Source organism: Ambystoma mexicanum, chromosome 11, assembly GCF_040938575.1.
Source record: "Ambystoma mexicanum isolate Mex_15411 chromosome 11, UKY_AmexF1_1, whole genome shotgun sequence".
Taxonomy (NCBI): Eukaryota; Metazoa; Chordata; class Amphibia; order Caudata; family Ambystomatidae; genus Ambystoma; species Ambystoma mexicanum.
This window is the reverse complement of record NC_090934.1, coordinates 260,745,420-260,817,508: the sequence shown is the minus strand read 5'-3', so window position 1 is coordinate 260,817,508 and position 72,089 is coordinate 260,745,420. Positions and strand designations below refer to the sequence as shown.

Sequence of the window (72,089 nt, the reverse complement as noted above, 5' to 3'; positions counted from 1 at the left end):
GAGCCAAGTCCGCAATGCATCACCGAGCTGCCAGAGTTCGAAGCCTGCCTCTCACGGACCGTGTTGAGGATGATGATGGTGCTTATGCACGAACTTCGCGGCACTGTTCGTCCGCGTAATCCAAGTAACGAGTAAGTATACTCTGGTTTTGATGTCAGTGATGCCACTACTATGTCATGGTCGTCTCCCACATATAAAATTACATCTACATATTATTCGAATGCATGTAAATTGGTTCCATATTGTGCATTTTCTAGATAGAATTTTTTTCAAAGCAGAATGACATTTTTTTACCTGAATCAACAGTGATAAGAAAGTTTTGTCATTTTAATACAGTTTGCATCTTTCGTTTTCACAGATGGTACAGGCTGGTAGCCTATCGTTGCTTCACTTGGTGGCTTCACGGGAGGCTCGGACACCGCGTTCGGAGAGTAATACCTGCCTGTGCGGTACTTGCCATTAGACAACATTTCCCCAGCGACAGTGGACAATACCGCAGATTTTCCCTGGATGTGCTGCAACCGCAACTTTACAATGGCCCTCATTACGACCCTGGCGGAAAGCGACTGACCGGAGCGCCACAGCGTAAATAGCGTTTCCGCCATTGCACGAAGGAGCAAAGTGCGGCCCATTCCGACCCATCGGGCACGAGCACCACGGCATGGCGGAAGTGCAAAGTCCGCGATGGCGGAAATGACCCCAAAACGGCCCACACCGCCGCCGTACGGCGCCCCAGGTGCAATACCGCCACCCCTCTTAGCGGTCACCGCAGTGTGCGCCTACCGGAAAGTACGGTGGCCGGAAATATACGGAAACGGAAGTTAAAACATGGGCCCGGAACGGGAAACATCCCGGCGTACACCTATAAATACACTAAAACCACACAACCACTAAAATCACTACCCTGAAACACACCCCAACCCGTCAACCACCCTAGCGAAACCAAGAAAAATGGGAAAAGTAGCGAAGAAAGCGTGCGACCGCAAGCGGCAGGTCCACTTCTCCCGTGAGGAACTCACCGTGCTAACAGAGACCCTCCAGGAGAATGCTGCCGTCGTCTTCTCCACGCAAATGACCAGGACGGCACTTGCAAACAAGAAGGCCATATGGGCCCTGGTGGCACAGCGGGTAAGTGCGGTGGGGACCGCACCCCGCACCCCACAGCAATGCCGCAAGCGATGGGACGACCTGCGGATACGCGTCCGCAGCATACTCTCTGCCAACCGCAACATTGCCACAGCCACCGGGGGAGGTCCTGAATCACCCATCAAGTTGACCCCCTGGGAAGAAATCTGTGCCTCCACCATCGGAATGGAGAGCATAGAGGGAGTCGGAGGGATGGAGAAAGGAGTGCAGACATCCGAAGATACAGGTAGGTGGGCCAGGAAAAACTATGCCAAATCCACACAGTCCATCCATGTGAAGTACCATGCGTCCACATAGTGCAACAGAAACACATGTCCAGGAGAACGTCCACACACATCGGCCTGATAGCGCACGTTAAAACCCACAATAAATACATAAATAATTAAAAACCCCTAATACACGCACTACACGTGCAGCAGGCACACCCTAACTGCAGGCTGCCAAACAACTGCACCCTCACTCCACACACAAATCAAAGCACCTCCAAGGGCCCGGCCCAAATCACCCTCAGGTACCACCCCAATGCATGTGACACAATGCAATTCCAATTCCCACAGACCCACCAATAACCCTCGCCCTCCTCTACTCCACCACAGGGTCCGATCCAAACGACGAGCTACAGGACACCCCTACCAGCACACCTGCAAAGAGGGCCAAGACCAACGGCCAGAGACCCTCCACCTCAGCTGCACGCATCAAGACACGGCAGCAGCACAAATCAGGTGGCAGCACAGAGGAGGGAACATCAACAGGCACCCCAGCAGCCAGCATGCCCACAACACCACCACCACAGGTCCCCCCAATGGATGCCACAGAAGGCACTGCCTCCGGTGGCAGCAGCACCATAGGTGACACCCCATTGATGGCAGCATGCTCCGACACAGAAAACGGGGATGCCGAAGTCAGATCCATCCATGACCTGTCCCAATCCCCCTGTCTGTCCCATCCCGTACAACATGAGGATACCACGCAGGGGCACCCACAAGACGACGACTGGCCATCCCCCACAAGCCCTGTGGCAATGCAACATGAGGACAACAGCCCCTCCGTGACACCCCCGCAAATGGCCTTGGCCCAGCAGAGGCAACAGTCCCTCGACCAGTTGATCGAACAACAGCAGCAACTGGACACGCTCCTCAAGGACCATGCTGATGAATGTGGGGGCACTAAGGCAGACATAGAAACATCAACTGAGACACTTAGGGCACAAATCGAGAGTAGCACCGAGAGCCTGAGAGTCCAAATGGAGAGAAGCACCGAGAGCCTCAGGGGGGAACTGCATGCGACGTCCAAGGACGTATGTGCCGAACTTGCCGCAGTGCGCCGTGTGCTCACTGAGCTCTCGCAAACCCTTAGGGACATGCATGGACGTGAGCAGGCAGACACATCATCCGTTGCAAGCTCCGTCCAGGGCAGCCCCCAACGTAGATCTGGAAGGAACCTGCGCTCCACAGGCAGGGGTGCCCCTGATACCCGCAGAGGGGGCCTGCAATAGCGACAGCCCACTGACAATGAGCATCTTTGGACACTGGTGTTCGGGGGGGAGGTAAGGGGGTGGAGGGGGTGTGTTGGGCTCACTTGGGTGGCGGGTCGATAGGGTGTTCAACATGACATCACATATGCCATAAAAAGTGCACGATCAACCAATGAGATGTGTGGACATTGATCTTTGTGTACTAGGCCATCATAGGCGTACAGTCCATATTGTGCATGTCCCAGACACACGCAGTGCCACGAGTCCCGTGTCCATGTATCAGCCACCAGGCGTGAGTGCTAGAAGCATACATCAATGAGATGCTGACGAATGTCACGGGCCTCCGGTGCCTCGCAGACTCCATGAGGTGCTGCCACATCCCCACCCTCATCATGACCATCATCAGGTGCTTGCAGTTCTGCGTCAGGGGGCATGGGCACATTTCTACGTACGCACATGTTGTGGAGCATGACACATGCCATCACCATCTTTGCAACCTTCTCATGGCGGTACAGGAGTGCCCCGCCAGACCTGCTGAGGCAGCGGAAACGGCCCTTCAGTAGGCCGAATGCCTGTTCTATGACTACACGGGTACGTGAGTGGGCATGGTTGTAGTCCTCCTCATGCTGGTCCCGTGGGTTCCGGACTGGTGTGAGGAGCCATCTCTTCAGTGGATATCCAGCATCACCTGTATGTGGACGAGAAACGTATGATGTGGAATGCCATTGATACGTACGCACACCCCCCCCCTTCCTGCCAGGTCATTGCCAATTCACATACCCCACATCATCATGCATGTAATGAGACTCACCGAGTAGCCAGGATCTGTTCCCTGCGTGTCGCTCCATGTAGCGTGGTATTGTAGAGTTCCTCAAGACCATAGAATCATGGGTTGATCCAGGGAATCGGGCACAACAATGTGTAATGATCCTGTTGGAGTCACACACCATTTGTACATTCAGGGAATGAAATTGTTTTCGGTTGCGGTACTGGGCCTCCATGGCATGTGGGACGACCAATTCCACATGGGTGCAGTCGATGGCACCAATGCAACCCGGTATGCCGCCAAGTGCATGGAATCCCACTTTCGTGTTTGTAATTTCCTGCTCCGAGCGTGGTAGGCAGATGTAGTCGTCTGCGTGCTGCAGGAGGGCATCGAGCACTTGCAATAGTGTCCGTGAGAACAGTGGCTGAGAAATGCCATGCAACTGTCCGACTGTGTGCTGGTAGGTGCCTGTGGCCAGGAAGTGGAGTACAGACACCACCTTCAGTAGGGGTGGGATGGCGGTTGGGCTATCTATCATGCTGACAAGGTCAGCCTGTGTCATGTCCACAATGGCGGCTATGGTGTCCCGGTCCAAACGGTAGAGGGTGTGGATCTGCTCATCAGTGAGGTTGAACGGATGTGCTCGGAGGCGTGGGATTGCGGGCTGCCTGCGTGGTGGTAGTGGCTGTGCTGGTGGGCCTTGCTGGCCCTGCCTTGCCCTCCTCCTCCTCCTGCGTCTCCTCCGTGCGGCCGGTTGTAGTTGGTGTTCGTCTTCCTCTTGGAGTTGGAGCACTTGCAGCGCTATCAGGTCCCCCAGGGCCAACATCGCGAGTCCTGCCGGTAGCATTTCGGTGTGGTTGTGGGAGGAGACTGGCTGTGCAATTCATGTGTTTTCAGGCTGTATGGCCTCCACCTGTGGTGATTCATTCCACCTGTGCAAACTGCTCTCCCCTTTGGCCGAGCACGTCACGCGCACAACGCTGCAAATCGGGGAATGGTATCTTGCTATTGCTATCATGTATTTGTACCCGATGGGCGTGTTGGATTGGTTGTTATGTTCATTCGGCTATGGTCCCATTGTTTCCCATTCCATCTGTGCAGTCGCGAACAGACTTGTGAAGGGTCAGTGGAACGTAGTACTCGAGTAACGGTGGGCCCTCATGCATCACTGTACCGAGTTGCAACGACGGGCGGGGCGTCCCATTCGTGGGTGAAGGCAGTTGCCATTTTCACACACAGCCGCACTCGATGGAATAATTAGGGATTTCAAACGGCCACAGATGCCTTTTCGACGTGATGTTGCAAATGAGGAATTCGAAGGGCGGCGCTTTCGGTTATCAGCTGGCGGCGAGGAGATGCCCACAGGTCTGACTGCAAATATAACGTTCTATTGTTCAATGTCCTTGAGACAGGGCCCATGGCGAGGGAGCAATGATTGATATGAATAGTTTGGGATGCGCATTAGCTACGTGGGCGATGAGGCCGGCCGTTCCAAAATACATGTTACTTCACAACACTGGAAATACGGGCTGGGGCACTGTGGATTTTGCAGGCTGCATAACGCACAGACTCAATGGATGTTTCTAATGTCATGTGAGTAATTATTCAGGCGTTTTGATCCCGGGATGAGGGAATGATGAATGGATGCATGGGCAGGTGATTTGATACAGAGTTTGCCATGTACAGGGCTTCTTGGGATCTATCCGCCTCCCCTACGCTATGTGATGCAGGCCTGCCATAGTGGGACCATCGTCTATCTGGCCTTGTTGAGCCCTCCCTGTCTCGAGGCGCCCTCAGACACTTGTGTCCATGCACGTTGACATTCCCATCTGATGGATTCTGTTTTGACAGACGCATGCACAGGTACACTCGTTAGTGATGGTGTTTGCACCTCGATATAGATGGTTATGAGTCGCAAGTGGTTTTGGGGTGGTGATGATCCTTTTGAGTGGGCTAGCATGCATATGGCTGTGGATTTCGTGTGATCATTGAAGTGAGTTGTTCGAATGTAGTTCTGATGGCCATTCTGTTCTTTTTCTTTTCTTCTGGTTGACAGGTATCTCCTCCCCTTTTGCCACTGCCATCTGTATGCCACTCCTGCAGATGGATTTTACTCCCGACACCTGCTGCTTCGTGTTAATCGGTGGAGCAGCATTACGATCTTATGGGACGATCGCCAATGGCCCACATGCCCTTACGCAGTACTGGTGTCTCGGAGCAACATTTCGGCCTTTCAGCTGGACTAGTGCCTCCCCATTGGGACAGCCCTGCGGTTCTGTGCGCTTCCATGTTGCCTTTTCGTACGTGAATGTGGCTCTGTGTACCATGGGGGTACAGGGCGACACACAAGTAGTGGCTGGTCATTTCTTGCGGATGCAGCCCACAATGGTGATTAGTGTTTTGGAGTTCATGGCCTGATGGCTGTATGGGCTTGGTGTCTTTGATGTGCATAAATTGCTATTCTGATTTGGCCCGTGTAGCGTTTTTCTTTGCAAGTGATGTGGCATATGCCTATTTGGGGGGCGATGTATTGTGAGGAGATCTGCATTGGGTTCCAGCTTCGGGGTTTAGTTGCGTGGTACTGTACTGGGCGCGTTTGCCTACTGAGCCCGTGAGGTCAGGGATGGGGGCTGCCTATATGACAGTGTGAATGTTGTCATGCTCAGGGGCGGGGGATTGGGTTTTGTGTAACAGATGCCGGTCAGCCAGGTGGACTGGTGGAATGATGTGATTTTCGGAATGTTGCTGGGCACAGGTGCCTGTGTTTGCGTGCGTTTCTTGGTGGGGGACTGTGGTCATGTCCATTGGGATGGCTTCTGTATTCGTGCCATCTGTGACCTGCAGCTCCCATTGGCCCCTCTTGTGTTGCTTTTGTTCGTTGGCATGCATGGGTGCTTTGTACATTTCAATGGTTGCATTGTGACTTCATTGCACCTACAGGGAGTTGTACTTTGTGGGCAGGGAGCGGTGTACAGGCACTCAGTGGGGCCGTTTACGGTTGATTCGCGATGCCGTACTTCTCGCCATGGCGGAATGGTACATTCCGCCATGCCTGATGGCGTTAGGTACATGTCCGCTAGGGTCGGAATTGGCGTACCGTTGCACCATGGTGGTGTTTGCGGTTTGGCATGGCGCGCGCGCGCGTGCTTGGTGCAGTTAGCGTTGGCGTTCACTACGGTGTCGCTAATGGCTTCGTACTTTGCGGTGACGGGTCATAGTCGCACCGAGCGCTATTCGATGGCGGTATTGCATTTCCGCCATCGTTTTTCGATTTCCGCCAGGGTCGTAATGAGGGCCAATGTGTAATGTTTATTATTTATGTTCAATTGAAATTAAGATCTAAAATAAAACCCAACATATATTTTAACAATGGTTGTTTTGATTTTTTAAATGAATCTAGTGTGTCTCCATTGAATAGTCTTCCTGTGCCTTGTCTTGTCACACCACATGTCTCCGGGCAGCATCCTCCCTCACGCTGGCCGCCCACCTTCAATCCACATAACCGTTGAACCCATATGTAGCAGACATACATATGTTATTTTGCGGGTTGGCATCAAGCCTCCCGGCCTTGCCTCCTCCCCCAAAAATACTTACCACACCACTTTGTTCAAGCGTTGGTAATAAAAGGAAGGCCGTTGGATTTTATTGATACAAAACATGGTTATAGGTAAATAATCAATATGGTTGATCATAATAAATCATCATTTTGGGCACCGGGTACAGAGATGACCCCCTCTGGCCCGTGCCGCCTTGCCACCACAGGCCAGCCTGCTGCTGACTAACTGCCTAGGCATCCAGGGTCTCCAGGGTGAACTGCACCCATATATTCTCCTGGGAGGGTGAGGTATTTATAAACTCACCCTCCTGCCTTCCATGTACTAGATCCTGCAGCCTGCCTCTTACATGCAGTTAGATGGCCTCTCCTTGGTGAGGCCCTGCGGCAAACGAGTCTTGTCTGCACGACCACCGCCCTAATCCACACCCCCCCCGCCCTATCAAAGGCAGTTCGCACCGGGGTACTTGTGCTGCCAAGTGGAGCTGTCAGGGAGCGATAAAGGCCAAGAGGTGCCAAAGACCATGTACACTTCAAAGTGGTCTATAGAGCATGGGTTGTTGTTCCCATGTCTACCTCCAGACCCCGTGTCTCCTGCCAAGCATCCCCTTTACGCTGGACGTCCCCCTGCAAACCGCATAATGCCACGACATATACACGTCATTCATTCACAAACACACCCCTGTTTCGAATTCTTTATAACCCACTTCATATTTCTAATGAGAACTTCTTTGCGCTTTGCTAGTCAACCCGTGAAGGTGCTGGTTATCTGCTCTTCGTCTCTGTGAACTTCCGTGACCACTTTGAGGAAACTCGTCAGTTTGCAACCTGTGAACTGCTCCCTGTTCTACGACAAGAAACTACTCTGATCCCTGCATCTAACTGTTTGTTCGTCAAGGTAAGGCCATGTACCATAATCATTTTGCGTCCAATTTCTTTTCGTTCAAGACAGTACATGCAAGGAACTAGTCACATGTTCTGAGTTTACATTGGTATTCATAGAGAATTGTTGATCTTTACTTTTCAGAACTTTCCACAATGCCTGCCTGTTCCATTGGCGGTTGCCCTTCGAAGACCCATAATAAATCTGAAGGTACTATAATGCATGTTTTCCCTAAGACAATAGACCAGATAAGAGAATGGGTCCGATATTGCGGATATCCACCGTCTGAGCTTGAAAGTAGAGTCCTAGAAGTCTTTGCGGACAAGAGGGGTGATCGATACCGCATCTGCAGCAGGCACTTTAGCTCAGACATGTACTCCACATCATTGCTAATAAAGAAGAACACACCGCGAGCGAGGCGAAAATTGCTCTCAACCGCTATTCCCACTCTATTCGTCCACATCCCTCCACTGGTGAGTCAAGTTTACGTATTTATCTCTCGGCCTTGCGGTAGTGTGTAGCATTAGCTAACAATAATTTCCCCATTTATGTATCCACTCAATATGAAGGCGGAAGATTCTCCATCCGTGTCGTTATTGCAGTCATCAGCCACTTCAAGCACCTATCGGGTAATCTTACTTAGCTATTCTGCCACTGACTTGTTTTAGGCATGTAAATCAAAAGTTTTAATTTATCGTGTAATTATTTTACCTAATGGTACACCCTTGTACTCGTCCTCTAGTCTTTGTTTTCAGTTATAATTATTGTTATCCAAAATAATGCAAGTACTGTCTTTCAGGGAGATGCTGAGGAGTCCAACGTATTGACGACAACCGTTGATGTCACTCAGATGCTCGAGGTACGTTTCCGGACAGTTCCATCGATGGAGATCATCAGATCTTGCATTCTTGTAGCGTGATTGTTACACACAATGTTTCTTTCGTTTTTAGCCATTGATATGTCCTTCTGTCGTCGCCCTCCTATGTGTTTTCTTTTTTCAATATTGTGTTCATTACTAATGAAAGTCCTATGTTTCAGGGAGTCGATGGAGCATTAGTCCAAGAAGAAGGGGGAGCATGCAGTTACGGGTCGGCGCAACAGCTTGCAGAAGTGTGCACCGCAGTTACATCGTCCCTTGATGTTCTTATGCATTTCGAGGTATGGATACTGACAGTTCGATCAAGCGAAATCATATGACGTGATTACATCCGCTATACTTCCTTCTTTATTAACGCAAGTACTATGTTTCAGGGAGATGACAGAGCTTCTTCTACAAGAACATCACCCCTAGTAGTTGATGCAGATCTCTGGGTGGTGACACTTCCAACGATCGAGCAAATCGAATCATATTTACATATCCATTATTTATTTTAGACAACTGATCATTTGTGCAGGTCTATTTAGATGAGCCGTTGACGCCTGCACAAAGTTTATGTTCTTTTTACCAAAATAGAAAACCATACTAATGCAATTACTCTGTTTCAGGGAGTTACTGAAGCATCATCTTCAATAATATCATCAATGGAAGTCTATGAGGAGCCCGAGGTATGGATCTTGACAGTTCTATCTAACTAGATCAACAATGCGTGAATAATTGTCGTTTGAATGTTCTACACAAAGCGTTCATTCGTGTTTTGCTATTGAGATGTACGTGGGTATTGGTCCCCAAGTACATTTTGTGTTTTCGATATTATTATACATACTAATGAAAGTTCTATGTTTCAGGGAGTCGATGGAGCTTCAGAGCGTGATGGATGTGCTTATCATGAAAATATAGTCGTTGCAGCGCAAGAGGAAGTGGAGACATGCACACACGAGTCGGAGCAACAGCGTCCTGATGTTGAAGTTCGAGGCAAGAAAGTTTCAAAGAAAAGAAAGCAAAAGAAGGTTAGTGTCCTGGTCACTATATTATGTTGTTTTTCACTGTTAATAGTTCAATACTGTAAGTTGTGTTTAAACTGAACATCCCTTTTCCAATCTGTCCTCTAGTTGCGAGTGGGTGTACGAACTAGATCTACACAGACAGTGAAGCGAACGAGAGATGTTGCTTGTCAAACCTTTTGGCAGGGACTTGAGACTGGAGATGCATCGTGCCAATGGGAAGAATATGAAGTGATTGACAACAGAGCTATACCACATCCAGCCATTGATAGTGAATGTCCTCCTGGTAGTTCGGATGCAGTCGGAGATCAATTCACAGAATCCACACCCGCAACAGCTAAGACCGCGAGAAAGTTGAAGAAATTGTTTTATTCACCCATCGCCGGAGAAGGAACAGATGTTGCAATGGAAGAGAATGAAGTGGACGACAATGAAACACCATCAATATCACTGAACATAGCGGAAGACGATATCATAGATTCTACCTTTCATGTGAGTGACATGTCCTCAACGTTACAGGCCGAACCAGCTGGGATGCAGAGTGACAGTATAAGGAAAGAGGCCAAATTCATTGTATTCGATAGTTGTTTGATTGATATTATTATTCGGATGAAATGTGGGCATTCGGTTGGTGGGGAAGTATGTGGGGAGCCATTGATTAATGTGACTCGTGCAATTCGAGGCACTAACCTTAAAATACATGCCACCTGTACAAAATATCATCCTTTCTCATGGTCTGCACAACCCATGCTGGGGCAACTGCCAGCAGGCAATCTACTTTGTGCAGCGGCTGCACTTTTTAGTGGTTCAAGTTTTAAAAAGTTAGAGTCTTTCTTTCAGTTTGTGGGAAGCCATTTCATTGCGAAAACTCAGTTCTACAAATACCAAACCGATTATCTATTTCCAGCCATTAGCGAAGCTTGGAGAATGGAAAAAATGTCTATTGATAGTACATTCCCGGGCAAACGGTTCAGGCTAGCTGGTGATGGACAGTGCGACAGCCCAGGATTTTCAGCCAAGTACTGCACCTACCACTTTCAGGACATGGAAAGTAAGAAAATTGTGAGTTCGGTGGTCGTGCAGGTGTCACAAAGTACATCCTCAGTGGCCATGGAGAAAGTTGGCTTTGTAGCATCATTGCAAGAACTACAATCGCGGGGAATGGTGATCGACCTGATAGCCACGGACAGACACGTTTCAATTGCCAAGACAATGAGAGAAGAGTACAAAAATATAAATCACCAATTTGACGTTTGGCATCTTGCAAAAACAATCAATAAAAAAATGTCGGCTGCAGGTAAAAAAAAAAGATATGCAAGGTATTTCACAGTGGTCCAAGTCAATCAACAACCATCTTTGGTGGAGCTCAAAAACATGTGGAGGGTCGTTGGAAATTCTACTGGAAAAATGGCGGTCAGTAATGCTACACTGTACCAACGTTCACCGTTGGAACACAAACCAACATTTCCACAATTGTGAACATGGCCATTTGTCCACAGAGGAGGCACGGAAGAAGAAGTGGTTGATTCCTTCATCACCCACTCACAAAGCCATTGAAAAGATTGTATTTGATAAAACTATAACAAGAGATTTGAGGGGACTCACGGAATTCTGCCACACAGGAGATTTGGAGGTGTTCCACAATATGTGCCTAAAGTACAGGCCAAAACGATTGCATTTTGGCATGGAGGGCATGATAAATCGGACTCTTCTAGCGGTCTTGGCACATAACCATAATGTTGGCCGTCAACAAAGTAGGACAACCGGAACTTTAGGGACGCTTCGCTACAATAAGGCCTTCACTAAAAGAAGTAAACAATGGGTGATCAAACCAGTGTTTGAGGATATGCAATATGAGTTTATTGAGAGACTTATTGTTGACGTCCTAGATAGGCACATAAATGGAGTTGTGAACGAACCTGTGCAGGGGACAACTGCATTGCCACCCAACATTGCCTCTGTTCCATGTCCACCTAAAGAAGAGCTCATTGAGAAATACACATCACGGTTTAAATGATTGTAATTTGATTGTCTGTTCTCTCGAGTCTCCTCATGTCGCAGGCCCATTGAATATGTGTATCTATGTAATGTGTAATAAAAGTGATTGCTCAGTGTACATGCAATGTGTCTATCCAACCTTGTTCATTTGCGCATTAAATTAAACCAAACAGTAATATAAATCATTTTTCAAAAAATATAGAATGTCTCCGTATTTATGGTTCTCTGGGGCTGCAAAGCACGCAGACAAAATGCAAAGATCGAGTGTAAATTTCAAGTCCTGTGAGATGGCCTTACACTGAATGTAGCTTACTAGGAATGTGTGCTCGTTCAAAGTGAAGGTCAGCTGCTTTGATTTTTTGCTCGGGTGCCGGAATGGCCCACGACTCAGTATAAGGTTCTATTGTTATTTGACCTTGACAGGCCGGGACCATCCCGAAAGACTTATTTTTGGGGGTGTGGTGCAATAACGTAAGAAACGATAATGAATAAAATTTCAGAAACGATAGCCATTTAATGTTCGTTCATTAGAAGAAATAATGTCGGCATAGAAGGAGTGGTATTTCGGGGCTGCCCTACGCACAGAAACAATGGAAAATGCAAATATAATGTAAGTAACTCTTTAGATGAGTTTATACCGCAATTTAAACTTGTTCGTTCTATGTGGCATATTGTTTTGTACCGCGCACTATCTTGAGGAGAACCATCTCCTTTTACGGAAGCACCTCAAAACCTTCCTCTTTGCTTCTGCTTTCTCTCTCCCTCTCCCCTGCTACAACTGGTCCACTGTCTGCGACCTCGGTCCTGGGCCCTTCCACTCTCCACCTGCACTGCCTCCCTGTCAACCCCTGCACTGGGGGACTGTCTCAGTATCCTACAGCCCCCCCTTGACGTATAATACCCAGTTGCACTGTCCTAGCAATGAAATAATTTCCCGACCGAATATATAAAATGAATAATTTTAATAAAGATCTGATGGTGAGACTAATTTCATTTTTTATGTTTTTCAAACAGGTACATCGTTCATTATTGCATGTGTCACGAGTACCAGACACCGGCGGATGGGTTTTTCAACCACCAGTTGCTTCTCCGCCTGAACAACGTTACCACCCTGACCATTTTATGGGACGATCGCCAAGTACAAGTATGCCCTTACGCGGTACTAACGGCTAGATGCAACATACAGACCGTTGTGGTGGCCTAGTGCCTCGTTGTTGGAACAGCCATGCGATTATCAGTGCGACCGAAGAGCTTATTTTATCGTAAACCAACACCCTGTGTACTGCACACGAACATCGCTTGCCTCAAGACAAACTATTTTGGATCGAGAGCAAAGAAAAATGCAAATCGCTGAATATTCTCTAAACATTTGATGTCCAATAAATGTACTTTGCCAAATGTACAATCTTGCTGTTTGCTTTTAAACCACAGTTTCATATTCCGAATTGTGGCGCTGTATTGTGAGATGATCTAAGACCCTGTGTACAGCAAAGGAACATCGCGTGCCTCAAAACAAACTTTTTGGAACGTGAGCAAATAAAAATGAAAATCGCTGAATATTCTCAAAACATTTGATGTCAAATAAATGTACTTTACCAAATTTACAATCTTGCGGTTTAATTTAAAAGTACAGTTTCATATTCCCAATTGTGGCGCGCTGTGTTGTGTGAGCTCATCTGTGTTGATTTCCGGGTTCTGTGTGGAGTCGTGTAGAAGACGCCTGGGCGCGTTTGCCTACGCAGCTCAGTCACGTCACGGATAGAGGCGGGGAATATGAATGTTTTGATAAAGTCTGTTTCAGGGGCGGGGGATTTGATTTAGTGCCGCAAAAGCAGGTGAGCCAGGGAGATGGGGGGAAATGATAGGATTATCAGAAAATGGCGGCTGATTTTGAGTGCGTTAATGGACGAAAAGTCGGGTAAGGTCCATAGGAAAGTTTTCTACGATCTACCGAGTTATGCTTAAAAACAAATGGCCGAACCGTAGGGACAATAAAAAAAAAGTCCCGGAACTATCCTTTAAAGCCTCTGCTCTGATGCAGTTTAGCAAAGTGGCTTATTTGAGGTCGTCATTATATTTGTTCCCTCCAACTACCCTCAAGTATACCTGGAATCTGTCAATCCACTGTTCCCATGGGCATGTGGGGTTCCCAGGAAGCGGAAGGAACTGCATTGGTGCTGTAACAAGCTGCATGATGGCAGGCAATTAGTCTTATTCTGTGAATAATATCTATATGTGCTTGCTTTGACTTGCCCCTTTATTTTTCTTCTAGTTTCCTGTATGTATATATATATATATATATATATATATATTAAATGTTCAACGTAGATGTTGGTTCTAATTTCCAAACTTCTTTAAAACCTGTCTTCCTGTGTTTTGAACTGTCCATAGAGTATTTAGAGTTCATTCAAATACAGTTCACTCAAATGCATGTATTTTGGTTTACTTTGTTATTTGTGTGTGCACGTTGTGGCAATCAGCCCATCCATTTGATTTTGACATTCCTCTGTGCTCCGTGACTTTGTTATCTAGGCAACACACTAAAAGTGATGTCGTTTTCAATATGGCTGCCACGTTTTGGCATGCCTTTGGGTCCTTTCCTCTAATGTCGTCATTGCCGTTGTGGGAGCCTTTTATATAATACGGCGCACTCGTGACAAGCAGAACCTTTGTAATCCACCATATTTTGATAATGAAAGGGAGGCTCACCCAATGTCTCTTAGTCTCAGGAGCGCTGGAATAAGGATACACTTGCCGCAGCCTGTTCGGGGCACAACAGCATTCACCTTCACCGTGCAGGCATCGGCAGATCTGCACTCGGTCCCGGCAGGCCGCGCAGCGTCTCTCACGCAGCTGCGATGTTGTGCCAGCCCCGGGGGCTCTGTATCAAAATATCCTCGTCGCCATGTGTAATAAATCCATGAGAGGCGTAGGTAAGTGGACAGTTAGCTTTATTTATAGAGCCCCCGGAGCATATGGCTGCCGGGGTACATTTTCATTCCAAATGGTTCTGGAATTACTACATTCCAGAACCATACTATGCATACTTTATGTACTACGCGGATTACGTAGAATTGCATAGATCACTTGCTCCCTGCCTTACCTTATCAGCCGCACCCCCCCAAAGCACTTACCTTCTCAGCCGGGGAGGGACACACAGGTGTGCCGCCGACTCCCCTCTATCCATGCGGCATCAGTTCCCACCCACTTAGGTTGAGTCGGACCTGGCACTGCAGGGGTCTTTTTTCTTAAACTTTTTTTTCTCTAACTTTCTAGTCACCTGCTCTCCATCTAATAGAAACAGGAGACACCCCGCAACCCCTGCTACCCGTATTCAGTGTAATGGGGGTCAGGATATTTGCACTGCACGGAAATGTCGCAGTAATCGCGGTGACATTTTGGAGCGATAACCTGTGAAGTGGCCAAATTTGATATTAAAATTGTTGCTCCAAGACACATACTCTTCCTTATTGCAAAACAACACAAGTGCATGCACCAACACAGCGAAGGAAGATCCAACTGATTTGTATAAAAATATAAAGTAATATTTATTGTCAGCTGAAGTGAAGCAGTACCTCAAACAGTTGTCAGCATAAGCCCACATTAAAGGAGAAGGAGTTTGGTTGGTGAGAGGGATAGGTGTATGAAGTAGTCTGAGAAACTGTGAGAAAAGACAATATGAAAGGAAAACCATGACAATAAAAGATAAAGGAAGGTCAAGCAATAAGGGACACTCAGCGACGGACAGGTAAAATGTGAAGGTAAGTAAGGCGAGTAATAAAAGAGAGGAGGGCAAAGAGACTGTGTGAACAGAGGCAAGAGTAGTCATGAAAGAGAAGGTGCAATCAAAGAAGAGGGTTGAGTTACTGAGAGGAGAGTAAAACAATGAGAGGGGAGGGAGATTGAGTAAAAGAAGAGGCAAATATCAAAGAGGAAAGTAAAGCAAAAAAGACAAGGCGACGGAGTGGGGAAACAGTAAAGAGAGGGGACACATAGAGTTAATAAGATAAGGAAGAGAGAAACATAAAAGGGTAGAGATGAGCAGCACACTGAGAGAAAAAATCGAGATGTATAGAGATCGCACAATAAATGAGAGACGCAGAGAGACAGGAAGAAAAGAGAACAAGGAGCTAGAAACTGAAGGAAGATTGAGGACTATATTGGGTAGTGGAAACGTCAAAACAGCTCCACCTTAGTTATTACAGTAAGATATGCACTGAAGTAGGCTCCACATGAATATAACTTAAACAAAACTGTACACAGGCTAATTAAACTATTTTATATGACATTCCCAATACAAATAAAACACCACAATGTCAATGAATGAACAATGTATGAAAAAAACCTCTTGAAATCAGAAACTAATACACAGGATTGCTGTTTTCCAAATGAGAGGGTCTTGCATAACAGAATATCCACTGGGCAGAAACTGGACTGACCCCAGATGTAATATGAATGCTGAGCACACCTTGTCAGACCAACTGATCTGTATGTTAAGTGAGAGATACACAATTTTGATAAACAAATAATTTGTTTTTCAGCAAAGTCCTGCAAACATGAGAAATCTCACCAAATACATTTATTTGGATTCAAGGGAGGTCTTCTCCCTCTATCTGTCCAGAAAGTCCCTTGAAATTCCTTCTGAGGCTCAGACCTATCGTAGAGGGGATGTGTCACCAGCCTTGGAGAGCTCTGACCCTTTAACGTATGTGTAGTCCTCCTGGGGCTTCAACATCCACAGAGGAACATGCCATGCCTGCTGCTGATCACAAGGAAGTCTTTCTGCATGGTTCCTTAACATTAAGCCCCAAAGAGAGCATTGTCTGTCAGCTGAGAGGCCATGGCTGGTCTGGTGAAATCAGGCTGTGATATCCCCTGGTTAAAGGGCCCTTTTGTGAGATTGAGTGTTCATAAGTCTCCACCATGACCTGGACTTCCTAGTCTGGTTGTGTCTGTTGGTAGTGGATGAAACGTTATTGGATGGTTGAGTCTTGGTCTTCATATTGTTTCAGGTCACAGCTTTGGACTTGAAGGCTTGTCTCCTTTGATTATCTGGGGATGCAGGATTGCATTGTCCGTTACCCAAGTTAGGGCCACTTTTAGACATGCAAACCACTTCTAGTGCTATGTTTTGAGGTGTCAACATAGGAGAAATGGCCAAGCCAGACCAGTCTATTCCATCCACAAGTGGCTGGTACTTCTCAAGCTTTGGTTAAAGCTTTCATCATGAGGTATGTCTATAGGCTATAGACAGATAGTTTTGGTGTAAGGGAATGTGGAACACAGGCTCGTAGTACTAGGCAAGATGGCTCTAGAGCACTAAGGCCTCTGGATTTTGATAAAGTCATTGCTCATCTTCCGGTGGTGGGTGGACATGAAGATGTCATTCTCCCGAGGACAGTCATGGTGGCAAGAGCACGTCTTGATGAGCATCATTTTCCTCCTGAAGACCTCACCCTCGGGGCACTTGAACTCAACATCCATGGTAGTGCTGGTGTGGGGCGTACAGCAGCGTCCATCAGCACAGCTCCCGCAGAACTTTGGCCGGTACAGTCTCACGCTGGTGCAGCCTGTGAACTCGAAACGAAGGCCCTTTGTGGGTCTAGGGGTGCGGATGCACTTCTTACCTTTCTGGTGATAAAGGAAAGAAAAGCCATCTAAGTAACAGCATTTCTCACATGAAAAGCAAATTAATGTACAGTTGTAAGAGTCATGTGAGACACAATGGACAAAACCTTCAAGAACAAAACAAATGCAATTCGCATCAAAGAAGACAATACCTGAAATCTTCAGGTAGGTTTGAGGCACCATTGAATAGGTCCTTTGGGAAGTCGCCAATACCAATGAGGAACTAGTTGAGGAAGTGTGAAATATACTGAGGAAACCTTTAAGGAAGTCTGGGACATGATGGCAGAGACCTTATAAGCAGTCAGGAACACCAGTGAATAAACTCTTAATGCAATCTGGGACACCCCAGAAAAAAACCTTAAAGAAATTCTGAGGCACCAACAGAATAAGCACTTAGGGAAATCTGGGGTAAGAAACATTTAAGGAGGTCTGGAATACCACAGAGAAAGTCTTAATGGAAGTGTAGTACTCCACAAAGGAAATATTTAAGAAAGTATGGGGCAACACAAAGTAAACCTTTAAGAAAGCACTCTAGATAAAATCTTTAAGGAAGTCTGGGAGATTAACATTTTAAGGAAGTTTGGGACATCACAGAATAAATCTTAAAAGGAAACCCAACACTACCGACACAGTTTAAGGATGTCTGGGGCCCCTCAGAAACTTTTTTCAAGGATGTTTTGTTCCGCCATAGAATATACCTTAAAGAAAGCGTGGGACACCACAAAAACATTATTAGATAGTCTTGATCACCATTGAAGAAGACTTAAGGGAGATGTGGGATACCACAGAAGAAGCATTGAAGTCTAGTACATGACGGAGGAGACCTACAAGAAGGCTGTGCAACACTAGAGAATAACAACATGGTAATGATGGCCCATATTAGCACACACAATAAAGTAATTTGGGTCTTGACACACAATTAATCATTGTTCTACAAATAACACTGCATTTGTTCACATATGCAAACACTGTGAAAAAGACATATATACAGAAAATCACATAAAGTGCTAGAAACACAAACATGGACACACCTGCATTGTGACCAAAAACATTAGCCAACACAAACATGCCAACTATCTCCTTAGAGACTCAATTTCGGACACACTACATCAGTGGTTATGTGGTGAACCAGTGAAAGAAGTTAACATATTGCAAGTTCAATTCACAAGTATTTTATTTCTTTTTTCAAAATAAAAAACGTATTCATTTGATCACAACAGTGCATTGGCTCAGCACAAAGTCTACTTGAAACACTTCAGAACTTCGTCTCCCAGAATGCAATAGTTTTCCTTCTCTCAATGGGACGCTTTGGCACTGCTACTCTGTACACCATTATGTATTATCAGAACAGGGGCATCTTGGCACTAAGACAGTCAAAGAACGAGACAAGAACCAGCAGCCTCGAATAAGAGAGTTTTAAGAAGTCGCCGAAGGGAGAGATGATTCTCAACAGTTCGTAGAGCAACAGGAAGCTCGTCCCAGAGCTTTCCTGCCACCACTGAGAAGGCCTGCCCTCCAACTCGCAACCGCCGAGGATAACCACAAGATTAGCCCCACCTGATCGGAGAGTCCGATTCGGGATATAAGGGAGAAATGTATCCTGTAGGAATTCTGCTCCCTGTCCATAGTATGCCGGTTGGACCAAAAAAAGAGGTTTGACTCGAGGGGCAAGGGGGTGGGAGGGTGGATAGCTCAGGGGCAACGTGCTCGCCTTGGAAGCAAGACGGCATGGAGCAACACAGGTTCGATCCCTGGGCGCGTGCTTAGAAACCTCTGGGTATTAAGCGCCCTATAAATAACCTATCATATCATATCAATCCTTTCTGCCATTGGGAGCCAATGCAGGGAGCGGAGGATGGGGCTAATGTGGGCCCCGTAAGGCAAGAGAGTGGCCACCAAATTTTGAAGGCGCTGCAGTCGGTGAATGAGGCCCATGGACTGAGCCAGGTAGAGAGCATTGCAGTAGTCAATGCGGCAGGAAATCAGAGAGGGAACCACCTGTGGATGGAGTGCCACAGGCAAAAAAGGTAGGATTTTAAGCAGTACCTTCAGAAGATAAAAACCTGCTTTGCATGCCGCCTCAACCTGAAAGGCCATAGAAAGTGAGGACGAAACGCAGACACCTAAATTCTTGACCATTGATACCTGGACAGGAAAGTATCCCAGCACTGCTGGCCAGAAGGAAGGGGCCCACGAAGAGATATGAGAAGAGGAACCCAGCACCAGAACCCCTGTCTTGTCCCGGTTCAGCTTCAGCCAGTTGCTATTCATCCAGCCATTCACCGCCTCCAGGCACTCGCACAACCGCTGTGACATCTGAGCCTGGTCAAGATCTAAATGGAACAAGATCTGGGTGTCGTCAGCATAGGTGTAGTACCAGAAGCCGCGAGAGCAGATGAGGGCAACTAGTTTCTGAACATAGATGTTGAATAAAAGCGGGGACAGGGCAGAGCCCTGCGAAACACCACATGTGATAGGGTGAGAGACCGAACGAAAGGGTGGAAGAAACAGCGACTGGCCCCGGTCAGAGACGAATGGGGCAAACCATGCCAGGACGGGTCCAGAAAGGCCAGCCAGTGCCAGGAGGCCAGCAGGATGGAGTGGTCCACAGTGTCAAATGCCGCTGAAAGGTCCAGCAGTACCAGGGCACCCACTCCACCTCCATCCACCAGCAAAGCCAAATCGTCCAGCACTGACACCAGGACACTCTCTCTTCCCCGCCCAAGCCGAAATTAGGCTGAAAAGGATCAAGACCAGCTGATCTCTCTATAAAAGTAGACAAAAGAGAAGCACCTGGTGATTCCAAGAGTTTCATAAAAAAAGCAAGAAGAGAGATAGGCCAATAGTTGCTCAGAATTAGGGGATCCAGTGATTATGATAATGATATTTTATTTATATCACACTTGTACACAAGTGTTTCAGAGCGCCAACAGGCAAAAGGGAGGGGAACAAGGGAGATCAAAAAATAAAAATAAAACAGCGATCTTTCTAGGCCCAGTGATCTCTAAGAAAGCGCAAGTGCATGGAAAAGGGAAATAAAGGGGAAAGTGCATGTAGGGGCAGGAGAGAAAAACAGAATAAATAATTAGATAAAAATAGATAAATAAAAAAGGGTAGTGCAGCCAACAAGTAGCAGGTGAAAGTTGGTCAGATAAGTATATCTGATAAGTACAGAGGAAACGCGGGAGGGGGACTGTATGGGTACAGATACAGAACCATAGTTCTTTTTTCAAAAGAGGGAGAACAATGGCCTTTTTTAACTGCGCTGGATTAATCCCGCTTTGGCAAGAATTATTAATCCCAGTAGTAGCCCAGGTAATAAATAACCTGTGGCATAATTTCCTTTAGTACCGCCACAGGAATAGGATCTGAAGTAGCAGCAGACTTAAGTTGAAGTGGCGCTGTTGCAGCTGCCTCCATAGATAAATCCTGGAAATGAGACCAGGAATAAGGAGCTCCAATGCCTTCTCCAATGACAGACTTCTCCAATGACAGACTTGTGCAGGAGCCGTAGCCTGTATGTGATCGTGAATGCTTACAACTTTATTGAGGAAACCAATCGCCAGAGAATCGCATAATGTATGAGAGGGGGACCCTGGGCGTAACATGCGTCAGAGATGTAAACGATTTAACTACCTCAAACAATTCCTTAGATTGGCTGAGGGATGACAGGACTTTATTGGTGAAAAATGCCTGTTTGGTTGATTGAATAGCTATGTGGTGTTATGTCCTGCGTTGTGCCGGAGGCCCAGCACGAGGGGCTGGCTCCGGTCCAAGAAGGCCGCATGGCCTGGGCGCGACCTTGGCAGGGGAGCGCAAAGAAACACACACACGCTGGCTCAGCTTCGCCCGGAACTGCCTCCCACTCAGGGGGCGGGGCTTTTATTAACATGCCCTACGTCACCGCGCTGCGGGACGTAGGGCGGATATAACATTCCTCCTTTATTTCAACATGACCTAAACAACATAAACGTAAACCGCATGCTCAACTATAACACTTCTGCCACTGCTGGGGAAATTAGCATACATAGTCATTCAGCCTCGCAGGCGGCCTCGTGGCCTTTCTCAGGCTGTACCGCTTCGCTTGGGGGCTGTCCCCGCTCGGCTCGTCAGTCTGCTCACCTTCAGTACATGTGTCCTCACTGCTGGGTAGTCTCGGTGATTGCCAGCTGCAATCCCCCGCAGATCCTTCCTGGGGGTCTTGCGCCGGCACGTCGCTGCTTTGTTGCTCGTTGTCGTCGTGGTGCCCTTCGCCATCCGTCCAGAGGTGCTGGGGCACGGGCTTGAACCAGGAGGCGTTCCTTGTTACTTCCCGACATCCCCGTGTGACCGTTATCATGGTCCCACGCCGGTTGCTGATAGTCCATGGCAGTTCGTCATACCTGGTGTCCATCTTGGATTTTGTGGGGTTTCGCAACATGATTACTTGGTCGCCCACTCTGTGGTTCGAGGGCCTTGCTCTTCTCTTGGCGCTCATGTGAGCATTGGCACGTGTTCTCCTCGTTTCCACACGTGCATGGTCGATGTCGTCAGGGGTTCTGCTTGGATGATGGGGAATCGACGAGTTGATGACAGTTCCGAACATAAGGTCAGCGGGTGGTATGCCCGTGGTGCTGTGGGGGGTGACACGATAGTTCCTTAGGAAACGGAACAGGTCGATCCTCCATGGGCTGCCGTTTGCCTTAGATACTCGGAGTACCTTGTTGATAGTTCTCATGAAACGCTCGACGTCCCCATTAGCTTGCGGCCACCTTGGCATGATATGGTGGTATTTGACGCCCAGTTCCTGTAGGTATGACCTGAATTCCTCCCCTGTGAATGGGGGTCCATTGTCACTCTTAATGGTCGTGGGCAGACCATGGGTGGCAAACATCTTTTCTATCACCGGGATGACCACTTCCGCGGCGGTGGACTCCAGTATCTCGACCTCTGGATATCGTGAGTGGTCATCGATTGCCACCAGTAGATGTAGCCCCTCTCTGATTTTGCAAAAGTCAATGCTGATCGCTTCCCATCGTGCCCGGCCACGCTCGGCCGACAGGATCGGTTCTGGGTCAGGGGGTCCACTCGTTATTTGGCAGGGTAGACATGTGTTCACTAAGTCCTCCACTCGATCGTCAATGTGAGGGAACCAAACCCTGTGTCGGATCCGTGCCTTTGTCCTTGCAAGCCCTTGGTGTCCTTCATGCGCTAGGGCAACTATCCTGTCTTGCAGCCTTGGGGGTATGATGATGTGGTCACCCCTTAGCAGGAGCCCTCCCTCAGTGATCGAGAGGTCTTGTCGAACCGTGAACATGCCTGCTAGGAACGCCTTGGCCCCCTTGGTTCTATTGCGTGTATGCGACATGAAGTCTTTCCAGTTGCCTGACAAGATGGCATCCTTTACCAGATCGCAACATGGGTCATTCTGGGTTTCTGTCGTAATGTCCTCGATGTTTATCGCTCTGGGCCTCATGGTGTGGACCACTTGACAGATGTGCTCCTCCGTTTCTTCGGCGACTAACACTTCCTGCTGGGTGGCTGGTCGTGGGTGTCTCGACAGGAAGTCTGCGGGGTTGCCGCTGCCCGGTTGGTAGACAAGTTCGAAATCATATTGCTGGAGGTGTAGCAGCCACTTGGTGATTCTGGCTGGTGGGTGTGCCGATGACCCAATGAAGATTGGTAGCAGGGGCTTGTGGTCGGTGATCGCCGTGAACTTGCGCCCATATAGGTACATGTGGAAATGTCGACATCCCCATAGAACGGCAATTGCCTCCTTCTCTATGTGGGAGTACCTTTGTTCCGTTGCAGTGAGTGCCCTGGATGCATAAGCAATCGACCTTTTTGTGCCCTCTTTCGTGACCTGCATCAAGATTGCTCCGAGTCCGACTGGGCTGGCATCCACAAATAGTTCTGTCGGGAGGTCCGTGTCGTAGTAGGCCATCCTGGTGTCCGTTGACAGGGAGTCTTTTATGTTCTCAAATGCCTCCTGGCATTCGGGTCCCCAGTCCCACTTGGTGCTGGCCTTTGTTAGCTCCCTCAGTGGTTCGGATAGTGTTGCTAAGTTCCGAATGAATCTGCCACAGTAGGTGGCCATACCCAGGAAACTGCGCCCCTCGGTGGGAGTCATGGGGGGGCTGGCAGCTTGTATGTCCGCCACTTTCTGGGGATCAGGCGATATGCCGGTGCGGTCGAACCGGTATCCAAAAAACGTAATTTCTGGTTTTAGGAATTCGCACTTTTCTCGATGGATTGTGAGTCCGGCGCTTTCCAACCTGCCCAGTAGTGCTTTCAGTCTCACGATGTGTTCCTTGATGTCCGGTGCATGTATCAGGATGTCATCGCTCACGTTCAGTACCCCTGGTATGCCTCTGATGACCTCCTGGATGGTTTGTTGAAAAACCTCCGCGGCCGACGATATGCCGAAACTCAGGCGCTTGTACCTCCTCAGGCCCAAATGGGTTGAGAACGTGGTGATGTAGCGCGATTCTCTGTGTAGCTTCAGCTGGTGGTACCCCGCCTTTAGGTCTACCTTCGAGAACACACACGATCCCGTGAGGTCAGTGATGATTTCATCGATTGTCGGCGTTATGTGTCGCTCTCTCTTTATGGCTGCATTGGGCAGGCGCATGTCAATGCAGATCCGAACTTTCCCTGGCTGTTTGGGCTTCCGGGTGACCACCATCGGGGAAACCCACGGTGTTGGTCCCGTGACTTCTTCGATAATACCAGCGGCTTCGAGTGACCTTAACTCCTTCTCGACTTGTTCCCTCATGTGGAAAGGTGTCCGTCGGTGTCTTACTGCGCGTGGTTGCACTGACTGATCAATATGTAGTTTGATGGTCTTTCCTTTGAGACAGCCTATCCCCCTCTGTAGCATGGGGTGCTGCCTGAGAAAGTTCTCGACCTCGGATGTGTCGTCAACGTGGCATATGAATTTTACCACGCCCAGGTCTTCAGCCGCATCTCCGCTCAACAGGCTTTCAATTCCCGCCTTGACGACGTAGATCTTCGACCACAACTTCTGTTCACCATGCTCAAGCGTGGTGCGGAACCTCCCGATGACTGGTAGAGGTTCTCGACTGCCGTAGGCAAATAGTCGAGTGTCTGTGGATTTTAGCTCGGGTCGTGGAGCGAGGGTTCGGAAAACGGTGGTTGGCATGACGTTTACCGACGCCCCCGTGTCGATGGTCATTTGTATGTCCTGGCCTTGTATGTTGACCATGCATTTTCGTCGCCTGGCGGTTCTTTTCGACTGGGCTGGCCCTTGGTTTAGTGTCGATACTAAGTATACCTTTCGGCCCTTTCCTTCGTTCCCCGTGCCTGCTGTTTGTCGTAGGGCTGAGAGATCATCTCCTTCTTCTTCCGTCGAGGAGTTGACTACCGCTACCCTCCTCGCGCTGGCTTGTTTCTTTTTCTTCGATGACCCTTTCTCCTGGGATCCTTGTGGGGGCGGCAACGGCGTACTCACGGATCTGCACACTTTCGCGTAGTGATCCTTCCGGCCACATGCTCCACACGTGGTGCCTTGCGCCGGGCAATTTCGCCTTCCGTGCCTTTGGCCACCACACCATCCACATTCAGTTGGTCCTGGTGCTCGAGGCTGCCACCTGTTCTGGGTGTAACCGCTGCCATATTCGCTCCTCGTTGATTGTCTGTCCGAGATTTGAGCCACCAATGCTGTGGACAGTGACGGCTGGAGTTTTTGTAGGGTCACTTCCATGTTTGCGGCCCTGGAGTGGGCAAGCTCCCTTTGTCGGCCCAGTTCCAGGATGCGCTGTAGAGGGATACCTTTCTCACTGAGCACGAGACGCCTCAGCTTCTCCGAGTGAATTCCATTTATGATTTGCCTCCTAATCTCCCTTTCAGTGTTCGTAAACTGACACGACATGGCCAGCTTCCTCAGCCTCGTGTGGTAGGCGTCGAGGGTCTCGTCGGTGGCCTGGATGGTCGTGCAGAAGATGAAGGTTTCATAGTCTGGATTCAATTGCGGGAGAAAATGTGCTGTCAGAGCGTCCTTCGCGCTCTGGTATGCATCTTGGCCGTCGTCCACCTCCAGGGAGTTAAAGATGCGCAGCACCTCGTCGCCCACACTAAGGAGTAGATGAGCCTTCATTTTTCTGGATGACGTGACGTCCTTACATTCCATGGCCATCTCGAACTTCTGTAGCCATAGCTGCCATCTGGGCCCACTGGACGATGGGTCCGTGAATGGGTCGAATGGTTGGATCAACGTCGACGAACTTCCCTGCGTGCGAGGCGGTGGTGACGCCATGGACAGGTTTGCCGCCATTCTGGACGGTGTGGAAGGTCCAGGGGTAGATGGCCCAGTCGCCATGGTGATGCGTGCGCTCAGTCGCCGAGTGTCTACCTTTCAGGTTCGTGCGTGCCCTGTGGTGATGCAGCGTCCTACCGGCACATGTGCTCCGATGGATTGGTGCAGGAGACGACGTGCTGGTGGTGCCTGGGACGACACGTGAAAAAAAACTTTTTTTTTTTTTCTTTTTTTTCACCCTGCGAGGATGAGGTGTGGAAAAGGTGGATGAAAAGAGAAAAAAAAATTTTTTTTTTTTTTGGGGGGTGGGGGTCACGTGGTCGTGAGGCCCCCACCGGGTGTCCAAAAATTTATACGGAGCGACCGTGTGGTCTCCGGAGCGCGTGGATGCTCGCTCACTTCCTCGTCGCCATTGTTATGTCCTGCGTTGTGCCGGAGGCCCAGCACGAGGGGCTGGCTCCGGTCCAAGAAGGCCGCATGGCCTGGGCGCGACCTTGGCAGGGGAGCGCAAAGAAACACACACACGCTGGCTCAGCCCGTGCTGAGGGATGATTGCGTGGCCTAAGAAGTTTGAGATGGCACACGAAATATGTGGCTTGAAGAAATGTGTGAGCCAAGAAAGAGAGGTCAACCCTTGATGACTTCCTACAGTTCGTAGCAATGGATGTCGCCAACAGGCTATGATCTGCCATTCTACAGCTGCGATGAAGAGGGGCAGCTGGACTGAAAGTGCTACACAGAGTGATGTTCTTGATGGTGAATTTGATAAGACAGTGATCTGACCAGAGCACCGGTTTGGGGGGGCACATCTGGATATGTTGGCCAGCCGAAAATACCAGATCCAGAATACCAACACCAGGTTCCAAGACTAGCTGGTTTAGTTCCTAGCCGGACAAGGACTGAAAAAACTGAGCTATACAAGAAACCTGTGGGTGATTAAACCTAATGTTGAAATCCTCTAAAACAATCAGGTTTGAGGTCTTCAGTTGCAACGTGGCAACAGTTCCCATAATTCAATATTGGATGGAGCTATACTCCTTTTACATTCCATTTTAGACACTTTTTTAATTAGATAAACATTCCCTGAATCCAGTGTCTGAGCTGACCTTCTCTCATAGTTTTAATTCACATCTCTGGTTCTTTCACTACAATTTCCATAATTCAGTGTCTGGGGTAGTACTTGAACTGCAATTCACATGACTCAGTGTCAGAGTGCTTTCCTTCTCTCACAGTCTTCAATGCACCCTTTAGCAGTTTAGTTTAAGTACAATTGCCAGAGTTGTGTCTCTGAGATTGGTAAATTTTTTATTTTTGAATTTGTAAAGCTCGCTACAGCCTGTGTGCATCGAGGCGCTGTTGCAAGCACATGACTTTGTTACAGCTTCATGGAGGATCGCTCATAGGTTACAGAGAGCAGAACCTGGGCATAGTGAGCATGAAACAGGTACAACTGTACAAGATAGCACAATGAAAAATATACATATTAAGTTTATAGTAAATGTGTGCAAGTTCAGCAGCAAGGTAGCCACACAACACAATGAGGCCTTTTATACAAAAAGCCATGTTTTGACGGCCTTCCTGAAAGCTGTGTGAGACTCAATGTTCCTTATGTGTGTAGGTAGGGAATTCCATTGAGATGCAGCAATGAAGGGGAAGCTCGAGCCTCCAGCGCGGGACCTGGAGATTTTGGGAACAGTGGAGTAGGCCATTCTGGTAGGCCTATCCGAGTTGGGTTTGGCAAACCTCTGGGAAAGATAGAGGGGTGCAGTGTTGTTGAGGCATTTGTGTGAGATGGTGAGAATTTTTAAAGTGACGCGTTCCTTGATGGGAAGCCAGTTTCCTGGTGGCAGAGATATGTTTCCCTTTTGAAATGCCAGTGGCTGCCCGGAGGGCATTATTCTGTATGGACAGAAGTTTTTTGATGTTTTTTGGGGAGGTGCCGGCCATGAGGGCATTGCAGTAGTCTAGCCTCAATCCAATAGTAGCCCTTGCTATCGTGAGGCAGTTCTCTCTAGACAAGAAGGGTCTGGCTGCATTGATCAATTTAGCATGTTAAGACGCTGCGGATGCAATCGCATTGACTTGTCTGCTCATGGTGAGATTAGAGTCTAAGGAGACCCCTTAGGTTTTGACCGCCTGCAGCACAGGGATAGAGGTACTGTCAATGGTGAAGGAGTGGTATTTTGCGTCCATTTTCTTTAGGGTTGCCGGGGCTCCAATGAGAAGCAGTTCTGTTTTTTCCCTGCTGAGGAAGAGCCAGTTTTCTGCCATCCAGGTTTGAATTTTGGAGTAGATGGAATTTAGTTGGTCTTTATCAGAATCATAGTCGCCGGTGAGGGGGATGAGGACCTGCGTGGTGTTCGCGTAGTTGGTATATGAAATACCTAGCTCGTCTAAGAAATTAAATAAGGGCTTCATAAAAAGATTATAGTGGGTGGGCGAAATGCAGGAACCTCGCGGGACGCCGCATTTGATAACATCACGGCTGGCACATGCTTGGTCTGAAAAGACTTTCATGACTCTGCCCCGGAGACATGAAGCAATCCATTCCGTGGCCTTGGAGGAGAAGTTGGCAGTGGTTTATAGGAGGTGGCAGAAGGTGCTATAATCAACCAGATCAAAGGCTGCTGATAGGTTGAGTAGTAGTAGGAGTGCCAATTTGCCATAGCCTCTAAGATCATAAGTTTGATTTTTAAGGTCTAGAAGCGCAGTTTCCATCCCATGTCCTGGATGGAAGCCTGACTGGCATAGGCCAAGGAGGTTATTGGCCTCCAGGTAGTTTTGGACCTGCAGATAAGTTGCCTTGTCATGAATTTTGAGGAGGAAAGGGACTGTGGTAATGGGTCTATAATTCCCCGGGACTGTTGGGTCCAATGCTGGTTTCTTCAAAAGTGGGTGTACCCAGGCTTCCTTAAGACATGCGGGACAAGCCGAGAGGTGTAAGAGGCGTTCATGAAGGCTGTCAAAAAAGGGGCTAACGTGGGGGCACAATCTTTGATGAGCTGTGCAGGGCAGACGTTCCCTTTACAATTGGACGGCTTAATGGTTTTGAGTAAGGCAATGACTTCCTGTTCATTCATTTCTTTGAAGGCAAAAGTAGGGGATTCATGGGAGGATATGCAATGGAAGTCAGCGATTTGTTGGCTTAATGCCTGTTGATGGGCAATGATACTATTACACCAGTCTGCACTTTTGGAAGTGGAGGGCGGAGAGGGTGCTGGTGATTCCAAATTCTCTAAACATAGAAAAGATTTCTTTGGACCCTGATTTAGCATTAGATATCCTTGTGTCAAAAGAGTTGCTTTTGGCTGTGATGATGGCCTTTTTATAATCTTTGACTATGGACTTAAATGCTGTTTCAGTGGCGTGACAAGGTTTGGCTACCTATGCAGAGTGAGAGGCTCTATTTCTGGCCCGCATTTCTAGGTGATCTGAGGAGAACCACGCATTAGTGTCTTTATTCCGTTTGGCTTTCCTGAGAGTCAACGGGGAACGGGCTTCCACCGCATTGGTGATTATGGTGTTGTAGGTAGCAGGTAAGGAATCTGGGTCCTTAGAAAATGGTGTCTGGAGGGCGTGCGATTGGAGGTAAGGCAGGAGCCTTTCCATGGTTAGCTGCCGGGCGCTCCTGCTAAAGGCTGGCTGGAGTGGTTCAGCTGGCCAGGGAGGTTCTTTGGCGATGTTCAACTTGAAGGAGATGGCGTGATGATCAGACCAAGGGATGGGAGAGATGGCTGAGATGAAGGGGGGGCCGTTATGGTGTGCGACCCAGTCTAGGGTGCGACCTCTCATGTGAGTGGGTAGTTTCACCGCTTGTTGGAATTCTAAGGAGGATAAGGATTTGTTAATGGTTTGGTGGTTTTATGGGTCATACATGGCCAGATTGAGGCCTCCTAGCACAAGAGCTTTGGAGGTTTTCTTTAGGTTGTTGGATATGGCGTGTAGGAGGGTGTCTTGGAAGTCTGTCGCTGGTCCTGGAGGGCGATATACAATGTGGAGGTTGATCGTGCAGCTGGGGAGGGCTGAATTGTAAGAGGCAGGTAGTCACTGTTGGAACCTAGGTCTCCTCCTTGCATTTTTCTAATAGAGATGGTCTCTTTCGCTATGAGAGCTACCCCTCCTCCTTTCTGAAGGGGGCGATCCTGCCTGAAAATGGTGTAACCTTGAGGGAGGGCTAGTGATAGGGCTGGTCCTGAGGCTTCATGATGCCAAGTTTCACTGATGAATTATCGGTCGAGGTCCTTCATGGACTACAATTCCCATAATTCAGTTTCAGAGCTTTCCGTTTCTCAATGTGTTTATTGCACACTTTGGTACTTTAACAAAAATTTCCAGAATTTAGTGTTGAAGCTTTCCAATTCTCACACTCCTTATTTGGTGCTCATGTATTTTGACGACATTTCGCAACATGCATGGTCGGCCTAACTCTTGTACTCCTGGGTTGCTCTTCAACTTGGCACTGTTCTCATTTCCGCCTCCAGTTTTCCCATTGACTTCCAATATCAGTGGCTTCTTGGGCTTCTCAAAGTACACCACGTTGCACTCCAGATTTCAATAGCATCTCTCAAGCTCTCACGGGACCTTCAAAGTTCTGGGAGCAGTTTTTCCAGTGCCCCATTCTTTTAAGGCACTAGCCTCTCCTGGATGTTCTGCCTAATACCTCTTGTCGCCAGGTTTCTGTTTTTGCAATCCCTCCAGTGCCCTCGGTACAGTTTGCCTCCTGGGTTCAGCCCAAGCAAAGTCAGAGCACCACTAGTCACGTGATGCCAAATTCTAACACCACATTTACACGTGGTGGAAGCATTACTGGGAAGGGTGCATGTACAATAGCACGAAGATGCAAACACGTGATGAGCCAGTTAATAAAGGACTTGTCCTCTGCATGCTTCCACAGTTGCCAATGTCTCTACTACACCTTCGAAGACACCACACAGCACCGTCTGCCGTGCCACTTCCTCTTGGCATACCTCATTCCTTCACCCCATTGTTGATCAGTCTCGCTGGCCTCGTTGATTTTCTGGTGTTTCCAGCTCCTCCTAATTCATCTTTCTCTGTTTCTAACTTCTAGCACCATGTGCGAGTGAGGAGATGTGATAAATGCCGGACTTCTTGGCTTTCATTGCCATTTATATCTGAAGCTGTTAGGTCAGAGGCCATTGTTTTCTGTCTACTTGATTTTGCAATGGTGACTGGCTGTGTTTCTGCTTCTACCAGAGCTTGCATGCAACTGATATGTCTCTTTTTGATCTATACTTGTGATGCTACATGGAAGCTCCTTTTGGCAACCATAAACACACAATGTGACAGACTGAAAAAATGACACTCACATGGTATCACAAACTGAAACACAGATGTAAAATGTAAAAACATACACAGCAGAACTGCAATACGGCTCTGAGCTCAGTGATCGCCTCTAGTAGTTTTAAGTCCAGGCCCTATTTCCACACATAGACACCCTCATAAAGCAGGACTCAAAAATAACAACAAACTCAATGTGCATTGCAACTATCACAAAGGTCAAACCTAATTTTCCACAATTAAATGTAAACCACTAATCCACATGCGGACCTCCGCACTATTGTGCGCTTGCTGCTTTCCCTACATCTCTTCTTGTTATCCTCAAAGAGGGGTGGTTGCTAGGTCTGGAAAGGATCCGGGGCTACCTAATGTCGGGACTATCGGAACTCGGGGCTAGCTAGCCTTTTGGTTGTAGCCCCTGAGCAGGGCCAGCGCTGGGCGTGTGCTGCATGTGCAGCTGCACTTGGCCCTGTGCTCATAGGGCCCCGCGCAGAGGGTGCAGCTGACTCGCTCTTCATGCATGCTGTAGAGTGGGTCGTGTTTGTGTGCTCAGTAGCAAAGCTGCAGTGCACTCTCAGCATACGCACAAGATGCGGGTCCCTGAAGGTGGAGTGAAGCTTGCTCTTCTACGGCCAGGTGTCGACGGGCAGGGTACCGGATGGAGGCGCGGGCGGGATCGCTTCCGCGGAGCTTCGGTGGAGGAGGTCTGGCGAGGCGGATCCGGCGGAGTGCCGTGTTGCGCGGAGGTGGAGCAGGAGGAGGAGGTGGTTCGCTGGTTTGCCCACCACGAGCGGGCTGCTGCAGGAGGAGGACTCCAGTGTGCGGGAGAAATCCTCGTCGCCAAATGTTGCCTAGGGATATAGGCCCAATGAAGGACGCACACACGGAGAGATAGGAGGAACTTCTTTATTCTTTTACAACCAAGCAGGAACTGGCGCTTGCTGCGCACGTGCCCCATAACCCCCTTGCCCAGTCAAAACTCCGCCTTTCCAACGGAGGGGGCTCATGAGCGTTAACCCCTTGAGCCCCGGGTAACAGGCGGGCCATGGGAATAGAGGGGGCAGGCGGCGCCGGCAGGACTGCAACAATGTAACCGTTTGCCCTTGATTTCACGTGACGTCACATGCCCGCGCAGTTTCAGAGTGTTCGAAGAACTTCTGAAATAGCAGCCAGAGCCATTTACTCCCTCCCCACACCAATGTTACCTCATTACTAGCCTCGGCCTCGTCCCGTTTTCTTTGACTGAGCTGCGACGACACCACTCTCCAACCATACCTGTGTACATTAGAAAAACAAAAACCTGGAGATTTACGTCACCTGATCTCCGCCCACATCGTCACAAAGCTCCGTCCATATATGCGCCCACTGCTACTAATTGAGTTCACTGAAAATGCATAGTTAACTTGTGTCCAAATTAAATGCAAATGTAGATGTTTCCGTTCCGTTTAACTTAACTCGGTTTTTAAAAACGGTGTTTGCAGTTACACGATTTGCTGAGCTTGCCCTACAAATCGGGTCAAAGTGCAACTGGATCTAAACATGTATCAGTCATGTTTTGTGAAGTCTGTCATGTTAATTCAGTTTACTTGAAAGGCAGCCTGCGAGAAACTCTGCTTTCTCAACAGTGTGGACACATTGGGAAAACCGTAAGTCTGAGTGTGTGGAAAGGAGCCGGAGCTTTTAGCATTCCTTTTCGCAGAAGCACAATGTAACGATACTGTTAATGCCCTTGAGCTGGAGGAAGCGCAGAAGTCGCTCGCCTATTAAAACACTGGGATAATTCCAAAAGTGAGAGTGAGTGGAGGCGGTGCTGTGTGAGCACATGGCTGGCTCCCGGTGAGGCTGGTGTCTGTGTCAGCCTCTCTGTCTGCTGTGGCGGCCCACCACCAGTCACCAGGGTGGCCCGCACCAAATGCCGGGATCACCCGTATTACCCTTGTATACTGCAGGCTCAGAGTAAACGGACTGCAGGGGGCACCCTGCAGCATCCGGAGCACCAGATGCCGACACTGTGGCTGGGGGCAGCCCGCAGATGGCAGCCTCGGCTCTGGTGGCACCCAGACCGGGGCTGCAACAACAGGCCGTGGTCACACGGCGGAAAAAGACCAAAGAACCACGCAGACACGGAGTTGCCACTTCCTGGGGCTCTGCTGCACTGACTCACGTACCAGCAGAGCCCCTTGTCATGACACATTCTCTTAACTGGGCAATGGGCCCACAGCTAAACGGGCCACACACAACACTCTTTTATTATGACAAAACCAAAACACACATAAAAACGCCACCCTAATGGGGTCCACACCTGTGGTTCATTCCAGTCTGCACACCACTCATGTTAACTACAAAATCACTGCAAACTCTGGTACTATCCAGTCCAAACAGCCCTTTGAAGTCCAGTGACTGATGTTGGGATCAAAAAATGCCGGGAACAAACTGTCCTCCTTGAGACGTCACACACCGATCCCCCGGTTTCCGTTGAAGGTGCTTGTGGCCACTTGTGCTGCAAGAAAGGAAGAACATGTTCTCCTCATCCTCCGCATAATCGTATTGCCTTGTCCTGCGCTCCTCTGCCACGTGGACAGCAGCTGTTTTGGGGGGCTTCCTCCATGCGGCCTCCTTTGATGCACTTCCTGCTGATGGCCCGACCATGCCGGCCGGCCTTGGGGCTGGGCACACCCGTGCAAAGTGATCCACTTTTCCACACCGTCCACACGTGTGTCCTTTGGCCGGGCTCTCCTGCGTGTGCGGGAGGTCCCATCAGCACTGATGGCATATTGTGGCAACTGGCTCTCTCCGTGGCCAATCCCCTCTTCTCGTTGGCCTACCTCCTTGCCATTTTTCCACTGCTGACAGCTCCAACTTCACCGTTGCATGGGGCTTCCAGCTTGAGCTGCTGCCTGGAGAGATCCATAGCCGAGGCACGCACCTTCGCCAGTTCCTGGGCACGGCCCAGCTCCAGTAACCAGTCAAGGGCCAGCCCTGGCTCCCTGAGGACCTGTTTCTGCAGCTTAGCAGAGCTACAGCCATAGATGATCTGAGCCCTGATCTCGTCATCCTTAAAGTTACCCAGAGCACAAAGCTTGACATGAAATGTATTGAGGCTCTCACCATCCTCTTGTCTCACGCATCTCATCCTGAACCGTTCCTAATCTCTGTTGACCATGGGCATAAAATACTCGTTCAGTGCTGTAATGGTCTCTGGGCCGCAAGGTCTTAAACAGCATCTGGACGGCCGGGCCGGCTGAGTACAGGAGGGTTGGGCATTTCGCCCTCTTCATGATCTCGACGGCCTTGAAATGCAGCTCGAGGTTCTCCACCCACACCGTCCACCGCAGTCCTAGACTGGCAGGCACACCTACCACATCTAAAGGATATAAAGGCACCAGCTGTCCATTCTGTCGATACACCCTTCATTTCCCTCCTCCCCCATGATGGGTACTTCCAGTTACATAATCCTTTGCCACCAGGGCGCACAAGAACTTCTTTAAAGCCGCTTCCCTGTGGCATCACCTTGCGCAGAACTTGTTGCCTGATGTGGACTGCAGCCCTCCACCGTACCAGGACAGACCAATTTGTTTGCCCACCCTCTGATGTCAGAGGAGGAATGGCGGTTCTTCACCCCGTCTGGCGGCACACCACCCGGGGCTAGCTCTACTTCAAGATTAGATGGTGGATGTTGAAGCTTTCCTTGGACTTTTTTTTTCTTTCTCTAACCCACTCTCCGGGGTATTTGATGGGCCTTGAGGGACAGTCCTTATGCCCCCACTTGCCGAGTGCAGCGCCTCCTCTTGGTGGAAAGTGGAGGAAGTGCTGCAGGGGTTTATATTCACCTTACTCCCCACCCCCTCCTGATGTGATAGGGGCTGGGTAAATGCAGCTCCTCTGTGTGGCTGGCACGCGCACACAAGCCTTTATCCCTCACTCCAGAGTCGGAGTTGCGCTCAGCAGTGCTTCTTTGTGTCACCACCACAGGCCCGGGAGTTGATAGCACACGCCCCCAGTTCTCAGGGCTGCCACAGGCCTCACTGTCCCTTTGTTCCTTTCACCGCAGCAAGCCCGGGTCTTAATAGGCCATGTTCCCTCTTGTCTGGGTTGCTGCAGGCCTCAATGTCTCTTTTTTTCTGTATTTTCTCACTGCCGCCGGCCAGGTGCATGCAGGCCACACCCCTTTGTTTGCAGCCTCCGATGAACTGAGCCACCGCACCCCTGCAGCGTCACTCTCCTTGCTTCTCCGTGCATGTTCTGAAAACTGACACGGCCCCGCTGCCTCACCTGTTGCTTCAGTGGTGGGCCGGGGTAATGCGACTTTTTTTGGCTCTGTTCCCCTTCCTCCTTGGGAACCGCGGGGTTTCGCCAACTGGTCCGCTGCGCACTGCTCCTTTGTTGCAGGCGCGTGATGACACCCAGCTCCTCGGGAGCTCCCTAGCTGCAGGCCCATGGTTCCCTTTAGGCCACACCCCGTTCGCCACAAAGTTCTTTCGAGTCGCGGCTGCGGCCGCCGCCTCTTTCTCACACGCGGTCTCTGCCGCATCTTGGGCAGCACAAAGAAGGCTTCTGGCAGCCTGCACAACAATGTGCACGGGGCCCATACCACCTCGTCGCCAATGTGGCGGCCCGACACCAGTCACCGCACCAAATGCCGGGATCACCCGGATTACCAATGTATACTGCAGGCTCGCAGTAAACGGACCGCAGGGGGCACCCTGCAGCGTCCGGAGCCCCAGACACCAACACTGTGGCTGTGGACAGCCATCAGATGGCAGCCTCAGCTTTGGGGGCACCCAGGCCGGGGCTGCATCAACAGGCCGTGGTCACACGGCAGACAAAGATCAAAGAACCACGCAGACACAGAGTTGCCACTTCCTGGGGCTCTGCTGCACTGACTCTCACGTGCAAGCAGAGCCCCATTTATTGAGCACCGTCATGACAAAGTCATGACATATTCTCTTAAAGGGGCAATGGGCCCACAGTTAAACAGGCCACACACAACATCTGCCTTCCTGAGCTCAGCTTGAAGAGACAGGCAGGCCGGACGGGCCCGCCACATCTCTCGCAGCTTTCCTTTCCGTCAGCACAGAAGTGCCTTGCTGTGGGCCATTTGAAGTCTCCCACAAAATCCAGAGAATCGACGCTCTTCCCGGGAAGCCCCGCAGAAGAGCATAAGAACTCTAAGTCTCGTGTAGTATGCATGCTTACATGAGAGACGGAGAGCGTGTTCACGTGCAGGCAAGCTCTATATAGTTAGAATTACCAGTCGTTCGTTCTGGTTTTGACTCGGGCCTTCTATTTGGGCCTGAGAGTTTTTTTTAATTATTATTTAAGAACCACTAACATGTTTTATGGAACAGGGTGATCCGCCAACAACACATAGCAATGTAACGGCATTGTAAATGTGTTTGGTGATTTCTTTGACACTTAACACTTTACCCCATCTCTGTCATCTCGTTGTGGCCTTGAACCCCCAACCAGTTGATTAGCAACCACGTGCATTAAATGCTTGAGCAACAGAGACTGATTGGAAAAACACCAACCCCACTTTTAACATGCTGATAGGCACAAGCAAATCGCACAGTTTAAATCTAGGAGCAGTGATGAAAAGGGAAATGATTTACCCCCAGTTTTTTTATTTTAAAAATCCACTCACTTTATCTAAACAACAACAAAAAGTGCAGGACAGCTATATTCATAAGGGTGTCTTTCAGTAATAGATCAGTGGGGCTGCCTCTTCCCACTAGGGATTGATGGGCTCAGATTGAATAGTCCCCCTTTTCCTCAATCAAGTCCACAAATCAGGAACGGCTCTGTTTGGCCCCATTTATCCTTTATTTATTTTGACATTTATATAGTGCCCTAAACCCAGAGGCATCAAGGTGCTGTGGTTTGAGTTTTAGTGACGACAGGTAACCTGTATCATAGCTTTGGGGGTCACCTTGCCTACAACTGGAAAAAATAGTCTGAGGTACCCGTGGGGTGCTTAAATTAAAATGGAGTCAAATGAATGCAGCAAGAGGGTTAATAGCTGCAGATTATAATGGGGCAGTCAGCCAGCAGGGAGCTGAAATACTGAGCATCCACTGAAAAGCGTTCAATCGCTTGTTGATAGTAGGTACTAATGGAGAGGAAACCAGAGTAAAAAGGCATTAAGGTGATAAGAACGTTGCTGGTTACTGCAAGAGGCCCGCAAGAGGAAGTGGCCTGAGGGTGCCAACTAAGGCACCCAGTGCATGTGCACTGCACTAAATGTCCTGCATTAAAGGAGCATGTTACAGTGTCAGAAGACTGCCAACATGGGGCAGCTGCTCGGAGCCCCCATGAGACTCTGAGCCCATTTCAACTAAAAAGGTTGAAAGGCCTTGAAGCCATTAAAAAGCAACAAGATAATCACCCCTTCATCACTGCAGCTATAAATAGTGGATACTGCCCACGAAGGACACATAAGAATAATGACTACCAAAAAAAAAAGTGTGGTACGTGGGCCAGAAGGCAAGTACGGCATGTGGGACTGCCCACTAATTGGCTGATAGGACTAAATATCTTCGTGTCAAATCAAGTGATATGAGACTGAGGGTGGGACAATGCAACAATAACGCATTTTAGGGTACGGCCTCGTCCTTGGAATCTTGGTCGCCAGTGAAATGGCAAAGATTCTGGTGTTCCCAGGATGGACTCTATCATTAAAATCACTCGTAGGAGCTGTGTGATTTCTCCAAGCTTTACTCCAGGCACTTCCCCGGATCCCTGGCAAATGACTCCACTACTTCAAGGAATTTGGGAAGAAGTTGCTATTTATTCCACCCCCCACCCCGACCCAGCCCCCGCCACCCACTCTGGCACTTCTATCCAAGTTGCAATGTTCAAATATTCCAGATAACCTGAATTCCATCCACAGCTCAGCTCCTTCAACCATCATCCCTGAGGTTGACAAGGTATTCACTACCTGTGGTGTACCAAAACTAGTCCGATATTGGTCATCCATTTACATGTCAAGATTTCAAACTGTTCACTGGAAAGATGGGGTTCTAACATTGGCGTGTCCCACCCGTATGGCCCCAACAAAATGGAACAGTAGAATGTTTTTTGAGCAATCTGAAAAGATCTATACATATGTCATAAATTACAAACAAACCCATTGAGCAAGCCATGTCCCATTTGCTTTGGGACCATTCCAACACGCCACGTAGCTCAACCAACAAGTGCCTAATGTTTGGACGACAAGTTCGCACTTACTGGTCTTCCTCAATGCACAACATGTGATGAACGACACTCTGAAGAGTGTCAACTGTGCAAAAAACATGTGCAAGTCAACGGGGGCTATGAAACAATACGCAGATGACAAAAGACAAGCCAGAAAATCACACTCGAAAGATGGAGACACTGTGGTGGCACGCGAATCAACATCTCACAGGGTGGAGCCCCCTTTCAATCTGGACACTCTCACCATCATCAGAAGGGAGGGTTTCACGTTATCAGCCAAAGAGGGCCAGACAAGAAGATTACCAGAAATTCCTCTTTCTTCACGAAAGTAGAGGATCACTTCTGACACCACTCACGGGAACCCTGGAACAATGAATATGAACCGGAAGCACACGTCTTCCTGACATCATTGTTGATAGTTTTGCGGAAACTCGCCCTCATCGAGTAAGGAATCAACCTGTCAGATGGATTGAAGAAATTAGCTAGATGAACTTGGTATTAATGATCGTGGAGATTGTAGCACATTGTTCAGCTCATCCAAATCACTGTGTGATCAAAAGAGTGGAAACTGACATGCAGGAAGGACGTCATGAAGGACGTATTACTGACGCCAAATTAGAATATGGAGGACGCATGACTGTTTCTTATCTCCTGTTTCATTATTCACAAGTCTCTATTTACTTACGACTTCACAGATATGTCTTCCATGTAACACAGGTACATGTGTCCAATGGCATGACATCAATCAGGGCTGGCCTTAGCTTTAGCAGTGGCCAATGGCGCAACTAAATTCGGCGCCCCACCTTCGATAGGATTTTAAGAAAAAATGAGCATGTGCCAGTTGTCCAATTTTGGGCTGATTTTCATTACTTTCCACAGCAGAAGGAATCATTCGAAAAAGTGTGGTACGTGGGACAGAAAGCAAGTACGGCATGTGGGACTGCCCACTAATTGCTGATAGAACTAAATATCTTTGTGTCAAATCAAGTGATATGAGACTGAGGGTGGGACAATGCAACAATAAAGCATTTTAGGGTACGGTCTCGTCCTTGGAATCCTCGTCGCCAGTGAAATAAAGGAAGAGTACTTGAGAGGTAAGCACTGTCATGCTTTAATGGCTATTGGTCTGCTACACATTCCAGGTCCACGGGTACACAGTTGGGAAGGTAGGGAACACAAGACAGAAACATATGTGCTGTGAGCACTGGTCCCCCACATCCATCCAGGCAGCTACACTCACATCAACTGCCCCAACAGTACCATTCAGAACCCGAGCGCACTAACATTCTACACACTAGAACCTATGATGTCACCCAATGCACCCAGACACATTACTACAAACCACTAACAGAGGAGCATTTGGGAGAACTGTGTTATCCCCCAAATCACTAAATCTGCCTCATTGTTAGGGCTTTTTTTATACATTATTCACATAATCACTTATAAGGGTTCCAATGTGTTAAATTATGTCAGGGTGAGTTTAAATGATTTACATAGGGTCACACAGTTTGTCTAAACAGTGACGCAGGGATTTTAACTCACCCTGCAATTTAAACACTTGGCTACACACCTTCCGAGCTTTACTTGGTACACAAATTTCAATTTTGGATTTGAAGGCCTACACTAATGCTGTCTTATTAGGTTTACTTAGAAACTACACAAATTGCAGCAACCTGACTGCATGTAAATCCTTATAGAAGAATGTTATGCCAAAATAATATCACTAGCTCCTCGCTCTGCACGGGAGCTTTTCACTTAAATAGGGCACTGCCAGCTCATTGTTTGGGAGGGCTTACATCTCCCACTTTGAGGATGTTGTTGATGACCGAGTGCTCAGCGCTGGGCTCCTATGGGAAATGGGTGCTACCAAAAGCCTGTTAGATTTGTCACCTGGGTGAGCAGACTATATATATTTAAACATTCATTAATGTGCAAGCTGCAGCAACCACCTTTCAAAACTGTCATTCAGTCCCTCCGTGGCTGCGGTGTCCTATGTCACAGAAAAGCACCTCCCTCCCATGCTGACACCGCTGTCGCACCAGCACAGGGGCGCTTTTCAAAGACTCCTCAATGCTGGCGTGCCAGTGGCTATGACGGCCTTTGTAAATGACATGAGTTTGGTGCTCTGGGCAAACGCCCAGGTTGCTTGTTCCTAAGGCTGGTGAGACCAGTATCCTCTTTCAAATAAATCTGCAACTAAGGAGAGGACCTTACCTTCAACGCGTCCTCCATTCGGGCATCACATGGCCGAACCAGGCAGAGGCGAGTCTCCTTCTCAAGGCGGCAATGCTGGTTGTCATTGGTGACGCGGGTCGAGACACCCATGCCGCAGCTCTTGGAGCAGGTGCTCCAGTCAGTGGTCTGAACAATGCAGTTTGCCTGTAGGCCATTTAACTTGGGACTGTAGACAGGCACAGGTCTGTAGACTGAAACAGGACAAGAAAAGAGAGCATGGGGTTCAAGCTCAGTGCTTCACAGGCTCCCCTGAATACCTCAAACACCCTAAAGTGTGAACCCTGCCAAGCCCCACGGTGCTGTTTTCAGCCTAAAATAGAACACGATATATCAGTGAAAAAAGTGTAGCATCATAAATATTACCCAAGAAAAAGAGAAATTGCCGCAATGAGAAAAGTACAAGCGTGGAAACGGCTCCTTCTTTTTCTAGGTAATGGTGGGATTTACTTGTACAAGTAATTAAGTCGCCAACGTTAGAAGTAAAGTGGATTAGCGAACAAATAGGGTTACTTTTTTGCCCAGTGGTGCCATCTTCCGGTTGATTGGTACAATTTTCCAGTTTGGTTTAACAGTAGATTTCACTTTTTGCCATATCGTTTTGAAAGTCACATAGGTTTATTGAAATTGTAGGTTTCTTTCCTCACAGACGCACTTCTAAAGTGATGATTTATACACAAATTTAACAAAAAATGTAACGTGTTTATTCAATACATTAACAATTCTGAATAAGCAAGAGGAATTGTATGTCACCAAAGCCACCTCCTCTCCTTTCCGATTGTATTCTGTCTCGTTTGTCTCCCCTGTTCGTCTCATTATTAATTCACAAAATAATCGTATCATATTAATCCCATTAACTTGTTCCCTCAAATGTTATGGCTGTAATGCTCCACTAGAGCTTAACATATTGAAATGTTTATACTTTATGCTTATATTACCTGTTTACGAACGTACCTAATAAAAAATGATTAAACATAAAGTTGATGGCTTAAATATGTTTTCAATCAGGGTCAACAAACCAAGTGTTTCTTTCGGTGCCTAGTGGTCACAGCACGTGGTGTTTTCTTTTCATGTTTGGTTAGGATGTCGATGTCATGACGATGAGTTAGTTCATGTTCATTTTAGCACTATGAATATTCGTTTTTATATTGATTTTTTAATAAAATCAAATGACCAGCAAATTGAATAAAGGTGCATTAAATAATTGCTGTGAAGAAGAACCAATACAATTGAAATATTGGTTGATAGCAAATTGTCCCGAGTAATCATTTAGCATTGAATGCGTTTCCAAGTGTAGTTAATAACTCCTAGAGTTGGGTCCACTTGTGTAACAGTGTCTTGCCAAACCCCAAGTACTCAGCATTATTTCCCTTATGTATTGTCAAATACTTGTACAGGCAATTATTCAAACTTCGAATATTCAATCACTGTTATCGTAGACAAATACTCGGACTAGGGATGTTTAAAACATATATTCAAGGTCAATGTAACGTTGAATCTCTCGAATGCATATATTAAAGCCTTTCCTTTAATTCAATGAATGTTAATATTTTTGATGTCATTCTGGTAGTAATTCACAGGATAATGACACATTTGAAAGACTTTCAAAAGATACGTATTAACAGATGGTGAAATCATATTTGTAACATTCATGGAATAGAAAGGTGCTTAGTTAGTTCTACACTAGTCAGGAAATACTGAACGAAATTACATATATTGATGCCCCTGGGCGACCGTGCGCTCTACAAGTTTAGATAACATAACATAACATATTCATTACTTATTTGTCACAAGTCCATTGGTGGTGGCGCCTTAACTGACCAATAATGTACTTAAACAAACAAAGTACGAGTTCCATGTTTCATTATGCTGTCTTCATATTGTCTTATTTTATGACCAATATGTACGCATGGAATATTTTTCCTCTGTCCTTTCCCTGCTGTTTCCCTCCCTCTCTTGCAGTTGTATTTCTCTGTATATGAAGTAAACTGTATGTTTATGTCTGTTCTTCTATTTAAATAGATGAGCATTTTTTGGACTTACCTTTTGTTCATTTTGTCATCCCATATTTTACTCACATGATACGGGCTTTGTTCTACTTTCAAGTAATGTCATCTTTATAGTGGGTTATGACATTTTGTATTTAACAAATGCCAGTTGTTAATGAGTCTATACAGCATGTCATTTTATGGTTCACTAGGTCTGTCAGATACTTGCAAAGATATTAATGTGCAATCATTTCCTGCAGGTTCGGGCTGAGGCATAAAATTGTATCAGGCACCAATGAAAATGGGGTCCACGGTTGCAAACGGCAATTCATTCCTTTTGTGACAGACTGTTTGAATAGTACCCAAGGGGGGAGGTTTTTGGTAAAATGTGATGCACATCGTGCAATTTAAAGAATATTTATTCAGCAACAATTGTCAAAACTACTAGCCGCAAAGTGAAGTACCTCATCAAACGGGCCCAGTTTGACCCAAAAAACCGTCCGACACTAGCATTTTGTGTTTTTGGTTCGGCATTACCCTATTGCCCTATAGGCCAGTCCGAGCCTGATTTCCTTTTATAGTCAAATCAAAATGAGTACACTTTTCTTTTTTTTTTTAATAAAAAGAGGTGGACTTATCCAGGCTTGAACTGCAGCAATGTAATACATGGGAATGAGTTCATACATCCCAAAACTGGGAAGGCCCTGATCCGAGTGAATTGCTAGGCGGCATGTGTAACCAAACGGTACCCTGGTGAAACAGCAAGATTAGCATGAGAAAGACTCAGTGAACACCAGCTGGTGGATCTATGGGTATTTAGTAACCCGGCGAGAGCGAAGCAGAATGCAACAAGCATTCTGATTGGCTCTCGTCAGGTCCCTACCCGGCCGGGAATCCCTCCGTCGGGATTCCACGGCCTTTGTACCCGGCGGGGGGCGTGACAGCCCCTCAGCCAATGAGGAGGCTCGAAGCGGGGGCCATTCCCGCTCCGAGCCTCCCCATGGCTGAGAGGCTGCCTTCGCCCCCCGGAGGGGACTCGGGTAAGTATTTTTAAAAAATTTTTTTTTTAAATCCCTTCCCTCACTCCCACCCGCCACCCCAACCTACCTTCTTGGCCCTACGTCCCCAGTGGGGGACGAGGGAAGCCTCCAGCCGTGTGGAGACTCGGAGCGGGGCCATTTCCGCTCCGCGATTCCACACGGCTGGAGGCTTCCCTCGTCCCCCGCCGGGGACGCAGGTACGTTTTTTTAAATTTTATTTTTTTTCGTCCCACTCCCGCCCTCCCAACCCCACTTACCTTCTTTTTGATCCTTTTTTTGGGAGCGGACACGCCGGGGACACTTGTGTTCCCGGTGCGTCCGCTCCCGATGGCTGCTATGCAAAGGGAAAACAGACACCGTTTTCCCTTTCCATGGCGGCAGCCATTTTCTTTTTTTTTTTCTCCCGAAACGCTGCAGCGCCAAAACGCTGCAGCGTTTCGGACAAAAAAAAAGAAGCTTTTAGTGCCCTGGTCATGCAATTTTTGCAGGCCGGGGTACTAATAGCAATAGAACCCTTGCTCGGGTCCTTACCTATGGGCCTGGGGGCATTACCTGAGTCGGTAATGTCCTTGACGCTCGGGTTCTATTGCTTAAAAAACAACAGCTGAAATGAACTACAGATCCCAAATGTGCTGTGTGTAGCTGCCTGCACCACCTAATCGCTGGAGCCCCACAGGACAACAACTTTATATGAAGAGGTGCTTCTGAGATGTTGAATCTTGCAGTTTCAACGAGGGCAATTGAAGCTGCAATTCCCTTTGTTCACAGGTGAGTGCAATGCGTTGGTTATGTACATTCTTACAACATGATTCATGTATAGAAGTATTTAGTGATGCTATTTTGTGTTTTTATTTTTGTTTTTACTTGAAATTGAAGTGGCTTTCATTAGGCCAACTGAAGGACCTGAATACTGCTCTGAGACATGCTCTGGCAACTTCTAGAAGATACTTCAGAAGGGGGTGAAATGGGAGCTCATAAAGATGGAATGGTTGGATTCCTGTCTTTGAGCTTGAGCGCGGACGCGTAACAGAGCATGGCGTTGACCCATGGGTGACCCCTTGGGAACAGAAGAATTGGGTGACCCGCTCAGGCTGGCTCGGGCCTTCTGTCTCTTGAGGTCGATACATTGAGCTCCGCAAGAGGGAAACACTGTTTTTCAAATATAGTAAGACCAAAGTGTATGCATTAGTTTTGATTTACGAAGTACTTGTGCGAAATTGCAAGCATACATACATTGGTTTTTCAGAGTTCATGCAAGATGGAGCCAGCATTATTTTGGAAGAGTATCGAAGTAGAACTATTCATTACTTTTTTTCCACCCACAACGATGGAAAAGGTTTTCCCCCACACACATACCTGCCAGGCCTGTGTCAAAAGGGTTCTGCGCTTCATCCTGCCGGCATATCCACTCTTCGCAGCACTTGCCATCCACCTTCACTCGCCGGGGGGAGGGACATTCTGGGGAGGGCAGGCGCAGGTCATCGGCGCAGAGCGGTATGCAGCCAACGGCGCCGTCCATGCAGGTGCACTGGTACTTGCAGCTGGGCTGGAAGCTCTCGCCGCTGCGGTAGACCACGCCACCCAGGTCACAGGTGGCGCCTTCGTGTGCTGCAGAAAGAGGGCGGAGTTAAGGATGCAGGCCAATGCTAGCAACAGGCAGGACAGCCTGTTCTCAGATGACTCTATCACTATCAGACCAGCTAATAAGGGCGGTGCTATTGTAATACAAGATACCAAAGATTACCAAAATGAATGCCTAAGACAATTAGCAGACACTAATACATATAAGGAATTACCACATAACCCTACTATGGAAATAAAAAATGAGTTATCAATACTGTTAGATAATGCAGTGGAAAATCAGTGGATTACAGAGAAAACGAAGTTATATCTCTTTACAGCATATCCTAAGATGCCACATCTATATATCCTTCCTAAAAAACACAAAAGGATTGATAAACCACCAGGAAGACCAATAGTGGCAGCAACGGAGAGTATTCTACAACCTTTGGGCACATACATAGATTATTTTTTGCAACCGATAGTACAGAGGACCTCGACTTTTGTCAAAGACACTACCCACTTTTTGCAAATACTTAATCAGATCGAATTGGATGAACAAGACATTCTGTTTACTATAGACGTGGTAAGTCTATACACAAGCATACCACATGATCAGGGCCAAGAGGCAGTTCAGACTCTCTTACTTCAAAGTGAAGAGATTGGAGCTAACAAGGAATTCCTAATGATTTTACTGGAGTTTATAGCCACACATTCATGTTTCGAGTATAACCAAAAGTACTACAAACAAATATCGGGGACAGCTATGGGGACAACCATGGCGCCAGCCTATGCTAATTCTTTTATGTACATATTTGAAAGCAAGTACATCTTAGAAGACACCAGATGGAAACCACACTTAAAAACTTGGGTCAGGTATATTGATGATATTTTTGGAGTATGGTCCGGAAAAAGGGAAGATTTGGACATTTTCCTGAGATACCTAAACGGCATTGATACACGTTTACAATTTACCCTAGAGGTTGGCGACCCTAATATAGATTACTTGGATGTAAAAACGGTAATCAATGGGAACAGGATCAACACAACATTATACACTAAACAAACTGATCGAAATAACCTCCTTCATCGTATGAGCTTTCACCCACCCAATTTACTGCGGAATCTACCATTTGGACAAATGTTGAGAATAAAGCGGATCGTTAGTGACCCAGAAGACTGTGAGAGACAACTACAACTACTTCACGAACGGCTGAAAGAAAGAGGTTATCCCGAGACAGATTTACAAATAGCACGCGAGAAGACTAGAACACAGACGAGAGACCAACTTCTCACCAAAAGAACAGAACGAGAGAATCCTGAATTAGTGTTCATTACTACATATGCCATACAAAGTAATAAAATCAAGGATGCCATTCGAGATAGATGGAACATACTTTCAAGTGATGCACGAATTAAAGATCTCTTTCCACAACCGCCGATCTTTGCTTACAAAAGAAGCAATAACCTACGCAACATGTTGATAAATACGAGAAGCAAGGATTCAAATAGGAAACCAGACAAACATCCCGGTACCTACCCTTGTATGAGTTGCAGTAATTGCAATAACGTAATGAAAGGCAATACCATAATGCACCCAAAAACTGGAGCCAAAATTAAACTAAGGTATCATGCGACATGTTTGTCAGAAAATGTTGTTTATGCCATCAAGTGTCCATGCGGGATATACTATGTGGGAGAAACAGTTCGAAAGATACGAGTCAGAATAAATGAACACAAGTCGTGTATTCGCAATCAAAACATGACCTCAGCAGTAGCTAGACATTTTATGACAAAGGGACATTCTATTGCACAACTTAGATTTGCAGTACTAGAGGTACAACCCACCAAAATGGCTACTAAAGATATGAAGAAATGGAGGGCACAACAGGAAGCGTTTTGGATTGATAAACTTGACTCTTTATCACCTGATGGAATTAATGAAGAGTTCGATCTAAGTTGTTTCTTATGATATGCATGTTGGCTATGGTCAATGATGTTTTGGATGTTCTTATGATTTTTCTCTAATTGCAGCGTATGGAATGTAGAGTTACATTTTGTCACACTTTTTCTTTGCTATCTATATTTTTCATTTAGCAATCAGAGAAGTAATTTAGAAAACATTGAACATTTTGACCTTGTAATGGTCACTTCCAAGTAGTGGTTCTGCTTTATTTTTTACTATGACTAATGGCATTACGAAAGCTTTCAATTTCCTTTCTTCCCCTTTTTTCTTTCTTCTTTCTTTTTTCCTTCTTTCTTTCCGTTACCACCACCTGATGCATTTACATCACAACTAACATAGTGTTTTGCTACACATTGAAACTAAGAGCGAAACGTTATAGTAGATCGTAATAAGTTATAAGCTTACTGTGAGTCTTCAATATCAGGACACAAATACTGATCCCTTGCGACCTTTCCTTACTACTTTCGAGCACTTTGAGATCCATCCGACGCCCCCATCCTGCAGTCGGCATTTTTTCAAGCACCCCTTTTCCGTGCGTTAATGGTAGATTCCACTTTCACCGACAAGCTCGCTCTGCAGTAAGCCATGGGATTTGCCACATAGTAGCATAACAACGACTCTCTTTTTTTATTTATTTCTTTATAATATTTAGTGCAGTCAGCCAAAAGGGAGGTCCATGCATCTCTGACGGTTTGAGGTTCTCATTGTTATAGTACTTAATTTTTACTGGAGAATATTGCACTTAACGAGAGAGAGTTTATTTTCATTTATTTTTTGCAATTGGTTTGCGGTAATGTTGATGGAAATTACTATTCCTTCAATATATATTATATGTTTCACTGGTATTCTAAAGAAGTCGGTTTCATTACAAAATGGTCGCCACCTTTATTCACTATTCTCCTCCTGTTCTCACGTAACCATAGCAACTTGAAACAACTTAGCTGCTTGCAAAGTAACGCGCGTCCTCGCGGTCTCACTCAGTCTTGTGATCGTTCCGAAGAGGAAAGGTATGAATGAGCATTCGTGTCAAGTTCTTTTGTTTAGCCCGAATATTCTATAGGCTAACAGCTGTCATATACATATATTTACAGAGCGTTCTGATGAGTGCTAGTTTTATGCACGTACACAAGACATTGCGCAGGGAAATTCTCCAGTCAGCTCTTTTCATGCACCGTTTCAATAAAAGGGAAACAGGTCAGATTTTATTGCAACAAGCTTGTAACGATCATGGAAACGTTCTTTTTTAGAGTAATGATTCATTTCCGTTCATATTGCTTTTTTCTTCTTTCTTTTTTCCAATGGTGATTCACAACTTGTAATTGCTGCGTTTTCCTGCAATTTATCCGTATGTATATATCTCTTACTTTATACACAATGCATGATTATGTATGGCTGTTTTCTCTGCTCTGTGACATACACTTATGTAATGGACAACAAATGGTGTAAATAATGCTGGAATCCATGTGACATACTAATATTATGCGCGAAATTGATATATATAATACGGGTCAATACTGTTTGATCTCAATGTTGTTTCACAATGGTGATGTCATTATGCTGTATTTGTGTTATGATGACCCTTATTAGGCCCTGATGAAGGAAGTAGTATTCCGATATGCATTGGCCACCCCTATAGGCACCTCCATGAACAGAGTTTTATTTACCTCACTATATTTTGAATTAAAGCTAACTACATGAAAAAGAATTGGAGTGCATATAATTCTTAAACTTTTGGGACTCAAATCCATTACTAACTAAAGGAATCCACTATTTAGTGGGCATAGGAGTGCAGCCCACACCGCTGGCTTCACAGCCAAGGTCTTCGAACATAGGACAGCCGATGCAGCTCACCCCTCTCCCTTTCACAGTCCTCTCTAGTCTGCCCGATCTCCTCTGCAATATTCTGCAGCTATTGTGAAGTTATCTCTCTCTCGTCTGCTATACTCTGTAGTTGTGCGCAGTTATCTCTCTCGTCTGCTATACTCTGTAGTTGTGCGCAGTTATCTCTTTCTCGTCTGCAATACTCTAGTTAATGTGCACAGTTTCTCTCTCATCTGCAATACTCTGTAGTTGTGCAGTTTTCTCCCTCTTGTCTGCAATACTCTGTAGTTGTGCACAGTTATATCTTTCTCGTCTGCAATACTCTGTAGTTAATGTGCACAGTTAGCTCTCACTCATATGCAATACTCTGTAGTTGTGATATGCAATACTCTAGTCGTGCACAGTTTGCACTCCCTTTATGTAATATTCTGTAGTTATTGTGCACAGTTAGGTCTCTCTTGTCTGCAATACTCTATACAGCGACTTCTCTCTCATCTGTTATACTCTGTAGCTGTGAACAGTTATATCTCTCTTTCGTCAGCAATATTCCTAGTTATTAGGCACAGTTAGCTCTCTCTCATCGGCAGTACTCTAGTTGTGCACAGTTAGCTCTCTCTCATCTGCAATACTTTGTAGTTCTGCACAGTTTGCTCCCTCTTGTCTGCAATACTCTGTAGTTATTGGGCACCGCTTGCTCTGTGTATTGCAAAACCGATCACATTATTATGTGTACACAAGCCCCGATGCTACAACCAGAAGGCGATCATACTATACTGCACTGGTGATTCCATCGCTAATAAAGGTGAAGACAGGTATGCAGTTGTCTGCAGCCTCGAGAATAGTTTATTCAACTATGTATAAAAAAGCACTTGCCCTGTAAGCCAAAGACAATTTTCTGGAGCCAAAGGCTTACATGTGGGCTAATGTGCATACCTGCAATGCCTTGCTCATGGGGTTCTAATTCTATCGGGGAGCTGTTCCATTCAAGCAGAAGAGGTGCTGGTGTTACCGGTATCCAGTTAAAATGTCGAAAACATTTGGTCGAATGACAAAAATGTAGAAAAAAGAATGTCGAATTTTTTTTTGAATGCTTTCTTTTTTTATTTACATTTATTTGGGTTCAGCAAGTTAAAAAAAACGTTAAAGCAGAAAAACAAATTAAAAAGCGGGGTTGGGGGGAACCCCCCCATTTTGAACAAAAAACAAAAAAAACATTCAAATTTTTTTTTTCAACATTATTTTTTCGACATTTTGACTTTCGACCAAATGTAATTCGAAATAGTGACTATAAACCGGTGTTACCACTGTTAAAGATGGTCCCACTGGACCCTCAAGATCCTCCCACTTTTAGACTGCTATTCCGACTCCCATTCTAGGGCGATCTCTTGCACTCTATGGCCATTTCTCAAATGCAGGCAGATGTTGCATCTTGCAATCTACTCAACTCCCACCTGGCAGGCTTTAGACCTGGTAAAGGGCATAGACTGCAGTGGTTTCCAGGCTGGATAACATCAGGCGGTTGGGAGATGTCAGGGCTCTGATCCTTTTAAGTCTATAGTGGCCTTTGTCACTTTTGAACGCTCCATCCTCCTGGGGCGCCTCCAATGTGTGGGATTGTAGGGAGCAGTTTTTGAATGGTTCCAATCATTCTTAATTAGCCACACTCAGATGCTAGCTGTGGATCCATTCAAATCTAAAGTATGGGCGATCCAATTAAGGTTTTCCAGCGGGATCAGCATTAACTCCTACCCTCCTCATCCTCCAGTTTCTGCCTCTGGTAAATCTTATGCAGTCGTATGGTACTCGTTTCTATGCGCATGAAGACAGTACCCAGATTCCTCCCCACTTGGTTGGAAATCATGAGGCCATAAACATACAATTTGAGGGCTATATGTCAGCGGCCATTTATTTGATGAATATGATCCCTCTTAAATGTAATGCATCAAAGATGGAGATTTTGATGTGCAGAGCTTCTTCAGTTGGCGTGATCGGCGGCCTTCGGCTATGGGTGTTAACCCACAGCAGATGGAATGGGCAGAAAGCCTTGGGTTTCTGTTTCACAATCGATTGGACCTGATTCTGAAGATGAACAGCTATTTTACATTGATCATCTCTAAAGTCAAACGTCTTAAATAGGGCGGCCGCGCCTTCCAATATCTGGTGCCATACTATTGGAACACTTTTCCACTCACTCTGTGCTGAATCAAGTGCGATCTTAAGTTTCGAAAGGACCTGAAGACTTTACTGTTTGTTCTCAGACCACTGTTTCTTTTACCAGAATTGTTATATTTCCTTTTGGTGCTAGCACCAAGATACTTCTCCCAGAGTAACGCTGTGATTTAGAAGTTCTTTTAGCATAGCATAATATTTGATTTCTTGTACCAGATTAATATGTACTGAAGACTCTTCGAAGCACCAATGGTCTTCAGTACTGTGCAGGTATTGTGCACAGGTAGCCCTCTCTCATGTACAGTACTCTGTAGTTATTGTGAACAGGCAGCGCTCTCAGATGTACAGTACTCTGCAGAAACTGTGAACAGGAAGCCCTGTCTCAAGCACAGTACTCTGTAGTTATTGTGAACAGGTGGCCCTGTCTCATGCACAGTACTCTGTAGTTATTGTGAACAGATGGTCCTGTCTCATGCACAGTACTATGTAGTTATTGTCAACAGGCGGCCCTGTCTCATTTACAGTACTGTGTAGTTATTGTGAACAGGTGGCCCTGTCTCATGTACATTACTCTGTAGTTATTGTGAACAGGTGGCCCTGTCTCGTGCACAGTACTCTGTAGTTATTGTGAACAGATGGTCCTGTCTCATGCACAGTACTCTGTAGTTATTGTGAACAGGTGGTCCTGTCTCGTGCACAGTACTATGTAGTTATTGTGAACAGGTGGCCCTGTCTCATGCACAGTACTCTGTAGTTATTGTGAACAGGTGGCCCTGTCTCATTTACAGTACTCTGTAGTTATTGTGAACAGGTGGTCCTGTAGTTATTTATTGTGAACAGGTGGCCCTGTCTCATGCACAGTACTCTGTAGTTATTGTGAACAGGTGGCCCTGTCTCATTTACAGTACTCTGTAGTTATTGTGAACAGGTGGCCCTGTCTCATGCACAGTACTCTGTAGTTATTGTGAACAGGTGGCCCTGTCTCATTTACAGTACTCTGTAGTTATTGTGAACAGATGGTCCTGTCTCATGCACAGTACTCTGTAGTTATTGTGAACAGGTGGCCCTGTCTCATTTACAGTACTCTGTAGTTATTGTGAACAGGTGGTCCTGTAGTTATTTATTGTGAACAGGTGGCCCTGTCTCATGCACAGTACTCTGTAGTTATTGTGAACAGGTGGCCCTGTCTCATTTACAGTACTCTGTAGTTATTGTGAACAGCTGGCCCTGTCTCATGCACAGTACTCTGTAGTTATTGTGAACAGGTGGCCCTGTCTCATTTACAGTACTCTGTAGTTATTGTGAACAGGTGGCCCTGTCTCATTTACAGTACTGTGTAGTTATTATGAACACGTGGCCCTGTCTCATGTACAGTACTCTATAGGCACTGTGAACAGGTTGCCTTGTCTCATGTACAGAGCTCTGTAGGTATTGTGAACATGTGGCCCTGTCTGATTTGTACAGCACTCTGTAGTTACTGTGAACAGGTGGCCCTGTCTGATGTACAGTACTCTGTAGTTATTGTGAACAGGTGGCCCTGTCTCATTTACAGTACTCTGTAGTTATTGTGAACAGGTGGCCATCTCTCATGCACAGTACTCTGTAGTTATTCTGAACCGTTCGCCCTGACTCATGTACAGTACTGTGTAGTTATTGTGAACACGTGGCCCTGTCTCTTGTACAGTACTCTATAGGCACTGTGAACAGGTTGCCTTGTCTCATGTACAGAGCACTGTAGGTATTGTGAACATGTGGCCCTGTCTGATTTGTACAGCACTCTGTAGTTACTGTGAACAGGGGGCCCTGTCTGATGTACAGTACTCTGTAGTTATTGGGAACAGGGGGCCCTGTCTCATGCACAGTACTCCATAGGCACTGTAAAAAGGCCACCCTGTCTGATGTACAGTACTCTATAGTTATTATGCACAGGGGGCCCTGTCTCATGTACAGTACTCTGTTGTAGTTAATGGGAACAGGGAGCCCTGTCTCATTTCCAGTGCTCTGTAGTTATTGTGCACAGGGGACCCTGTCTCATGCACAGTACTCTGTAGTTATTGGGAACATGTGGCCCTGTCTCATTTCCAGTGCTCTGTAGTTATTGTGAACAGGTGGCCCTGCCTTGTGCACAGTACTCGGTAGTTACTGTGAACACGTGGCCCTGCCTTGTGCACAGTACTCTGTAGTTACTGTGAACAAGTAGCCCTGTCTCATGCAGAGTACTCTGTAGTTATTATGCACAGGGGGGTCTGTCTCATGTATAGTACTCTGTAGTTACTGTGAACACGTGGCCCTGGCTCATGTACATACACTTTAGTTATTGTGCACAGGGGGCCCTGTCTCATGTACAGTACTCTGTAGTTATTGTATACTATCAGCACACTGTGTTCTGAAATTCTCTGTATTTGTTTTTTACAATGCTCCTTACTCATTTGTACAGTTAGGTGTCTTCTTTCTACCCTGTAGCTTGTGTGTACAGTTAGTGCTATCTGGTTTTACAATGCTCTCTAGTGAATGTGTATAGTCAGCTCCCTTTGTTATGCAATACTCTTTAGTTAGGGTGCATATGTATCCCCACAGCATAATTATCTCCGACTGCTTTACCATAATTGTGAGTGACTGTACAGTCAGTTCTCTCTTTTCCGCAATACACTATAGTTACTGTCTCTGCATGGTCATCCCACTGCTCTACAGTACCCGCTAGTGGGTGTGTACAGTCATCTCTCTCTGCTTTGCAATTCTGTGAAGTTATTGTGCAGTCACCCTCCTCTGTTCTGCAAAACACTGTAGTTATTGTGCACAGTCAGCTTCCTCTGTTCTGCAATACGCTGCCGTTATTGTGCACAGTCGGATGCTTTTGTAGTGCAACATTATGCAGTTAATGTGCACAGTTAGCTTCCTCTGTTCTGCAATGCTCTGCAGTTATTGTGCAATCAGATGCTTTTCTGCTGCAACACTACGTAGTGAATGTGCACAGCTTCCTCTGTTCTTTCGATACTCTGTAGTGAGTGTGCACAGTCAGCTTCCTCTGTTCTGCAATACGCTGCCGTTATTGTGCACAGTCGGATGCTTTTGTAGTGCAACATTATGCAGTTAATGTGCACAGTTAGCTTCCTCTGTTCTGCAATTCGCTGCAGTTATTGTGCAGTCAGATGTTTTTGTTCTGCAACACTATGCAGTAAATGTGCACAGCTTCCTCTGTTCTTCGATACTTTGTAGTGAGTGTGCATAGTCAGCTTCCTCTGTTCTGCAACACTCTGCAGTTATGTTCAAACTTAAATGCTTTTGTGATGCAACACTATACAGGGAATGCACACGGTTAGCTTCATCTGTTCTGCAGTACTCTGCAGTTATTGTGCAGTCAGATGCTTTTGTTCTGCAACACTATGCAGTGAATGAGCACAGCTCCCTCTGTTCTTCGATACTCTGTAGTGAGTGTGACCAGTCAGCTTCCTCTGTTCTTCGAAACTCTGTTGTGTGCACAGTCAGCTTCCTCTATTTTGCAATACTCTGTAGTTATTGTGCACAGTCAGATGCTTTTGTACTGCAACACTATGCAGTGAAAGTGAACAGTTAGCTTCCTCTGTTCTGCAATGCTCTGCAGTTATTGTGCAATCAGATGCGTTTCTGCTGCAACACTACGTAGTGAATGTGCACAGCTTCCTCTGTTCTTTCGATACTCTGTAGTGAGTGTGCACAGTCAGCTTCCTCTGTTTTGCAATACTCTGTAGTTATTGTGCACAGTCAGATGCTTTTGTACTGCAACACTATGCAGTGAAAGTGCACAGTTAGCTTCGTCTGTTCCGGAATGCTCTGCAGTTATTGTGCAGTCAGATGCTTTTGTTCTGCAACACTATGCAGTGAATTTGCACAGCTTCCTCTGTTCTACAATACTCCTTAGTGGGTGTGCACAGTCAGCTTCCTCTGATTTGCAATACTCTGTAGTTACTGTGCACAGTCAGATGCTTTTGTACTGCAACACTGCAGTGAATGTACACAGTTAGCTTCCTCTGTTCTGCAATGATCTGCAGTTATTGTGCAGTCAGATGCTTTGGTTCTGCAACACTATGCAGTGAATGTGCACTGCTTCCTCTGTTTTTTGATACTCTGTAGTGAGTGTGCAGTCAGCCTCCTCTGTTGTTCGATATTCTTTAGTGAGTGTGCACAGTCAGCTTTCTCTGTTCTGCAATACTCTGTCGTTATTGTGCACAGCAAGATGCTTTTGTACTGCAACACTATGCAGTGAATGTGCACAGTTACCTTCCTCTGTTCTGAAATTCTCTGCAGTTATGCAGTCAGATGCTTTTGTTCTGCAACACTATGCAGTGAATGTGCACAGCTTCCTCTGTTCTTCGATACTCTGTAGTGAGTGTGCACAGCCAGCATCCTCTGTTCTGCAATACTCTGCAGTTATTGTGCACAGTCAGATGCTTTTGATCTGCAATACTCTGTAGTCATTTGTGCAGTTGGCTCCCTCTGTTATGCAGTTTTCTGTTAAATGATCAAGGATGAGCGTCCCCAGACACCGTGAACCCAGGGGAGGAACTAAACAAGCAACAAGAAAAATAGGGGTCACGGGATCCGTACCACTAGAAAGATCAAGCGGGGTAAATTGCTGTCAATCTAGGAGCTCAATGAGGGGATAGGCCAGGTCAAGGATAGTATAAAATCAATCAATCTTTATTATTCACATGTCAAATTACATAAACATAGTGCTGAATCCATGGAAAAACAGCATAAAAACAGTCAATCAATGTTAAATGTCTACAGTTAAAGTGCATAGTTATCTACTGATCATCCTGCAATGTGCGATTGCACAGTGCGATTGCAATTTAGAGACATAATGCACAAAGAATAAATCCAATTTTCAAAAAAAATGTCAAACAATTCCAACCAGAAATATATATATAGAAAAAGGAAATTGCAATCGCACTGTGCACTTTTTGTCTATCCCGCATTGATTGACTGTTTTTATGCTGTTTTTTCATGGATCCAGCACTATGTTTATGTAATTTGACATGTGTATAATAAAGATTGATTGATTTTATACTATCCTTGACCTGGCCTATCCCCTCATTGAGCTCCTAGATTGAGAGCAATTTACCCCGCTTGATCTTTCTAGTGGTACGGTTCCCGTGACCCCAATTTTTCTTGTTGCTTATGCAGTTTTCTGTTGTCATTGTGCGCCATAATCTCCCTTCCTCTATTCTTCAGTACTCTGTCATTTTTGCCCCCAGGTGCTTTTGTTCTTCTATACTGTGTAGTCATTTGTAGAGTCGCCTCCTTTTCCTTTGCAGTTGCTGTAATTATTATACACAGGTGCTTTTTCTTTGCAATACTGTGTATTTATAGTGCACAGTCGGCATCCTCTGTTCTGCAATGCTCTGTGTTATTTTGTACAGTTCACCAGTGCCCTTTATTTATTCATTTTGATTTAGGCCTTATATAGACACATTGCAGACACGAATTGACTCACAAATATCCGTTCTAATCATACCCTCCAATTATTGCTGATAGACCTGAGGAGATGAGCGGTTTTGTCTTGCCATGCCACAAACCCACCCCGCCCGCTCAGCTATACCCTGGGGGGTACACCTATGCCTTAAGCTTGCTTACCCGGGGCTATGCATCCTGAATTGTTTCCCTATGCCTCCAGCCCCACTGACCTACACTGCCAACCAGCTCAGCTACTGTTTGTCCCCCCCAGTCAACTATGCCGCTTACTTTGTTACTAAACATCTTGTTGACTTATCAACACTCTTGACAAACTCATTTATGACCTCATCATGCACACCTATGCCGTCATGCACACTCCTTTACGCTACTGACGCACTCACATACGTTCCTAGCTAGTCTTTCTAAGCCATCCCAGCCTGATAATCTATGCCACCATTCACACTCATTTATAGTGCATAGATTAATCGGTAGTCTATCTATGCCACCCTAGCCTGCCTATCTATGCCAGCTAGCATGCTCACTCAATGGTGCTGACCCACTCACATGCCTGTCTAAGTAGTAGTGTATAATTGCCACTCCAGCCTGCTTATCTATGCCAACTAGCATGCTCACATATGGTGCTGACGCACTCACATATGTTCCTAGGTGGTCTATCTATGGCACCGCAACCAGCTCAGTTACACTGCTGACCCACTCATATATGTTTCTAGGTAGCTTATCTATGCCACCCCAGGTTGCTCATCTATGCCCCTGAGCACTCTCGCATACGCTGCTGACCCACTCACATACGTTTCTGGGTAGTCTATCGATGCCACCCCAGCCTGCCAGTGGCACCCCCAGACATCTTTCATAGGGGTGGCCTGATGAGGTCACTGGAAGTCCTGGGGTGGCACACCAAAACAAACACAGGAGGCAGGAGGGCCCGCAGTGAGGGGGGCAGGGAGGCGGCAGCATTTTCTATAAGGGTATCCATGGCCCCCCTTGGACACCCCTTGGTGACGCCTCTGCAGCCTGGTCATCTATGCCATCATGCACTCTCACTTACGCTGCTGGCCCACTCACATATGTTTCTAGGTATTCTATCTATGGCACCCCAGCCTGCTCATCTATGCCATCATGCACTCTCACTTACGCTGCTGGCCCACTCACATACGTTCGTAGGTATTCTATCTATGGCACCCCAGGCTGCTCATCTATGCCACCAAACACGCTCACCCGTGCTGCTGATCAATTTACATATGTTCCTAGGTCGTCAATCGTTGGCAACCCAGCCTGCTCACCTATGCCTCCCAGGCCGGTAATATGGAAAGTATATTATGAAAAATTAAAGAATGTTCAGAAAGTTAAATTAAAAAATATGGTTAAGTCAAAATCGAGGTTTTAAAAAAAGAGGCTGCATGAAGAGGAAGGGCGATGATGCGAACAATGACCGTATTGTTGGGTTGGGGTTAGGTGAGGGTAAAAGGAGTGCACAGGGGCCACCACTCCTCCAGTTTAAGAAAGGGTAGGGAATGCAGGCTATGGCATAGATGAGCCTTTCTGTGGTTTACAAAACAATTGTATGACAGTTTATTTTAGGTGTTTTAAAACCATTCGATTTTAAAATATCATAGATAACAATTATATCAGTTGAGTTTCGCCTTTTTCTATTCAAAGTGTTCATTAATATATCTTTTGAATTGATGATTTTCACGTGGAACCCTCTGGCCTGTCGCGCCTATCCACTCTGGTCCGCTCACATATAACCCTGTCCTGCTCACCTATACACACTCATAAATCCCTGAGGCCTTCTAACATATACCCTTGTTGCCCACTCACTTCTTATTGATATGCCCTCTCAGCTACACCCCAGAAGCATCACCTACACCACTGCCTGCTCAGGCTCCCCAAGAATGGCAGGCACGCTCACCTACGCAGATCCCGCTGGCACTGTCAACGTCGGAGGTGTCACAGTAGAGGCCCTTGTGGTGGTCGCAGGGGGCCTGCAGAGAACAACGGTCCCCGAGCTGCCCAGCACACACCTTACAGCAGCCGCAAGCATCTGGGACAAGGCTGGTGCCTGCCGGGCACTTGATCGGCCTGGCAGGACACTTGCACGGGTATGAGCACCTCTGGGCGACTACCTAGGAGGAAAAAACAAAAGACATTCAATTTAAAGACTTCATGGGTTGCAAGTAAGGGTGTACCGAATAGTGAAATAACTATTCCGCCGAATACCGAATAGTTGGTCCAGCTATTCAGCCGGAACCGAATAGTGAGCCGAATAGTTGTTTTTTTAAACAAATATGTTTAAACAAGATTTCATTAAATAAAATCAGGAGACATTCTATTGCATGAGTATTCATGTTTATTAAATGGGTATATAGATTTCACTAAGTTTATTAAAAGCTTGTTAAGAGATAAAAATAAATAAAAAACAGATTTGCCCCCATCGGTTGGATGGGAACTAAACCTTCAAATGTTGGGAGAGGCACTAACTTCAGAGACTGTGGGGGAAGGGCCAACTTACTTGTATGGTAGCATCTAACTTCTTTATGCATGCTATTAAGACTATTCTAGTGAAGCTTCAATGTTACAAACAGTTTACTCTTCATGTTTGAAACCACACAATTAAGGACTGCTGTGAGAATTAGCTGTCTCCTGTCCTCACTACCTTTCCAATCACCGTGAAGCACACATTGGTACTCAAATAGCGTTATGTGCATCAATTGTTCTTCATTTATTTAAACATTCCCCTCCAAAAGCTAGTTATGTGTGCATGACTACAAGTCCCAGAATGCAAAGCGCTGTGCCAAAACCTGACCAATCTAATGAACTGGATAATGGAAATGTTTGTTACACTTACACAAGTGCCTAATACAACCAACAACCACAAATTGGTATATAGCAATTTGGGCAGTTGCTAAACAGTATGTGAGGCTTTGGCTGTTTCTGTATTCAGAATCCGCAGCAAGTCTTCTGAAGTGCGACCTGCGAGTTTCCTGGGCTAGCCCATTAGCCTCAGTGCGCAGTATAGGCAAGACAAACTTTACCAGAGCTGTTCAGCCTCTGTTAGTTAGATGCAAAGGTAACAAAAATGTGGAAACGCTCATCCAAAGCATGAGCATTTCTATGTTGACTAGGTCAGTGCCGCCAGGTGTCTTTTCAGACCTGTGGCAGCATTGAGCTTTCCGTGAGGAAGCAGAAGAAAGAGGCACACATTTGCACAAGCCCATGGTGTTATGACCCGCGGTGTGCTATGTCAGATCTTCCCAAGACACATTTTGTATCTGCCATTACAAAAGTAAAACTTTTATGAATCAGGCCAAGCACATAATGGAGACGTGTTTCCCCTATGCGTTTGACCTGTGCACACACAAGTGGAGAAATCTATTTTTGCGAACCGCTGCCATGTTCCCTAGGACTACCAAAGAACTGTAAGCAGATTTATTTTAAAAGTGGGGTTGGAACTTGAACAAGCCGTTTCAGTCTTTTTACAAAGTAGAATATTGCACAGTTTGTTTTCTGTTTTTGGAAGATCGAGGTCCAAATGTGACAGCCAAGCTTTTCTCTCCGAAGCTCGTGAGATGAGCGCGGGCGAAAGCTGCCATTTATACTGAGGCTAACACAACATTCCCGGCAGAGGCTTTCAAACCCAACATGTAGAAACATCCAAATGACTTCAGGGTATCTGGCAGGCACCAAACAGACATCAAAGATGAGGTCTAAAATAACAAAGGAAATATCTGACATCTGGATGCTGGGTGGCACCATCTGAGGAACATACCTTCTGGCCCGCCCTGCGCCCATCATAGGCATCACTTTGTAAGCATCCCCACTGCTTGTTTTAGTTTTGAGACTAGTGTTCTGATGCCTCAGTGTTTCTCTGAATAGGATAACTGCTGCCACTGGCCCTCGTGTCGGCGACCTCCGTTAGCTTTTGTTTAAAGCCCTCCACACCTTTGTTTAGCTCTCCATGCCCTTCACGCCTCCACACCCCAGGAAGGTGAGCTATGTGGAGAAGCAGAGCCCCCAGCATGCACCCATTGTCATGCAGTTTGGATTTAAATATGTGACAGGCCCCAGAGGAGGAAGTGCCGTTTGCATACCTTTATAATGGGAAATTGTAGTGACACACAGTGAAATGCCTGAATGATTACAGACATTTAGACAAAGGGGAACCTATTCGGCTTCGAGTGATAATTAATTAAGTATTCGGCCAAATGCTGAATAGCTAATTTCAGCCGGAATTTGACCGAATACTTACTCGAAGCTGCATTTCAGTACACCCCTAGTTGCAAGGAACATTTTGGAGCCAAATACCAAAGGATCTTGTTCTTTAATTATCAATCTTCACCCTCAATACATCTAGTTCCAGATTACATATGAGTCAGCACCCACTGGCCATCCTCACAGCTGCATAGTACGTGGCTCATGCTCCCATAACTCACTCAGGTCTGACGCCCAGTGTTTCATGCATCACACAGTTCCATGCCTCATGCTCCCATCACTCATTCAGGGCACAGGCCAGAGGTTCCATGCATCACACCTGATGTGGCAGGATGGTTATGCTATGATAAGCTACATTGTCCTCTCTCATACATTTAGGCCTTACATCCTCCATGTTGCCTTTGCCTGAGGCCTCCCTCTCCCACTGCCTCTGTCTGTCTCCCTCTGCACTCAGCATCTCTGACATGCCCAAACCCCACCTGTTGCAGATTAGACCAAGACCCTGTAACAAGGCAAAGGGACACGTCAGACCTTCTCCTCTGTTTTCTCTCTACAAGTATAGCATTAGCACCATATATGGTAGATAATAGTAGGGTTTCTGTGAATGCCGTTTATCCATATTACAACACAATGTAACTGCAAGGCTTTGTCACAAGGTCACAAGTGAGATAATGACAGTTATTGCCAAATGTCTGGAATGTCATGCCAAGTACCACCCACCATTGTGAAAATGCTATAATATATTAGTGATTGCTTATGATATGCTATATAACATGCACTCTAAGGGAGGTCCTTTCAGAGCTCCATGTGGCAACTGCCAGGACACTTGTCCTTCTGTATTTTTCCGCTTATCAGCTGATAACTCTGTATGCTGTTTATTTTCTGTCTAATACAAGAAGCTCGGTTGCCATCAGTCAGGTGTCTTGTCTCCTTATTGCTGCACGCTGAGGATGAGGCTGTGATGGCCCTTGGAAAGGGGCCAACCTTGGCTACCACACACCCTTCCATGCCACATACTCCCATTACTCATGCAGGGAACAGGCCAGAGGTTCTATGCATCACACCATTCCGTGCCTCTTACTCCCATCACTCAATAAATTGACACTCAGTGTTCCATGCATCACACTATTCCATGCCTCATGCTTCCATCACTCATGCAGGGCAAAGGCCCAGTTTTCCATGCATCATACCATTCCATGCCTATACTATCTGTTAAACAATTATGACGCCCAGAGTTCCATGCATCACATCATTCCATGCCTCTTACTCCTATCTCTCACACAGGTCTGACGCCCAGGGTTCCAAGCATCACACCATTCCATGCCTCTTACTCCTGTCTCTCACACAGGTCTGACGCCCAGGGTACCAAGCATCACACCATTCCATGCCTCTAACTCCTGTCTCTCACACAGGTCTGACGCCCAGGGTTCCAAGCATCACACCATTCCATGCCTCTCACTCCTATCTCTAACACAGGTCTGACGCCCAGGGTTCCAAGCATCACACCATTCCATGCCTCTTACTCCTGTCTCTCACACAGGTCTGACGCCCAGGGTACCAAGCATCACACCATTCCATGCCTCTAACTCCTGTCTCTCACACAGGTCTGACGCCCAGGGTTCCAAGCATCACACCATTCCATGCCTCTCACTCCTATCTCTAACACAGGTCTGACGCCCAGGGTTCCAAGCATCACACCATTCCATGCCTCTCACTCCTATCTCTCACACAGATCTGACGCCCAGGGTTCCAAGCATCACACCATTCCATGCCTCGAACTCCTATCTCTCACACAGGTCTGACACCCAGGGTTTCATGCATCACACCATTCCATGCCTCTCATTCCTATCTCACACACAGGTCTGACACCCAGGGTTTCAAGCATCACACCATTCCATGCCTCTTACTCCTATCTCTCACACAGGTCTGACGCCCAGGGTTCCATGCATCACACCATTCCATGTCTCTTACTGCTATCTCTCACACAGTTCTGACGCCCAGGGTTCCATGCATCACACCATTCCATGTCTCTTACTCCTATCCCTCACATGGGTATGGTATCCGGTCATATTTTTGAAAACGTATTTTCGAAACGCAATTTTGTCGAAAACATTTTGCCTGAAAGAAATGTTTCTGTCTTTTTTATTTATTTATATATATATTTTTTGGGTTTCGTTAGTAAAAAAAAGTGTTAAAAAAACAGGAGTTTGGGGGGGTTCCCCATTTAATAAAATTTTTTAAAAAAAAACAGAACATTTTTTTTAGGCAAAATGTTTTCGAAAAAATGGCATTCGACAATAAGCCATTCGAAATAGTCACTATAAACCCACGGGTCTGACACTCAGGGTTCATGCATCACACCATTCCATGCCTCTTACTCCTATCTCTCACACAGGTCTGACGCCCAGGGTCCATGCATCACACCATTGCATGCCTCTTACTCCTATTTCTCACAGGTCTGACGCCAAGGGTTCCAAGCATCACACCATTCCATGCCTCTTACTCCTATCTCTCACACAGGTCTGACGCCCAGGGTTCATGCATCACACCATTCCATGCCTCTTACTCCTATCTCTCACACAGGTCTGACGCCCAGGGTTCCATGCATCACACCATTCCATGCCTCTTACTCCTATTTCTCATAGGTCTGACGCCAAGGGTTCCAAGCATCACACTATTCCATGCCTCTTACTCCTATCTCTCACACAGGTCTGACGCCCAGGGTTCCAAGCATCACACCATTCCATGCCTCTTACTCCTATCTCTCACACAGGTCTGGCGCCCAGGGTTCCAAGCATCACACCATTCCATGCCTCTTACTCCTATTTCTCACAGGTCTGACGCCAAGAGTTTCAAACATTACACCATTTCATGCCTCTTACTCCTATCTCTCACACAGGTCGGACGCCCAGGGTTCATGCATCACACCATTCCATGCCTCTTACTCCTATTTCTCACAGGTCTGACGCCAAGGGTTCCAAGCATCACATTATTCCATGCCTCATACTCCCATCAGTCAAAGAAGTATGACACCCAGTGCTCCATGCATCACACCATTCCATGCCTCATGCTCCCATCACTAATGCATGGCACAGGCCAGAGTTTCCATGCAGCACACCATGCCATGCATCTTACTCCCATGACTCAAAGAATGGGGTGTATTTGTGGATTGGACTGCCACAATGTATCTTTAAATTGCTGTATTAAGACTTAGCAAGTTAGGGAACCCTCAGCGGTCATGCACGTAAAGCGATGGCCTGGGGAGGATGTGCTTTCCTGCCGCCTCCAGTAAAGGAAGTACCACCAGGAAACACGAACATGTTCTGAAGATCATCTTTACAGATGATTTTAAGCACAACAAACTGGTCCGTTTGAGTGGAACATTGTAAAAATAGAACACTGTGGTGTTTTTCTTAATTAAATCTTACAATATCTAACAGTATGGATGCTACTTTGGCCTGCAGGCTTTATTCAGAAAGAACACTTTGTTCAAAGTAGCTTTTTTCAAAATTTAAGCGTACTTTGTCGTTGTTTATAAGTGTGCCTGGGGTTTCTGTCACAGCATAAGAATTGTGTACGTGGGTCACAGTCAATAGACTTTTGCTTGGATTTCTCGATTTGTTAACATCATTTTTAAATAGTGGCACCATTGAGACAAACCATGTCGGAGAGATGTATAGGGCATTTATATGACCAGTGAGTGGGAAGGGGATTAGCTAGGGAAATGAGGGAGGCACATAGGGGTGTGCGAACAGGGGTGATCCTTCTGCTTAAAAATTAAATGTATAGCACCATCACCACATCAACAGCAATAGCGAGGAAACAGGATTATCACCCAAAAAACATGTTTTAAACACGTAGGATTTTTTTCAAAGCAATGCGACAATGTTTTATGTTTAAAATTTATTGTATTGTTATATAGATTATTTAGGACAATGTGTCACTTCCTGGTAAAAGACCAGAAAGCAAATATCCTTCGGAAACTGTAGCGCAAATTCTGAATGTTTGAAAATGCCATTCCTACAAATTTTTTGGGTATACAGAAAAAATGTTTGCAAGTTTTTCCCTCAACTTTGGGAAGTCAGACAAGGTAAGGCATACGGGAATCCAATAAAGGACCTTGGCATGAAATGCTATGTGTGACCTCAAGAGGTTCATTAGTATTGTAATCCAAAGAGGACTGTTTCATGGACAGACCCCACCGAGCACGGGGCAACGTGCTGTTAAACAAGAGCATGCAGAGCAACAGAGGTTCGAATCCCGGATCTGCGCTTAGAAACCAAACTCAGGTATTAAGTATTAAGCTGGGTATACAAAAACAGTTAAATAAAATTAGATAAATGCCACTGAGCCTGTGGCAGAGCCGCCTGTCAGCGAAGAAGCAGAAGTTTGCCCCAATAGGCCTTTTTTTATATTTTGTTTCTAATTGTGGGAAGAAGGTGTTTAGACCAGGCACACTTACAAAAGAACATAACAGCAAACGGGGCAATCCTGCATCAGGGTCCGTGCATCTCAGCAAAAAGTGGTGTGTAACTGACCGGTTGAGGGAAGGGAATACATCAGGGCTCCGCAACCTTTGGCTCTCCAGATGTTTTGGACTACAATTCCGACCAGACCTCGCCAACATAGCCAATGATGAGGCATCATGGGAGTTGTAGTGCAGAACATCTGGAGAGCCACAGGTTGCGGACCCCTGGAATACATAGTATGGAGACCAGGGCTAGCACAAGACATACGGCAGACGTTTGTCCGGCGGAACTTGGTATGGACAGGTTCCTTTCTGTAGGGTGAAGTGCAGGGTCTTGGGGGGCAGGGGGGTAATGTGGCAGTTAGTTGAGGGATTGCCTTCTTGGCACAGGAAGGGAAGATTTAAAGGGGTGGTGAATGGTAGTGGAGTCTTGGACCTGGGGAGGGGTATGGAGTTAGTGCGGCGTGGAGCAAGGAGAAGAAGGAGCGAAAGCGAGAGTAAGCGAAGGGCGGTCAAGGTATAGAGAGATTAGGCAGCGCAGGCTCTAGCTGAGGAGAGTGACAGGTAATAATAGCGTCAGTCAAGCAAGTGATTGCAAGCCCATGCAGGCATTTGAAGGCTAGCAGTAGGAATGGGAGAGGGACTGGGTTCTCATGTGCGCCACCACAATGAAGGCAATGTTGGGAGGTGGGAGAAGACAGGGAAGATTGTGGGGGTGCGGGTGATGAAGTTCAGTATGTTGTCAAGTAGGGAGAATTGATGGGGGAGGCCAAGGAGAAGGCGACACAGTACCAGAGTTAATATAAGGGGTTTGGTAGAGCCGTAGCCATGGGTGTTGGACATGGGGTGATGAAAGGGGCAAATCCCCCCCACCCAATTTTAAGCGGGTGGCTATATTGGCAACTATCCCCCCACAATCTCTTGCTCAAACCGAGCCGGAGCAAAGCGCAACGGACGTTGTATTTTTATTCACTACTGTGTTCACTACTGTATTCACTACTGCTTGCTTGCAGTTGTGTCACTCAGCAGATAGTACAGGTGTGGAAATGCCATATTTTTCTGACACTGAGTAGGTTCATCTTAGCCAGAGAAGCTGTCTTAGTAATGCAGTTGTGGATGTTATGGTCACTGTCCAAAGGAACCCCAATGTGTTATGCCTTAGGGGAAAGGGGGATGTTAGAGGCGGGGAAGTAGATGACTTTGGTCTTGGAGGAGTTCTCGACTAGGCAATGCAGTGGCATTCAGAGAGTAATGCGAGCAGTGAGATCAGGAGTAAGAGTGCGGAAAGAGAAAAACGTGTGTGTGTGTGTCACCCACAGAGGTAATACGGGGACGCAAAGGAGAAGATGAGGTGTCTGAAGGAGCAGGTGTAGAGGGTGAAGCGTGAGGGGCCAGGGATGGAGCCTTGGGGGACACCGACAGGCAGGGAGTTTGGGTCAGTGTTGGCATTGTGCAAACTTGCCGGGGACACCTGTCCTAAAATGACTAATGTTGTATGTGGGTCTGGCGATTGCTTCTATTGCTGTTCAAATTTGCAGAATATTGTAAGTGTTGTGTGAAAGAGGAAGGGATGTGGTCTAGCAGAAGGGATGTGTTCTAGTGGTAGTGATGTGGTCGGCTGGAAGAGATGTGATCTAGTGGAAGAGATGTGGTTTAGTAGGACAGGTGCGGTCCTGTGGTAGAAGTGTGATCTAGTGGAAGAAATGTAGTCTAGTAGAAGAGATGTGGTCTAGTGTGAGAGGTGTAGTCTACTAGGAGAAGAGTGATCTAGTGGAAGAGATGTGGTCTAGTGGGAGGGGTGTAGTCTACTGGGAGAAGAGTGATCTAGTGGAAGAGATGTGGTCTAGTGGGAGGGGTGTAGTCTACTGGGAGAAGAGTTATCTAGTGGAAGAGATGTGGTCTAGTGGGAGAGGTGTAGTCTACTGGGAGAAGAGTGATCTAGTGGAAGAGATGTGGTCTAGTGGGAGGGGTGTAGTCTACTGGGAGAAGAGTTATCTAGTGGAAGAGATGTGGTCTAGTGGGAGGGGTGTAGTCTACTGGGAGACGAGTGATCTAGTGGAAGAGATGGGGTCTAGTGGGAGGGGTGTAGTCTACTGGGAGAAGAGTGACCTAGTGGAAGAGATGTGGTCTAGTGGGAGAGGTGTAGTCTACTGGGAGAAGAGTGATCTAGTGGAAGAGATGGGGTCTAGTGGGAGGGGTGTAATCTACTGGGAGAAGAGTGATCTAGTGGAAGAGATGGGGTCTAGTGGGAGGGGTGTAGTCTACTGGGAGAAGAGTGATCTAGTGGAAGAGATGTGGTGTAGTGGGAGAGGTGTTGCCTAGTTAAAGAGGTGTTGTCCAGTGGGAAAGGTGTGGTTTGGAGAAACCAGAAAGTGCATTCTAGATGTGTTCCTATGGAGAAGCTCCGTTTAATTATTCCTGCAGTTTAGATCTGGCCCGAAGGTGGCAGTGTGACCTCATGACTGCAGTAAAGATGGCACATTTCAGTCAAGCTACAGGGCGGACTATTGACGGTCCCTATTGGCTACGCTAACACCGAAGCAGAAGGAAAATGTAGAGAATAAGTGGGAGGGTCTTCGGAAACTAAAGCCTACTACTGCGGCATCGAGCTCGTGCGATAGCCAGCTTGTGTGGCCTTGTGCCAACGCTCCTTGTGTTGGATCTGTGGTTTTCCTAAAGCGTTGAGCTAACTTCCAGAGGTGACCTTCTATCCATGTCCAGGACGGGTTAAAGGGACAGTCAGTGTACGTGGGCGCGGGAGCGCTGCTAGATCATTACGTGGGCTGCAAGAAGGCGCGGAGGTGCGAGTATCCTAAGGGGAAGACTGCGCTTTACTAGGCACACGTATTCGGTGAGCTGAGGAACCCACAGAGGAAAGGTACAAAACACATAGGGGTCGATTTCCACTCCATTTGATCACACGATAGTGGAAGGGATTTTGGTGGCTCTGGAATATAATGTGCATCCTGTTTGGGCGAGGGCAGCTTCTGGGCATATAACACGTGGCGCAATTTACAGCGCATAGATCTATTTTTGTGACTAGCAAAGCTATAAAACAAACCTTTTTTAGACAGATAATAATTCTAAATCGTAAAATGCCAAATACACATAATAACGATGTATTTCTTTTGATATAACTCTGAACCGACACTGTGGTATTTAAACAGTGTAGGAAACGGGTGTTGTTATAATTCGGAAACGGGTGTTATTATAATCCAATAGTCTTCGGGTTATCGATATTTGACGGGAAAAGGCTGACTCCTCCGGCTCCTTTAGAAAATATCACAGAATACAAACAGACCGCAGCATGTGCCTTAACCCGCCTCGCTGTTTTACCAGAATACGGACGTATTTGGAGCATCATGCCCACCCCGCCTCCAGGTGTACCCCAAACGATACACCCACCGACAAAAGCAGCAGCCCCGATTTACCAGCCAAGACTGCGGCAGCGGACACTATGATATCCGAGGGCACATTTGCTGTTTCTCCAGAGGAGAGGAGCACTTATTCTATGATATGTGGTCCATTTGGGGAGACGAGAAGATAGTGAATGAGATGTGTTGATCTGGTGAGACATGAGCACAGTGCATGAGATGAGGTCCAGTGGAGGAGATGTGCACATAGGCAGTGTGGTCCATTTGGGGAATGGTGCACATAGGGAAGGCAGTGTGGTCCATTTGGGGAGATGTGCACATAGGGAAGGCAGTGTGGTCCATTTGGGGAGAGGTGCACATAGGGAAGGCAGTGTGGTCCATTTGGGGAGATGTGACCATGGTGGATGGGATGAGGTCCAGTTCAGGAGATGTGTACATTGTGGAAGAGATATGGTACTTTTAGGGAGATATGAGCATAGCGGAGGAGATGTGGTCATTTTGAGGAGATGAGAACATAGTGGATGAGATGTGATCTAGTTAGGGAGATGTAAACATAGTTGAAGAAGTGTGGTCTACTTGGGGAGTTGTGAACATACTGGAGGATATATGGTCTAGTTGGGGAGATGTAAACATAGTTGAAGAAGTGTGGTCTAGTTGGGGAGTTGTGAACATAGTGGATGAGATGTGATCTAGTTGGGGAGATGTAAACATATTTGAAGACGTGTGGTCTAGTTGGGGAGTTGTGAACATACTGGAGATGTGGTCTAGTTGGGGAGATGTAAACATAGTTGAAGACGTGTGGTCTAGTTGGGGAGTTGTGAACATACTGGAGCTGTGGTCTAGTTGGGGAAATATAAACAGAGTGGAGGAGATGTGGTCTAGATGGGGGAAATGTGAACAGAGTGGAGGAGATGTGGTCCGGTTGGAGAGATGTGCCTATAGTAGAGGAGTGTGGTGCTGGGAAGATGTGGTTAACTTTGGGCATGTGGTACAGTAGAAGGGGCGTCCTCAAGCGAAGAATGGTGACCTGGAAATGGGTATGTGAGTTAGGGGTGGGGGGTGAAGTCCAGTAGAATATATGGGTTCTAGTGGTGGAGGTGAGGTCTAGTGAAGAATATGTGATAGTGTGTGGGTATGTAGTGGGGGGGGTTCTAATATGTGCGTGTGGTCTATTGAGAGCGATTTGGTCTAGTGGTGGTGATATGGTCAAGTGGATAAGATGTGTGTGTGTGTTTGTGCGGAAACGGTCTAATTGTGCCATGTGGCCCATGGGGGGAGATGTGGTCTATTGAACGAGAAGTGTTCTCGAGGTGGAGATGTGGCGTATGTGGTGTCTAATGAATAATATGTAATATTGTATGTGGGGGTTGTGGCTAGCACTCATTTTGGCCTATTGGGGGAGAAGTGTTCTAGTGCGGGGTTGGGAGGGCCGGGTGCGATACACGCAGTCTAGGGAATGTGGTCAGCTAGTCGGTATGCTGTCAAATTGAGGATGTGAGCTACTCGGGTCATGCGGGGATATGGACAGGAAGAGTGGGAGGCGTTTTGTAGAGTGCGGGTAATACCTTCTGGAACACACGTGGTGTGGTCTAGTGTGTGAAGTTTTGGGGGTTGTGGTCAACTCGTGTGGGCTAGAGGTTGGTCCGGGAAGGAGATGTGGTTAGTGAGAGAGATGTTTTCTAGAGAGGGCGATGTGACCTAGTGGATGGAGATATTATCTAGTGGGAGGCAGGTGGTTTTCTGGGGTAGATGTGGTCAGGTGGGGGTATGTTGTTTACCGGGAGTTGAGTTATAATCCCGGCTTCCCCGCTTGTCACGCCGTGTGACCGCATGCAAATGTCCTTATTTCCTGCACCATAATGACATGCACTTGAAGGTTCAGAAGCCGTTCAAACGTCGCATAAATCGCCATACAAACAAGCTAGACCGACGCATCCACTCACCCTTCCGGAGATCAGGCACAGCAGCAGAATGGACGCGAACATTTCAAGGAGGTGGGAGCACATAACGGGGGTCCGGGCAGGCTCTTCGATTCCGTCTTGGAGTGGTGGTGTTCTGCCCGCCCTGGGCCCTCACGCTCTTTTAAAGACCCTCAGGAGCAAGGGGTGTGAACCTCGCAATGACACACGCTTTCTCCCCTGCCGCCCCCAATGTCAGGGCCATGTCCACATTCCAAGGAACGTTTCCAGATTCCTGCGGGACCTGCGGTTAGGGGAATGGGGAGAAGGGTGGGGGCGGGCCCTGTGCTTCGGCCAATTCCATGTTCCAATTTTAGAAGGAGAATCCTGGCAGCGACCGTTTATTTTCTCGCTATATTTTCTTCCTGTCTCCCTTTTTCTTTCCCTCGCCTTTAAATCGTCCCCATCCCCCATTGTTATCCTGCCCGCGTCTCATTTTCTCTGGGCTTGCTTTTCGCCACCTCCTTTCCTTCCACGCTCTCCTCCTTTCAGCGACTCTGGGCGTTTCAGTAACAGGTCCATGGAAAGCAAACAGGGGAGCATTTCTCTGCTCCAGCAGCTTATGCACGTGGCCATCACACAGGTGAAAACATGGGCGTAATTTTAGGGGGAACAGGGGTGTTTGTCCCCCCCAACTTTCATGGCACACTATTTTGTCTCCATTAATTTGGCTGGGGAACCTTTTCTTCAGATGTCATGCCCCCCCCCCAACATTTTCAGCAAAGTTACTCCACTGGGTGAAGCAACATGCACGGTAGACGAATAGCAGTGCCTGGTACAGGGCGGCACTACCACAAGAGGGAACCACACATAGGAGAATACTTGCATATTGCTAAATTCATCCAGAGGGCTGTCAAGAATATCCGAGCAAATGGCCAAGTGATATGATATGATCGTTTATTTATATAGTGCCTATACACAATCTGTTTCAAAGCGCTTCAAGGCAAGGGAGGGAACAAGGGAAAATACAACCACATTCTTACAGGCCATGAACAGTAAGGATGTGAAATTAACTATCGTACTCGGCCTGACGCCATTTCAGATAGTGCAAGAGCTAAGGCATAGATAAGGAAGGGAGGGGGAGAGTGGGAAGGAAATGGAAACAGACAGGCGACTACCGTACTAGGCCTGACGACATTTCTGGTAGAGACGGAGAAAAACAAAAGGTGAGGGAGAGGGGTGCAGAAAGGGAGGGGAGGAACAAAACAAGCGACTATCATACTAGGCCTGACGACATTTCAGATAGTGCTGGAGGGGCGGTGGGGTTACTTACTGTTGACGTTTTACTTATTATGTTGATTATTGTATACGGTTTTAAATAAACTAATACATAATAACAAAAAAAAGAATGCTCAATGTGCCAACACATGCCATGGATGCTGCTGAATAGACTGTGGCACTTTAAAATATGACCTTTATTCAATGTGGGAAAGATGTGTATGCGCTGCATACACAGGAGGTACCATTCATGTTCATTGGACCAGAAAATGGAACGCTGTAATGCCAATTTCCACCGAGTCCTCTACAGACTGCCCTAGTTAGGCACATTTTCGTGCTAGATTCTATTTTTCCTCTAGAAAGTTGTCATACCACTTTTCAAAAGTGGCCTGTCAGATTTTTGCCCATCATAGCAACTTGCTATACACTTTTTTTTAAATTGCCCACCAAAAGAAGCTTTGACAGTTTCACCCTGCCCCAAGAAAAGGGCCATGCTTGCTTGAACAGGTCTTTGACAACTGTTGCTGAGCTAAACATATTGTCACATTCTTTTCCAC

At 46.8% G+C, this 72,089-nt stretch overlaps 1 protein-coding gene across 1 annotated transcript; it reads right to left on the bottom strand.

Moving 5' to 3' along the window:
* Positions 1 to 15,224: 15,224 nt before the first annotated feature.
* LOC138503349 (CCN family member 2-like) lies at positions 15,225 to 70,488 on the bottom strand. The gene is made up of 5 exons (XM_069622986.1): positions 70,300 to 70,488; positions 58,215 to 58,428; positions 44,692 to 44,943; positions 40,290 to 40,501; positions 15,225 to 17,332 (listed from the first exon to the last, which is right to left on the bottom strand). The coding sequence occupies exons 1-5, from the start codon at positions 70,360 to 70,362 to the stop codon at positions 17,021 to 17,023; spliced, it is 1,053 nt and encodes a 350-aa protein (XP_069479087.1). The 5' UTR covers positions 70,363 to 70,488; the 3' UTR covers positions 15,225 to 17,020.
* Between the last annotated feature and the right edge of the window lie 1,601 nt (positions 70,489 to 72,089).

Bases quoted from the DNA above. Each gene is read 5' to 3' on its own strand.
- LOC138503349 (XM_069622986.1), bottom strand. From the start codon at position 70,362: ATGTGCTCCCACCTCCTTGAAATGTTCGCGTCCATTCTGCTGCTGTGC. The intron at 58,429-70,299 runs GTGAGTGGATGC...TTTTCCTCCTAG, and splicing joins TGTGCCTGATCTCCGGAAGG to GTAGTCGCCCAGAGGTGCTC. The intron at 17,333-40,289 runs GTAAGGTCCTCT...CTTTATCACCAG, and splicing joins GAATGGAGGACGCGTTGAAG to AAAGGTAAGAAGTGCATCCG.